Source organism: Colossoma macropomum, unplaced genomic scaffold, assembly GCF_904425465.1.
Source record: "Colossoma macropomum unplaced genomic scaffold, Colossoma_macropomum, whole genome shotgun sequence".
Classification (NCBI taxonomy): domain Eukaryota; kingdom Metazoa; phylum Chordata; class Actinopteri; order Characiformes; family Serrasalmidae; genus Colossoma; species Colossoma macropomum.
In genome coordinates, this window is record NW_023494798.1 from 26,473,181 (window position 1) to 26,545,269 (window position 72,089).

Below are 72,089 nucleotides of genomic sequence, written 5' to 3' on the forward strand. Positions count from 1 at the left end.
CACTGAATATTTACAAAGATTATCTTATGATCTATTTAACCCAATGCATTATTTGAGATAGTAATAAGCTAAACATATACAAAATCATATTTTATTGGCTACTTTCTATTGGGAGATGGCTGTCCCAAACCCTAACCCCTTCAACTTGTGAAAATAATACTTTTTTAGATTTAATTTTTAAATTAAAATAATTTTTATTCCAAAAATGCTGTCTCACAAGTTTTAGTCCATAAGTGGAAGTGGAGCCTTATTTTAGCCACAGCACTGGATTTTAGAGAAGGAAGTGAGACTGTATCCCTGTCCTTCATGGCCACATAGTGAGCAGTTCTCATTATTTGGAAGTAAATGTGACCCAAAGTCTGTAAATCAGTGTGGAACATTATGAAATGTCACTACCGAAACAAATATTTCTCCAATTCAGGAAACTTTTTATTTAAGGAAAATGAAAATATTATGACTTCATGTGTGTATGACTGTTCAAAGCTGTGTTTGCTGGTCATGAACTGGCGAGTGTTTTTGAGTTATTTTCAAAATAAACAAAAATTTTCACTCCTTGAAACAGTCACTACTGAACATCTGGTTTTAGTGGTAACAAAACAGAATGTTCAATCATTTGTTTTAAGAAAATAAACATAATTAAGTTAAAGGATCACACAAAGCAATCAGTTGAACCAATTCAGCACAATGATCTGTATGATCCAAGAGCTAAACAACAACAAAAGCTATTTATATTAAAAAGATACATAAAAATGTTAAAACTATGTAAAGATGTATTTTCTGATACTAGTTCATTTATATAGACCCCTTTTTATTTTTATTTTCCTAAAAACATACTATTTTTTTTTTTTTTTATTGTTCTGCATGTGGCAATAACAATGTTGGTCTAACAAATAAATAATGAACAAAAAGGAAATATAACAAGGGAAAATAATGGTGATATAGAAAATCCCTGTTATTGTTTGGAAGAACCTTTATTTATTTATTTACTAAAGCATTTGTAATGATTAAACTACAAAGATGTCCTTGTTTTTATGATATCTGCAAAGAAAAGGAAAAGTAGAATTTTCTGATCTAAAAAGTTTCACATTCAGAAAAGTACAGTGAACATTAAATTACCTCTTTTCTTTATTTTTGAACAAAACTTTAAACAATATCTACATGGTATTTCAGCTTCAACCAACACTAAAGCATTATGATTCTCTTTTTAAGATACTTACTTTATGGTTTTATTATTTTAAGCATTTTTAACAGCATTTTAACATTTTTTTCCCTACACTGAACCTTTTGATGTGCATCTGAGTGTGTACATATGGTAACTCTGCATTGCCATAATGTTCAAAAATAAAATTAAAGTAAGAAAAAGATAAAAAAAAAAAAAGGAAACCCTGTCACTGTGATGGCCAAATGCATTATTCTATTGTGCGTCTCTACTTTAGTGTGTCTTAATGTGGGCTCATAACATCAGTAAAAGGGTATAACATTTTACCCTCAAGCATGTGCTTTGGTCAGAATGAGGAAAACTAAGGCTTTTTTTAGTAAGACTGTTGCTATTTAAAGGATACTTCCATCACTGAGATGTAAACAACAAAATACTCACTGACTTAGATTTCTTTACAGTGGAGGTGATAGGAACCATATCTGCAATGCAAATATAACCATTTTATTTACTATACAAAACCAGTGAACATATACAGGTCTTCTGAGTTTTTATATGTAAGGATGATAAAATAGACATAGTAAACATATAATAGTGGTAAATCTAAAGTTTTGTCTTACAAGGCCCTGAATACACCTCCCCAGCACATATCTATTTAGAGGCATTGAACTCTTCAGACATCTGGTTCCTATCACCGCCACTGTGAACGATTCAGAGTCTGTAATTTTCTCTATAACAGAGCATTTCTCATTAAAGCACTATGAACGGCTTTGTTTACATCTTGAACACGTAATTCTGCAGAACTTTTGGAAGATCATTTGAATTCTGATCTGTTTCATTCAGAAAACAGCAAAGAAGCCCTTAGACTGCTCATTATGACAAACAACATGTTCAAAGTTATACTGTTTCTTATGATTAACTCTTATGTCTAATCAGAGTTTACCCTGGTTAGAGTCTGTTCTGCCCCTGAGCAGGTAGGAGGTGACCTCAGTGGCAGGGACAGAGTGATAGAAGAGAGAGAGAGAGAGAGAGAGAGATTAGCCTCTAGGCTAACACAGCTCCTGCCACAGATGACTCATAAGTGTGACGTGACATCACTCAGTGTATGCTGCCTCATACTCTGCCTAAAAAGGCCGCCTTAGTCAATTATACATTGACACAGGAGAAAAGGACCGCTTGTAGGTATTCTATAGTGCTCTTTCTTTTACAATGTACATTTATATGTCCAAAGGTTTGTAGACACCTGCTTATACAATGTTTCTTCTGAAGCAGCTCAATCTATTAATTAGAAGGAGTGTCTGGATAATTTTGTGCCATTTAATGGAATAATGAAAAGGACACATTGAGTACTGAGTACAGTACTGATTCTCAAAAGTAAATAACTACACTCATCTACATTGCACAGGGGACCTATAGCTCTTTCCTGCAATTGAATATTTTTCAAAAATCTTCCAATCAGCATTCTTACAGTGGTGCGAAGCTCGTAGGTCATAAATTCATATACATTATGTACAAAAGTCAGAGAGCACCCTTCATATGTAAGTTTATGTGCAATCATATGCCTTGCACCTGAAACAGTGCAATTTCCCTTTAGGATCAATAAAGTTTTCTATCCATCTGTCTGTCTGTCTGCCTGTCTGTCTGTCTGTCTATGTATCTATCTATCTTTCATCCATCCATCAATCCATCCATCCATCCATGCATCTATCTATCTATCTATCTATCTATCTATCTATCTATCTATCTATCTATCTATCTATCATGTATTCAATTTCGACAACCATTAAGTACAAGTTATTTTTAAGCATCAGCAATTTTTTCAGTTTGTAGTTTGCCTTTATAACAGTTTCCATTCTTTTTAGGAGTCTTGCTTTCACTTTTTCAAACAAATCTGCAGGGATGTTTTTCCACATCTCCAAAGTTCAGTCTAAGAAGTTGGTTGCATTTTCTGCTTCTCACCATCCTAAGAAATCCCAAACACATTCAGTGATGTTGAGGTCTGAACTCTGGGGTGGTCAGTCCATTGTTCTGAGAACAACAGCAGCTTATATGTTTAATTTAAAAGTTTTCTTCTTTTTTGTCCTTTTCCTTTTCTCAGTATCAGCTTCTTGAGTAACGGCCATTTTGACTGGCGTGGTCAAAATGTACACAGTGCAAAGTACAGTAAATGTGCTAAAATAAGCACTTGAAAATTAGATTTTATTTACTTTTATTTAATTTATATTTAGTTACTCAAACACTCGAGAAGAAACACACATTAATCCAGCAGCCAATGTGGAGTTCCCATACCCAAAGGATTTGCAATGGGATTGGCTGGTGGATTATAATGTAGAGTGACAGGCAGGGGTTTGCTCTGATGATATAGGCTGATTAGATTGTAGGTTTGTCCCTCACCTTAAGGGTGGGAATGACAGAGAGAGAGAGAGAGAGAGAGAGAGAGTGAGAGTGAGGGCTCGTAGTAGGTTAGAAGCACATATTGAGTTGACCAAAGCTAAGGACAAGCCAACATGGGTAGTGGGAGCAGTAGCACCAGTGTCGTGAAGGCCGGGTAAGTAAGACCATACACCTTTACCTGAGAATACAAACAAACAAACAAACAAACAAACAAACAAGAGGTAAAGTCTGCACATGAAAGTATTATAATATAATTTCAGGTGACGGCAAAGGCCTACACCCCCAAACAACACCATAATTTACTCCTTATGCAATCATCCAAGCAATAAAAAATGCACTAATGTACAAATACCTGAGTCAGTGGATGTATCATATCGATTGTACCAGCAGCAGGCCTTATGTGGCATTTCTTTATCTGATTATAACTAAGCCGGTGGCATGAAAGCTGAACATCCTGAAATATTAAGATGTGGTTCTCAGTTAATTTGGACTACATGTCTAAAATGTATAAACTGACCACCAAGTGCTAAATTACATGAGTCAGCAGTTGTAACTGCTGATTCACACTAAACAATTTGAATGATCTCCATAAGTTCTCAGAGTTGAATTATTAGTATGTAACCTCTGTAAACAGGAGGGGGCAATGTTGCATGTGCAATGGATATAGGCAAACACTGAAGGCGATGAAGGTGGTGTAGCTTTTTTATGTATTCAAAGTGCATTTGGCATGCTTCAGAATACGTGCTACTTATTCCAACATTGACATTAAACTCTAATCTAATTATGTGCTTTAATTTAAGATGAAAATTTCAGATTGTAGGTAGAATGTATGCTGTAGAAGGTAATTTCCTGCCTCAGGATAAACAAGTCTGAACAATATATATACTAGTGCATGCACTATATTCTATTCATAGTATGTAGTATATACATACTGTATATATAGTATATACATGATATCAAGCTCATATATATACTAGCAAAATCTCCCATAGATATTTAATTAGGTTGAGATCTGGTGACTATGAATGCCATAGCATATGATTTACACCACTTACATCCTCATCAAACCATTCAGTGACCGTCTGTGTCCTGTGGATGGGGGAATTGTCATCCTGGAAGAGACTACTTCATCATGATACAAATGTTACATCATAGGATGAAGGTGATCAGTCAGAATAACTATTGATTTGCAGTGACCCTTCTCTGTAAGGGGACAGATGAACCAAAACCATGTGGGCAAAACATCCCCCGATGCATAACAAAGCCACCTGACCCCCTCACTGTACGGGTTAAGCATTCAAGCCTGTACCCTCCTCTTGGTGTACACCACATATTCACTCTCCCACTTGTGACGAATATGGGGAAGCACGAATAATCTGACCGTATCACTTTTTTCCACATCTCTAGTGCCTGTGGTTTTAGCACCACTGAACTCTCAAATGTGCATTCATCTGATCATGTCCTGCACTGACATTCTCAGTCACTTAAGGAATTCTGTTTCTTCCTTACATACACTATATGGACAAAAGTATTTGGACACACCTCTTAATCACTGAATTTGGGTGTTTCCCATTGGTGTATAAAATCAAGCACCTAACCATGCAGTCTGCCTTTACAAACATTTGTGAAAGAATGGGCCATTTTAAAGAGCTCACTGAATTTGAGAGTGGTACTCTAATAGGATGCCCTCATTGCAACTAGTCAGTTTGTGAAATTTCTTCCCTCCTAGATATTCCACAATCAACTGTGAGTGGTATTATTGAAAAGTGGAAGCGTTTAGAAACCACAGTAACTCAGCCAGTGCCATCAAGTGTCAGACTACATAAAGTTAGAGCGGGCTTGCTGAGGCACATAGTGCATAAAAGTCACCAACACTCTGCTGACTCAATAACTACAGAGTTCTAAACCTCCTCTGTCATCAACATCAGCACAAAAACTGTGCACCAGAGCTTCATGGCACAAGTTTCCATGGCTGGGCAGCTGCATGCAAGCCTTACATCACCAAGCACAATGCCAAGAGTCAGATGGAGTGGGGTACAACACGCCGCCACTGGACTCCGGAGCAGTGAAAACGTGTTCTGTGGAGTGATGAGTCACACTTCTCTATCTGGCACTCTGATGGACGAGTGTGGGTTTGGCCAATGCCAGGAGAACATTACCTGCCTGACTGCATTGTGCCAACTGTAAAGTTTGGTGGAGGAGGGCTCATGTTATGGGGTTGTTTTTCAGGGGTTGGCCCCTTAGTGCCAATGGAGGGAAATGTTAATGCTTCAGCAGACCATGACATTTTGGACAATTGTTTGCCAATATAATGTATCTCACTCATGCACGAGCATCATGGTCACTGAATGTGCTCTTTTGATCAAAATGTTAAGCCCTGATAGATCCGAATGCATATGTCACCTTAGTCACTGTGTCTACTGAAACACTATCCGGTTAAGCAGGCTTTGTGACTGAAGCTCAATCATTGAGATGTCAATAAACTCACCCAGAATGGTTTAATGTATAATGGTTCATTGTGGAGAAACTTACTTACTCAGATTTCTTTACAGTGGTGGTGACAGAAATCAGGATGCATATCCATTTTATTTATTATCCAAAACAACCAGTGAACCAGCACGTCTTTGGCCTTTTCATATGTAATGTTGAGAATAGTACAATAGTGGAAAAAATGAAAAAGCACACCATTTCTTTGGGGACTATTGTGCCTCACAGTGCCTTATATGTACCCCTCCACCATGACCTGTTGCTAGACAATGTCTCAGACATCAGGCGGCATGTCTGTAACTGTTTCGTATAATAACTTTCTTGAGGTTTTATAAGCATTAAACTCACCAGACGGCTGGTTCCTATTACCACCCCTACATACATACATGTGAACATAGGTTTCTCTAGAACGGAGCATTTCACTTCAAACCACCCTGAATGACTTTGTGGACATTATACCAAATTAATTATTGGGCAGTAAAAAAGTGGTGGTATTCCCCTTTAACACTGCAGTTTGAGGCTTCTTGATAGAGGATTGTGTCCTTAAATACATCCTTAGATTTTAGACTTTCCATATGACACGCAGAGGTGTAGACTAGGTTCTTGTAGATACTCCTTATTATCAGAATGTGATTTATGTTAAGTAAGCTAAACTGACAAAATACTGGTTTTGCAGGGTGATCATATGTCACGTGATGTAGAGTAAAAGTAAAATGGCTGCTCTTACGCAACCGCAGTGCTGCAATCTAACACTAGAGGGCGCTTTTGGAGCGAAAATGACTTGAAGCAAGAGGGAAGAGGAAAAAGAGGAAAACAGAACAGGCAGCTAGTCATCCTGCATGAGCAACAGATCATGCAGGGAAAAACGGAGCAGAAACAAAAAACTGAACAAGTATATTAATGGATTTTCATCTTGCATAACAACTTATACTATAGACCCACAAACAACAGGCTGTTTGCATAAGCCAGACCACCACTGGCGAGGTGTCTGAGTTTGGATAGAGGGTGAACCTATAGCACGCTTATTGGAAGGATGCAGTCGGGGAGAAAAAAGGGCAGGGGAAATGGTGGAGTAACACATGCCACGAATGCCTGACTAAGTCCGCTTCACCTCTAGGTATTTTAATGTTAGACGGAGTGGAAGAGATGACTGGCTGGAATGATAATGGATATACAATGGAGAGCTTTACGCATGTCTGCGCGTACGTGCCTGTTGGTGCGTCTCTCACCTAAAGGGGGGGTTTACATAGAAGCACGTTCAGTTCGATTCCATTACATAGAGTTTCTAGTGTACCGCTTTTTATAACGGCCATAGTGGCATCGCAGATTTACAGGAGTTCACCAGTGACTGAATGTTCAAAGTCAGAGTCAGGAAAATAAAATATCTGGTGATGTACTGGTTATACTTTTATGATAATATCTTCACTCCCTGTAAGACTGTTGTGATACTTGTGGAATATCCTGTAATAAACTATACATTTCTATACTAATTTACTATCAGGTTCCTATAGAAATCCCATATAAATCTCTATGGTATTACTACAATTCTTTTTTTAAATGACTCCTTGTTTCTGGCTGCCTTACACTTATACTGAAAAACCCACCAAGTTCACATGTTCAGCATCCTGCTGGATATACAGTGGAATGCAGAAGTCAAAAGTTTTAACACCCCCAGTTAAATTACATAGGTGTTTTTTTTAATTACACGTCCTCTACAGGGAACATACTTAAATATGACATTTTCTCTGCTAATTTTAGTGCATAATGCATAATTTCTATGTATTTACCGAGTTTAACACACTGGAAATGATATATACGGCCTTAAATTTACCACTACTTTGCCCACGTCACTGTTTTTCAAATATTTTGACCAGGGACCCTCACAGCTGTTTGTGCGCGCAATAATTCAGGAACATCACGACACAATGTTGCTGTGTCATTTGGTTATTTAAGTTATTTCATAAAGTCTTTTATGAATACGAGCAACTCATCCTCATCCTCCCTGCTGGTGCAGAGCATCACTCCGACCTTGTTTGCTGGTTGGCCAGCTAAAGGACCGCACTACTTCTTTTTTTTCTGCCACAGATATTACTCCACTTGCGAAAAGCAGAGCAGACAGTGAGTTCTTTTTAGTTCTTTTTCTTGGTATAAATTAAGTTTAAACTAATTTATTGGAGAGGATTTATATTATATGTTGGCCGTTCGATGTATTTTTTGCGTGTACTTTAATCGTAAACACGTGGTGCTACATTTCCTCCGCGCAAGAACACTGTCCGAAAGTAGTGCCGGTGGGTTTGTTGGATCACCTTCAAGCGCATGCGCGGCAGCAGCGCATCTTTCACTCCAGCACGGTCACTTGGTGGAGGTAAGCAGGAAAGACCTTCCTAACCATCATTATCTGCACTTAAACTTATAAATTCACTTCTTTGGCGTGGTAGCGATGGGTATCTTTCTGTGTAGTAAGACTGATCTTGTTTTGATAAGTCGATTAAAAACGCGAGCTCTTAAAAGAAAGGTGTGTGTTTGACCCCTGGCTTATGACTTTCACATTTGATGTTAGTGATTCTGCCTGCGCGGTGATTCATTAAGAAAAAGGACAGACTGTTAGTGTTTTGTACCAAGATCTCCAACCTTGCTGGCTGTTTGGAGAGGGGAGACCAGCCGGCTGCATCCAGATGACTGTTTCCTGGCCTGCGTGCTAACATTAGCCAACCTGCTTCTTCAGTGCGATGGCCTCTTCCGCAGTGTTGAAGAGACCGCATGGTTTTGCGCAGTTTTTAGTTGAGTGCCGCACTAACGTTATACAGAAAATTCAGCCACTGCCGGCATCGAAAGGTGTGGTCAGCTCTCTAAACATTACATTCCAGTCGTTTGGCTGCTTTCCACTGGTTTGCTTGTACATGTCTCATTTTTCCTCCTGCTCTCCGCTGGGGGAAAAGTGGCGCAGAGTGAACGTGACTTCAAGCATATCCGCCGCACTGCATCTGCGCCGCTCACCTAGCCCTGCGCACTAGTTCACCTAACATAAGCATCCTTCTGTTAAAAGATCACGATTGCAGTCTGGATAGCTTAGAAAAAAACTGTATTAAGCAGTTTAATTAGTCATTTCAATATTAATTATTTATACTAACGGAATGCCCTTGGTTATGTAAACCTGTGATGTCAATTATATATTATGTTTCTCTTTCGTTGTTTCTGGGTTATATGTGCAGAACTGGGGTTTGCAGTGTATTCTAGCAGGCCTGTGTCTTTGACTGCAGTCTGCTGTCCCTTCAGTAGAGATGCAGTGGCCTAGCCCTGGTCTTTGGAAACCCACACATTTTCCATTGACTTAACTGACTGTTCATCAGTACTAGGCCTTAGATATATTCAGTACTTTTATGGTACCTACTGAATAGCTTCAGTAATCATAAATAATTAATGCCATTCAAAACCAAATTTCACTAATTTAATTATATCAATTAGCCAAAAAGCACTACAACCATAACCTAGACTGCTGATTGGCTGTCTAATTATAATTTGTATGCGTACTGTTTACTTCAGTGCTTTTTGAGAACCTCATGCAGAACCTCATTCATTTTGCGTTTAAGCCACACCCACTTTTGATTTGTAATTTAAAAGAAAGCACTGACCAAAGTATCACTCAGGAATGGGTATCCAAGTCAAGATATTTGTATTTAAAAAGGTCTCGAGATATTGAAAAAAATATAATACCCAGCTGTAATCATTCTAACCTCAAATCAGATCTTTTTTAGAATATAAATCAAGCTTAAAGAAGGTCACATGTTTTCTAACATGCTTGGGAAACACTATGAGTAATAATGATAAATAAATGAAAACATAAATACATTTTGTTGTTATTATTTGCTGATGCCAAAATCTGAGCCCTCAGGCCTGGATTTCACACCTGCCTTCAGAGCAGAGTTAAGCACTGCTGTCTTTGTCTCTGTGGGCAGGGAAAGCACGTTATTATGTAATTGGCTCTGTTGGCTCCTCAGAGTGCGAGGGAGGAAGCAGAACACACTTCCACCCAGCTATACAAACACACACTCAGACAGATTTATTAAAGAAGTGTGCTTTTCCGGTAGCTGTGGGTGTTGGTGCTTTGAAGAACAAACTACATGTTCAAGAAAAGGACTGATGTTCCTGCTAAATGTTTCAGAATGGCAGTTTGGGCCCGAATGTGCTGTTGAAAAATTCCCTTTCAGTGAAAGCAGCATTTCAAAATCCACCACTAAAGCAAACGCAGGTGCAGTAAGTCAGTTACTTAGAGGAAATGTAGCACGTGTACCTCTGCAGTGACTCAAATCGGTCAATTCAGCCCAAGGTGGGGAGTGCCATTGAGTAGGTGTTAGTCATTGTAATGACAGAGTGGTGGAGAGAACAGAGAATGAATGAGGGATAAAATAGTAAAAAATGGAGTTGCGGGTTTCTTCTGGGGGTGCACTGAACTCAGAGTATAAATTCAATATCAGTGGTCTTTTAATAAGCATACTGTAGAGGCTAATAAACCGTAGTGGAGACAGTCATATGTATAGTTTTTTTAGCACTTTGCATAAATTATAGTTCTAGAAGATTGCGCTGTTGCAATATCCTAACCCTCATGACTAAAACACAGTACTGCATGTTGATTGGTCATGTCTGATCATTTATTATCTATCTATTATCTATCAATTAGTATCAGTGCCAGATTGGTACGTCACTAATCTCTCCCTCTGCTTTGACCTTTTGACATTGAGTCTGATGCAGACGTTGTCTTTGCTGCGTACAGGCCCTGTGCTTTCATCAGCTGCAGCAGGGGTGCAGCAGTAGGCCATGCGTTTCAGCTGATCCGTATTTAGAGATGGGACAATGAAAATTCGCTATTATGTCAGCTGAACTAAAATTATCACTGTATTGCTGAGAGACACTGAAAATGCTTCAAAGGCAATAATACATACTGAAATGATTTTACCACAGGTATTGGGTTGATTCTTTGACTTTTTTATTAAACTTCTCATTTCTTGATAACACCCAAATAAACTGCAGTTTAAATATGAATTTTTATACTACAACTGTTTACTGTTTAGGTTATAAAAATACAAGCATTTGTCATTCTTGCTCAGCTTGAAGTTGAAGCAGTAGGCTGTTTACTTCCACCGTCACTTTTTAAAGCCAGCGTGAATCGGAAATCTAAATGATGGAGGGTCTCAGAGTTAGCAAGGAGGGGGTGGTGGGAGGGGGAGGTGAAACGTATTGATATCTGTGGGGGGGGGGTCGCCCAACAACCAGGGGATGGGGTTGTTCTGTGTTAGAGACTACAACCTCTTTGACTTTTAGAACAATCATTTATTCGTTTTATTGCAAGTGTCTATTTGAAGACACATGCAATATATTTCAACCTCAGATTTGGGATTTTAAACTTATTATCGCAGCTGTCATCAATTAGTCTCGTGGTCAGTCGCTTCCCTGTTCAGCTCTGAGCTCTTATGTGGTTTCTGGCAAAATGCACAGCTGTAGCTCACGCAGCCACCCATCTTCAAGAAAACTAAAAGATTTAAGCTGCTCAGTTACTCACTGTAATGCAGTGCTAGATTATTTATTGTTGCCTCTCGACGTTGGTTCTTTAACCAGCATTTTATTATTAGGCCTGACGTTAAAACGCGTCACTGTAGCGTTAGCAACACTGCTGGCAGAAATGTCAAGTCTGTTTAGCAGTTCTCATTCTGGAGATGCAGCTCAAAATGTTGCTTTTTAAAACTGTACTGTCGATGCTGATGCCTATGTCAAAAACATAGAAATTGGGGGGCAAAATCCAAGAAGATTACTGAGAAATGTATTTTTTTTTTTTTATTTCAGTATGGTCCAGTCCAATGCTCATTGCTCACATATATATGTGTGTGTATGTATATATGTATGTATATATGTAATATAATACACGCACACATACACAAATATATATAAATAATTTTTTTTTTGAACATTAATCCCAAAAGATTAAGATCTTTTACTGGTCATATTGGTTATCATACCTGCGTTTCTTTTTAATGATGTGAGGTTATCAAAACCCAGAGACCAACAATAAGAGAATATGTAAAAACAACAATTTTGTCTTCTAAATATGATACAATAAATCCTGTCTAATATGACCAGAAACATGAACAAAGGTTAATAAAAAGGTCATTTTTGACTTTCAGATTCATTGTATGCAGTTGTTAAAATCATAATTTGAAGCTGTATGATTATCAGTGAGTTTAATAGCACTGTACATTATTAAAACTAGTAACTTTCTCAGCCCCTTCCTGAATACAGTAGAGCATCCAGTACCCACCTGTGGGCTCCACCAGATGCCCAGTGTTACATAGCAACAAAGTCATCATACATTTATCACTGCATCTGTGATTCTTCTCTAGCCTAGACTATTATTGGAGGCCCATTGCTAATATTAGTGCCTGTAATGTGATCTAGTTGTGGTGGTCTTGCTTAGCTGTGGTGTTCAGTGCCAAACGGGTTAACATCTCCATTGACTCATGTTGGTCGAGAGCGTTAGGAAAGGCCTGCTCATCGAAAGCAGTTTGTATGTGTATGGCTTGCGTAGTTTATCCTATCTTAAGAGAAGAGGATTTAGCGCTCAGGCCTTCCCGCAGCGTGGAAGAGGCAGGTTAATTTCAGCAGGCCTCAGCAGGGAAAGGGCACTGCTCACACTGGGGCTGCTTCGGAGGTCTCTGCTAGCTGCCAGGTACCTTTATGGGTCACAGAAAGGCAGAAAGATTTACAGGTATGTGTAGAGGTTTATGTGTGAGTCATTGAGATTGTAGGTAGCAGTTATGATTAATCTAGGTCATGTGAGTGGCCTTGGCCTGGAGAACACCCAAGGTTAAAGGGGGGGTGGGGTTTGAAAAGGCCATCTGAGGGTTGGTGCGTGTATAAGGTTATTGGAAAAGGTGTGTACGCGTGTGGTGGTAGGAGAAGATTAATAGACATGCTATAAAGTCAGTGCGGTCCAAAATTCAGGCATGCGTGTGTCAGCTGCATGATGTCATGGTATGGGGGAGCAAAGAGATATGGGTACCATGGAAATGCTGATAAGCTGGATCTGATGACTGATAATGTAGAATTGTCAGCTTGGAGTGTGTTTTGGCTAGGTGGCCGGTAACCTAGTGGCAGGAGTGGTGAGCCAGTAACCAGAAGGTTGTGGGTTTAAATCCTAGGACTGACTGGGTATTCCTGGTTGTGCCCTTGGACATGGCACTAAATGCCCTACTGCCCCAGGTGGTGCTGCTCTGCTGGCAATGCTGCACTGCTCCCAGCCTAGCAGCAAAATGGAAAATGTCCCTTGAAAGATCAATAAAGTACATAACATAAGGAGTGGGCAATGTGGCAAAGATATATAATTGAGATATTTGAACACTTTTTTTATGATATACAAAGCACATATTAGAGACTATAATTCTATCTCTATGATATTTTTAACAGTATTTTTTTTTTCACATTTACATGCAAACTGTTTGTTTCAACCTCAGATTTGGAATCAAACCAGTTTTAATAGCTCTCTTGTCATAAGTTAGCATTATGATCAGTCACATCCCCATTCAGGCTTTGAGCTATTATGGGGTTTCTGGCAAAATACAGTTATATCTATATTATATATACCTATATAATGTAGCCATCCAAATGGTGTAATTGCTTGATGCAGAGCACCTCATGGACCTGGCTTTGAACTCACTCACTCGTGTTTAGCAGACTGAAGATCTTCCACAAGGGGGTGCCATAAGCACTTTTGGTGCTTCACAACAATGACACTGTGTGTCCTAAACAAATATCGAATCGGCATTCTTACTGTGTCTCTACTGCGGTGTGTTCAGCAAAGTTTGTGGTAATATTTTGTCATATTGCCCGCTCCATGTTTTAGCAAGGTAATTCTGAATTCTGTTCTTTTCTTGATGAATGCAATTAACCTTGGTCACATAAGTCATTTGGTAATCGTATAAAGTCATATGCCATTCCTTTTCCAGTCATATCCTTCTCAGCTCTGATGTCTAGTCAGCAGTATTACCTGCTCAACATGCTGCAATCAGCAGTTTTGTTTTAGGGTTGAGTATTTCATCTATCGAATCAAATAACCAGAGATTATTATAAAGGTTATAAAACAGGCACACTGTGTACTTCCAAGTTGCCTCAGTTCCATAATGAAATTGTGCCAGATCCAGATGTCCTGGTGGACCTCATGATGGCTGGAATGAAGACTAGCCTGTGTCCTTGACCAGCGTCATTGAATTAACAAAAGGGCTTTTGTTCGAATGCTTCGCGTTTGGAAACTCCTCAGCGATGGCATTTGCCAGGTTGGCAATGAAAGCTCCCTGAACATAGATAATCAGTACTCTTGTCAGGGCAACAGGCTAATACGCCATGCCCTTGTATCCTGGGTCTCTTGAAGAGCTTCTGCATGCTGTAAACTTTGCCTCCTCATTTCCCCCCCGACTCCATTTAAGAGATGTTCTATAACTTTTTTAGCTCAAGTGAAATGTCAAAGGCTTGAGTGAACCCAAGTGTCAACTTCAGCAGCAGAACTGGTCCAGAAATCATTGCTACTTGATTTTGGTGTTTCTGAACAAGTACTCAAATACTCATTTTCAATACCACCATCAAGACAGTAATACATGCTTTACATTTACTTTAAGGCCATTATTTCGTCTTATATAGTATATGTAGCTGTAGGGCTCTCTCTGTGCATGTGTGTGTCAGATTAGTAACTCAGGTATTTATTGCTATCCATTTCCTGTCAGAATAAGCGTTTCCTCATTTTACTTTGGCTGGGTTACACGCACACCAGGGTGTAGATTTACATCCCTAACTGAGTCAGAGACAAGCAGCGCGCTGTATGTTCGTTCTGATGTGAGATTCCTCACGTACAGCGGCTCACTGACTCAGCCCCCTCGCCCCATCACCGCCCGAACCGCAGTGGAAGGAATAGTGGTTGCCATTGGTAACCACAGACCGTGATGTAAACCTCTCTGAAAATGACTGGCCTTTCGGTCATATGAGGATTTGAATTCAGGGAAGTTGAAAACTGTGTACTAGGTTTGTCCAACCCCACGCACGTTGGGTGCTTTCCCCAGCTTAGAGACACCTCATTCTGCTCACTAATTATGTCAAAGCAGCGGGGACAGCACGCTCTGCAGGCTTCTGAGCTGTAGTATCTACTGCTACTTAAAGGGGAATTCCACCATTTTTTCAAATTTCATTTTATAGATAGATAGATATAGATATCATATGAACACACACACCAAAAAACAGCTATATTTGTATCATACACATTATGACCCCTAGTTCTTATCACCACCACTGTAAAGAATGCTGACTCTAAGTTAGTTTGTCTTTTTTTGGAAATGGTCCCACATGTACATTTGCTTAAATGTTGGAATTTTGCTTAATGTGAAGCACAGTATCAGCTGCTTATGTGAAAGCATTTTCTGTCATTCTTTATCACAAACTCAGTTATGTTTGTAGAAAAAAAAAATTCCAAACTACACATGCCTTATTTGAATATCCGATGCAGTAAAGAAATATGTAGACGTCTTTTTTTATTTATTTTTTTTATTATTATTATTTTATTTATTTATTTTTTTTGTTCAGTCTGACCGAGTAGTTCATCCATATGCCTGATTCGTTGTGGAGGTTTCTGGGTCAGTTCATGACTTTGCGTGTCTTTGTGGGAACAAAGCTGATTGGCTGCGTTTCACCTGAGCTTCACGTGCAGCAGGTACGCAGTGTGTGTGGGTGTGCGTGGCTGAGGACGTGCAGCGCGGTTGCGTGCTGTGGCTAATCTCCTCTCTTACTCTCAGAAAGGCCTTTAAGATGATGAATCCAGGTCACACAGGCTCAGACAAAGAGTGTGTGTGTTGGAGTGTGCATGTGTACGATGTTTTAGAAGAGGAACATTAAATATTTTCATCATATTTTTACTTATAGTTAGCAGCAGCAGCTTCTTACACTGGAGTTATAGTATTTAAGTAAACTATATAATAATAATCATCAACATCTTAAAGTAATATATACTGTTATATGGGCCACACTGCTGTTTAAATTCTTACATTTAAAAAAAAAAATGTTGCTTATTTATATAATATATAAAAATTAAGTGCTACATCAAAAGCAGGAAGAAACTAGCTATTTAGCACAATGTCCTGTGTAATTATGCTACATGTTGGTTTACTTTATTAACTGTCTCACTTTATTAACATCGTCAAATAGCAACACAGATTGTGCTCACCATTGTTTTACATTTATAATTGCTTCAGAAACTCCAAAATGGACTCGCTGCCATTAGATGTACTGGTGCATTTTACACCTCTAGTTCACACATTTAAAACATTTAGTGAAAGCTTCCATGCTGGCTGTATAATGTAACAGGTGAAAAGCTAAACCACCGTTGGGTCATGCACTGCCCTGTTGGCGGCTCTTCAGACTCTCTTCTGTAACAGCTGTGGTACTGAGCCTCTCTACAGCAGCTCATTCCTGACCTGTGTGACATTCGGCCTTCTGATAAGATACAGTCTGTTGCACTGAATGTAGCTATTACAGGAATCTACAGTACTTTCCAGGATGTTTGAACTTGCACTGTAGTCGTTTTTTGTCCCTGGACACTGCAGTGTGCCCTTAACATCAGTGCTGTTCATGCTTAGTTGTAGAATTTTTCTTAATGATGATCTTTTATGGTAGGATGGATGCCATAAAGATATCTGTAGGTGTCATAGGAGCAAAAAAGCTTTGTCTGCATTTCTGTCTCGCATGCGGTCTTTGTGTTCAGTCCTCACCCTCTCTCTTAACGATACAAGCTCTTAACAATAATAATAATAATAATAATAATAATTTTTCCTATTTCAGATGCTTAAGTAAACCTTGTTTTGTAGGTTAATAGTGGGTTATTATTCAGGGATGTCCCTTTACCTTTTAAGAAGTACATTTTCAACAACTACAATAAATCTGAAATATTTTATTATGTAAAATACTAAAAGCAAAACTGAACAATAAATAGATGAACCTGTGTCAGTATTGCTTTCTAACAGTAGCGCTGCAGGCCTGGTTAAAGCGAAGGTAAATGTTGTTTCATGTCTAAATTTCTACAGTTTTGTTTCTTATTGGGCAGCTTTCTGTTCAAATTTCTTATTCCATCTTAAATGGTACAGCAGTTACAAAGCATGAGAAATCAACTTCTGCACCATTTAAGGTGGACCGGAAAATGAGAATAAGAAGCAATCCTCAGCTTCGTCCACTGTCTCCTGTGTGCAGCCTGTGTTCTTGTTCTTCCAATCGTCAGACACTGCTGAGATTTAGAAAATATTACAGTTGTTCATGCTTCACTACCAGCTGGTCCACAGCTTTTTTCATGGACAAGGTCCTGATGGCAGCATTGTCTGACACAGCTGGCCAAGTATGGTGGCTTCTCAGGTGGTACGAAAGGAGACAGAAGCGACTGGTCAGATGTCCATGTTAGGCTTAAGCAGACCCCAAAAGACCAGACATTCATTTATATCCGCTGCCGCGAAGCGGAGGAGCACCAGGAGGCTCTGCGGCGGTTTCATTTCTATATGAAGCATCCTTGACGGAGCTGTTCAGCTAAAGACACTGACGTTATTTTTTTTTTTTCCCTTATTTTCATAAAATGTACCTCCTCTCCTTTGTTTTTATTTATTTATTTTTTAAACTAAGTAAGGCAGTCTCGCACTACTGATTGTCACGTACTATTGTCCCAGAATGTATTGAGAGAATAGCACTAAGGAACCTGACCCTGTTCATATGGTTTCTAATGTTGCGCACAGGGTGAGACTAACAGGACTAAGTGAGAGCAAAAGTCTGTTCTTAGTCTGTGCAGAACGTTACGATCTTGAACTTTGGAGGAATAATTATAATCTGGTTCTGCCTGAAGCTTGCGGAAGTGTATAACTTCCTGTTTTTCCCCCTCCCTGTCGGTCCTTTTATTGCACCAGAAAGGATGATTTTACACAACATCTCACTGTAGTTACCACAGAGTGGGTTTATTTATGTTACAACAGGAACTGAAGCCCATATATTAGAGTTGGCGTGGTGGTAATGGTTTAGATTTGGTGGTATGCTTTGAGCCATAGAGTGTTTTGGGTGGTCTTGGTTTTTTTTCAGGAGTCTCATGTATCAAATGGTCTTTTGTCCCCCCCTGTTGACCAATAAAGCTGAGATTTTGATATATAATATGCATTCACTGCTTTTGTATGTTTTGTGATTCCCTAAGTGTAGGTAGCCTTCAAATAAACTATTACTGCATTTTCCAAGTGCGGCTGCCAGCAAGCTTGTGTGACTCACAGGAAAACACACAAGAAGTTAAACCAGTACTGCGAAACTGTTAGTTTTGAAATACGGATCTGTGCACAAAAACCCTTTATTCATTTAAAATAAATAAATTTCACATAGATTACACGATTGTAATCGTTAATTAGCAATGAAATGCTAAGTGGTCCTAACTTTACTGAGTATATGGGAACTATTTTAAGTGTCTGGTATATGTCAACTTATAACATGATGCAGTTATTGTGGCTCTGAACGAATCGTTTGGCCCTGTGCGTGACCACCAACATTTATTAAACCAGTCTATGCCATTTTACATGTACCTCTCTCTCTCTCTCTCTGCCTCTGCTATAGGACTTTACCTGCCAACTCTGCTTTCACCATGCCCCACTCAAAGGCTCAGGATATGGGCACTGCCTTCATCCAGACCCAGCAGCTCAACGCTGCCATGGCTGACACCTTCCTGGAGCACATGTGCCTGTTGGACATCGACTCTGAACCCACCACTGCCCGCAACACTGGCATCATCTGCACCATTGGTCAGTACTAATAGGCTTAAGTAGCTAACTTTTTTTATTGCTTTCTTTAGGTTTTGACTATGGTGGTGGTGGTGAAAGCATGTATATGGCTCCAATCATATATATATATATATATATATATATATATATATATATATATATATATATATATATATATATATATATAGCTCGACATTCTTTGCATGCACATACATGTATGTTTTCTTGCCACAGGGCCAGCCTCCCGCTCAGTTGAAACGCTGAAGGAGATGATCAAGTCTGGAATGAACATCGCTCGCATGAACTTCTCCCATGGTTCACATGAGGTTTGGATTTTTCTTTTCATCTCAGTTTTTCTTTTGACGTAACCAGATACCATAAATCAAGCTTTATATGAACCCAGCAGTACTTCCCTTATGCTTACTGGTCATAGACAGTGTAACAGTGTCGGAGAGAAGCTAATCTAGAGAGTGCTGCCACTATAAATACACTCTCTGTCACTGCTCGGCCAAAGCTTTATCTCTTCTCACCCCCAAAAAAAAACCACTAAACTGTTGGGTAAAGAGTGAGCCCGAGTGACCTCTGTTTCAGTCATGGTGTGAAGTGGATTCTGCCTTATCTGTTCTGAACCAGTCACTTGCTGCTTTGGTATAGCACCCTCATACAATTCAGAAACATGTGGCCAGCAAGGAATACTGTAGGTCCTGAAGGACATGAACGTTGTGTGACCAATACTCATTCAACAATAAAAATTGTTTTAGTTAAACAGTTCTTAAATGACTGTCATTTGTCAAAAGTGAGTTGTCAAAGGTGATTGTCGGTTCTCAGTTGTCACAATTTCTACATTTAAATAAATAGCAGACACTCTAAACTTATACATATGTTATTAATTAGATTTATTACCTTTAAAATAGGCATTCAATAATAATAATAATATAAAAAATATAATTATTAAATAATACATAAACTTCTCCTGGAGGTGAAGACATGTAGGCTAGCATAACGGAGGGGAAAAAGTCGACATCCGTATACAATGACTTTAATCTGTTTGACTGAATGAAGGTATAAATGTTAATACAGTATTTTTTTATGTCTTTGTAAAATAGACTGTAGAGACTATATTGTTCTTCCATGTACATTTCAGTGGGTTAGCCAAGCTGCTGCTTCTTAGCATGTCTGCTCAGTGCTCAGTGCACAGCATGTTATTTTGAATGAAACAGATTTATTTTAAGGGGGTTTGTCATGTAGCATGGACCAAGCGTTTTCAAACAGTATGTATAACCAAAAAACAATAATTCTAAAATCGCACAGTGAATGTCTGGCTTTTGAGGACATACAACAGCTCAACCAGTCAAAAAGACTTCAACAACACACAACGTGCGCTCGTGGAAATAGCCTAGAGTGTGGTTCCTGCTGTTACTGTGCTGTTGGGATGGATGAGGAGCATGAGAACAAAACTATGAAACATAGTTTACTTACAGCTGTACTGAAGCTTTTGTTATAGAACAAAACCCACTGTTCTCCACTGCAACACTAATCGATCCAAGGTAACTAATGTAGCATAGCTAGCTGATGCGTGTCGTTTAATCAGCTCCATTTTAATAATTTAATTAAAGTACAATGCACTCATTTACACTAACAGCTACTTCATTCTAAGTATGTAATAGAAAACGTACTCAGATTGTACTGTCTTTAAATGGCAGTCAATGTGGGCGAAAATTAGATTTTCTGATACTTGATATTTTCAATGATGCATATCAATTCTCAGAAAAAAAGACTGATAAGTTGAGACAGACACAATGTGGCATTTGTGCTACAATTACGATGCTACTAAAAACTGAGTACAATGAATGTCTCATATTGCACAACGCTACATCCGATTAAGCAGGGCTAATATGATCTCTTGGACAACACTGTACAATACAGACAGATGTGCTGCTAAGGATCCTCTTTTTAATGAAATACGCAGGTTGGTCAGTTTTCCGTACTGCTTATACCCACAGTATGCTCAGAGTAGTTGTTATGTAAACTATCATAATGATATCATTTCATCATATCACCCACCCCTACCTGCACTATGCTTGTGTTTCTGGTAAACAGAAGCATCTTCTGCCAACGTTCTTGACTTTGTTGGTGAGATCATCTTGATTACTCTTAGTCAAGTTTATGTAGGTGATGTAACGGACAGAAAGTCTTGCCAGTCATTAATGGACCTAATTCAGGTCTCAGGCCGCCAGATAGTGATGTTGATAACCTCACAGTACAAAAGTGTTTTCCATGCACCTGGATGGCTTTTGCTCTTTAAATGGTTTGTGCTGATTTATCACTGTTATCCACATCGAGTGGACACTCTTTTGGCTTTCATTTGTCATCCAACCTTCATCCAATCGTCAACACTAGCCAGTATCTACACTTTAAATAACATTTAAATGTTATCTTCTCACTAAGTGTTATTTAACTGCTTCAGCACTAATTACATGGGTGTACTAGACGTAGCTGTGCTTGTCTAGGCTGACTGAGTTTATAATACCGGGTTGGCATTGTGTTGACAGTAAATGACCTGATATGGCATGACACTTTGAACCTACCCAGGTGCTCATGACCTAACCCAAACCTTTCAGGGCTGATGTGCAAAGACTTTTGGCCGTCAGGTGAACTGACAGTGGCAGTTTACATTGGCAAAGCACAATAAAAGTCTGAGTTATCTAAATGGAGCTATTTAGATTGAACACAATGTTATGAGAATTGACCATGAGCAATGAAGTACATTTGGACAGTTATGTCACAGTCCTGTGTACTTTATATAGAATTTTGACCACTTTCTTTTACTAACCTACAACTTTGGGCCACTGATACAACACTTTTCTGACCGATACCCGTTTTAAGGAGTTAAAAATGTAGACAACTGATATTGGCCAGTGTGAATTAATATCATCTAAAGTTTAGCAGAGTCCAGTAGTTTTAGGTAAACGGTAGATTACTGACTCATAAAGCTGAGAACTGTCAAATATGATTTCCTATTTTCAGTGAGTCGATTCTCGGTTCTGTGTAACCCTGGTACTGACCAAGTTCTCTGTGTTACAGTACCACGGTGAGACCATAAAGAATGTCCGTGAGGCGTGTGAGAGCTTTGAGCCTGGCAGCATTCACTACCGCCCTATTGGCATCGCTCTGGACACCAAGGGTCCCAGAGATCAGAACCGGACTCATCAAGGGGGTAAGAACATTAAAGTAAACTCTTACTTACAGGAAACCCTATAAAAGCTATAGGAAATTTTGCAATGATTGTCTGGGGATGATATTATTTTATACAGTTTTATACAGTTCAGTTATTGTTTTTCTGGTCAATATGTAAAATTTGAAAGCTTTTATGTCCTTCATTATAAGGTGCTTTTATATAACATTATTTCTTAGGGTCATATTTACAGCAGTATGTTAATTTTATATTACTGTTTTTATAATTCGGTCTGACTTTAACCTTTCCATATATATCTCATGGCAGAGTGGCACCGCTGAGGTGGAGCTGAAGAAGGGCAACAAGATCAAGGTGACCCTGGACGATTCCTACATGGAGAACTGTGATGAGGACGTCCTGTGGCTGGACTATAAGAACATCACTAAGGTTGTGGAGGTGGGCAGCAAGGTCTATATTGACGATGGACTCATCTCTCTCCAAGTCCAAGAAATTGGTGAGCAGGAAGTTTAGATTATTCCTTATCAATAAGGAATTGTAAATTTACAAATAAGGTGAAGTGCAACGTAATTAGACAGCACCTGTGTCCAGTAATGAATCCAAATGACTATGCACACCTTTTTATCCATCAAGAAATGTTATGGTACTTTCTCTCCTGTTTCTCCTAGGCTCTGACTACCTGCTCTGTGAGATTGAGAATGGGGGTTCTCTGGGCAGCAAGAAAGGTGTAAATTTGCCTGGAGCAGCTGTGGATCTGCCCGCTGTGTCTGAGAAGGACATCAAGGATCTGCAGTTTGGAGTGGACATGGGAGTGGACATGGTCTTCGCTTCATTCATCCGCAAAGCAGCTGACGTTCATGCGGTCAGGAAGGTGCTGGGAGAAAAGGGCAAGAACATCAAAATCATCAGCAAGCTGGAGAACCATGAGGGAGTCCGTAGGTGAGAGGCACAACACCACCACTGTACCACATATGCGGCTTTCATGATCTCTTTGTCAAGGTTTTTGTTATTCAGCTTGTTTATTTTTGTATTGGTGATTATTATGAAATTAATGTTCCCTGCAGGTTTGATGAGATCTTGGAGGCCAGTGATGGCATCATGGTTGCCCGTGGAGACCTGGGTATTGAGATCCCCACAGAGAAGGTCTTCCTTGCTCAGAAGATGATGATTGGACGCTGCAATAGAGCTGGCAAGCCAGTCACCTGTGCAACACAGGTCAGGTGTCTGTTTTTCATTTTTTCTTTTCTTTTCTTTCAGTGGTCAGCCACAAGAGTTCCTTTGTGTGCCAGAGTGCAAAAAGAGGGCAGGGGAAACCTTGACTGATTTAGGTACACAGGGGCTGTATAACATGGCTAGAATTATATAGATGTTGGTTAAAACTTATTATTATAATAAGTTATTATAATATTATATTATTATAAACTGCACATTGCAGTTTGTTTTGTTCAGATTGCTTCGTCCTAGCGAGAGTCATTACAGAATATTTGGGGCCTCTTTCGAGTGAATCTCCCTGTATTTCAGACATACTACCTACTACCCCACATCCAGTGGTAGTAGTAGAGGAAAAGTAATTTTCAACATTAACTGTGAACATCCTATTGCTTTGGTAAGTAGGTAAATCGTAGGCTTAGGTAAATCTGAACCAGTCTACATAGAGCAGTCTTAGACCAGCCATGAGTTTAAGATGTTTAATGAGGATGCCATGGTCGACAGTGTCAAAGGCAGTGCTAAGGTCTAGCATCATCTTTTTTCAGATCAATGGCCAGCAATAAGTCATTTGTATCTTTTAGCAAAGCAGACTCTGTGCTATCAAGAGCTTTAAAACCAGGCTGAAATGTTTAAATGTGACATCAGCTAAGAGAAAACAAATTTTTCAAGTGTTTTAGAAAGAAATATCAATTTTGAAACAGACCGAAAGTTACTAAAATATTTGGATTAAGATTGTTTTTTAAGACGAGGCTGAACCGTGGCATGCTTAAAACAATTAGGAATGCTGCCCATGGAGAAGCTTGTGTTTGTTACAAACAACACTGATGTGCATTATCATACTAAATGATAACTGTTCATTTCTAATGCACTGAAAAGAGTTTTTCATATCTTTTCTCAGTTAGTACTTTCGAATTAATGCTGACATCCTGATAGATTTGTTACTTTGGTTTAAAATGTTAAAGATCAAATGATACAAGGGGGACCAGAATGTCTAGCCTTGCTCTTGTGTATATGTGCATCACAGTCAGTTGATCTGATGTTGGAGGTTTTCTTTGATCCATCAAGAGCATGAGAAATACCTCAGACATGACTGTGTAAATATCTCTGCAGAGCTTGTCTGTGAAACTCTCTTCTTGTCCTTGTTTGTAGATGTTGGAGAGCATGATTAAGAAGCCCCGGCCCACACGCGCAGAAGGCAGCGATGTAGCTAATGCAGTTTTGGATGGGGCCGACTGCATCATGCTTAGTGGAGAGACAGCAAAGGGTGACTACCCTCTAGAGGCAGTGCGCACACAGCACATGGTGAGAGCGCCCCCTACTGACACACTTTTTCTTAATTATATATTAAAAAAAATACTGAAGTGTTTTCCATACTAATCTCTGTTTGCAGCATCGGTGGTGAATCTGTCCATTGGCTTCTATTAAGTGTTTTTGAGTTAGTGTTTTTTTTTAATTAATAATACAGGACAACGTCAAATTTATTGTCTCTGTTAACTGACCATATGGTACAAATGCAGCAGACACAGATTAGGTTGGAAAATTGCTGGTGTTGTTTTTTGCTATTTTTACTCTATTATTGTTGATGTTATTTATCCTTGTTCATTTTATGAATGTAATTTTGTGCATTTTTTTAAGCAGTAGGGCCAGTATCAGAACTACATGCTAGGTTAAGGCCTAATAGCAACTGGTAAACATTCTGGGGTTATGAGGAGCTGGCTGCCTTTACTCTCTGTTCACCTTTCACATTTCCCACTAACAAGTATTCTTACCAGAACTCTTTTAGCCTGTTCTACTCCATTTCCTTATTCCTGAGTCGCACTCCCTCAGACTGCTGAGTCACCCACGCAGTCCAGAGGGAAGGGTCAGGACTTCTACCACGTGCATCCTGAGTGCTCCCTTGACCTTGAATGCCCAGTGTTGTTGGGCAAAATAATCTCAAAATAATCTTTGTCTCAATTGTAACTATCCACATTCATTTTTCACTGTGTTACCTAAACAGTGACAGCTTTTCTGTTCTGCATTAGTTTCTGACTTTCTGTCTTACTCTTGCTTTAGCTTCTGTATTTTTCTTTTTTTTCCCCCCTTAGCTCCACTTACCCTTATCTAACAGAATTGTGGTGGGGGGGCACTAACTTCTAATTCGTTAGTGTTTTTAAGATAATTTTGGTGAAACTATTACTTTTAAAGGAATGGTTCACCCAAAATTAATTTCCCTCTTACTCTAAGCGTAGTCGAGTGGCCAACATGTTTATCTGAAATTTTCTTCTTTAGCTTTGCACATATTATTTGTGCATAAATAATATATCTAATAATATAAATAATACATAAATGCATAGTATGCACATCAAATTGTGTAAATTTAGATTTTCTGGTAAACCATTCCTTTAAAGGCAGATCACTCTGTACTTGCTAATAGAGTGTAATAAACATACGTTTTCAGTGGTGGTGTAGTATTTTTGTTGTCATCTGTTTATGGAGATACTAAAAACTCACCACCTCAGCCTTGACTGGGGCTTTAATTGCTCTCTTTCTTTAAGACGTGCATGTTATAATTCTATTCAGCCACAAAGTCTGAACACAAATCTGGTTAATGGTTATGAACGCTTTTCACATGAGGTGGTCATAAAATATGATTGCTGGTGTTTGGCACAAATTATGGGAGGGGAAAAATTACTTCTTGCATGGCTGACTACGTGAAGTGGATCTGAGATGATTTTAACATGTACGTTGTTTTTTGTTTTGCTTATTACTCTGTATTCTGTGATCTAACACTTGCACTAATTCCTTCCTTTCATTCTTCCTGTCTTTCTGCTCCACACCATTCTCCCTCCTCCGTCTTGCCATCCATCTCCTCCTCTCTGTTGCGTCCACTCTTTACCTGCTGTGTCTCTACATCTGCACCAACTTGTCCGCTTCTTTTTCTTTCTTTCTCTCTCTCTCTCTCTCTCTCTCTCTCTCTCTCTCTCTCTCCCCCTCCCTCCCTCCCTCCCTCTCCCTTCTCCTCTCTTCTGCTTGCTGTCTCGTGTGCTGCCTCTGCATGGTGGAATCAGATCGCTCGGGAGGCGGAGGCGGCCATGTTTCACCGGCAGGTGTTTGAGGACCTGCGCCGATGCACCCCTCACTCCACCGACCCTGCTGAGGCTATCGCCATCGGGGCTGTGGAAGCCTCCTTTAAAATCCTCGCCCCCGCTTTCATAGTGCTCACTGGCTCCGGCAGGTAGGACGCAGGCCAGAGGTCGAGAGTCTGTGGAAAGCCAGACAGGGAGCAGAGAGTAGGGACAGGCAGGCAGTGCGAGCGAGAGAGAGAGAGGGAGCCAAATGTTGAACCATGTTTCAGCCCAACAGCAAATTGATCATCCACCACTGATTAAAATGATACCTTTTCAGAGGTATTCGTTAACATAGTGTCATTAATGTGAAGCACCACTATTTCATAGCTCTAAACGTTCATACATTCATTCATGAGATCCTGCTGGTGTGTTTGTCAGTTTTCTCCCTTTCTGTAATGCACACAAAGTGAATTCAGTGCGAATTCACTTCAACCTGCTTAACAGGAGTCATGAGGTGCTTTAAAATAAATAAATAATACTAGTAGTAGTAATTTTTTTTACTGGTGGGACTGGAACATGGAATGTTTGCTTTATCTCTCTCTCTCATTCGCGCACAGTGTGTGAGATGTTGGTGTGACTGAGTATAACCCCTCCCTTCGCCAAATCCACCTTTCTCCACTGGGTTGGCGCTGTCTCCCTTCACATATACTTAGATTGCAAGAGAGGCAGAGGCAGCCATGTTCCATCGACAGCTGTTTGAGGGGCTGAGGCGCGCCTCTAGACTGACCCACGACCCGTCTGAGGCCGTGGCCATCGGCGCCGTTGAGGCCTCCTTCAAGTGCTGTGCCAGCGCTATAATCGTTCTCACCAAGTCGGGAAGGTAAGAGCAGACCAGCCACACAGCTGGGACAGGGCAGGTGGAAATGGCTGAGGCACCTGGTCTGGATGGTCATTCAGGTCCTGACACAGAAGTCATTTAGAGTTAGTATTGCTATTTATACCTATATTATATATACTAGTCACTCCCCAGTTGATATAGTCCATATATGGAAACTAAGCAGCAAAAACAACCCAAGATCCAACTCAATTAACAATTTTTGTGATGTCACGAAAACCACATACATATAACTGGCTATTTAGCCCTTCAGCAGTTTAGCAGTTTAGGCCTGCTTTTTGAATAGGGCACTATACAGCACAGCCAATCTTAGCAGAGCTCATTTACATGTATTAGTCTTAAAGGTGCATCAAAAACAGCAAGTGCAAATACCCTGTTAACAATGAATAAATAAAGGTTGGAAAATAATGATTTAAAAGTGAACTAGGATTGTTTTGTACATAAACCCACACAAATGTTATTAGTGGACCTCAGGGAAAAAATGTAGAGTTTGGGCCTTTTAATGTAAAATTACAGCATGGTGTTTTTTTTTATTATTGCTGGTAATCACAGATGTAAAAAGGTTAATGCTTATTAGATAATGTTAACTCTCTCTCTCTTGCTCTCTCTCTTCCCCCCGAGTGTTTGAGTATAAATCATGTATGGCTGCGTAAGAGGGGAAAACATAGTGGTAGTTGGTCTAGCAGGTTTTCTGCTCCAAGTGTCAACAATCTTTATTATTTTTTCACTGTGATTGTTTGCTGTACTGCTTTGTCCTTGAAATGTATGTGTCTGTATCTGTATGTCTGGGTGAGTTGACTCTTAATTCAGCTGTTGTGGTGTTTTTGTCTTTTTAAATTTTGAATGTAATTTAATTGAATTAAACTTTTGCATGTTAAACATGTAGTAGATATAATCCAAGTACGGTACAGTACAGTGTACTCTGTGACACCAGTAAGAAATGGAACATTTTTTCAGCCATTGCTTTTTACCTCTATTTCTTCTTGGTAGAACCTCCTGACCGTTCAGATTCACTGTAGGATTTTGTGTCTCCACCCAGGTCTGCACACTTGCTCTCTCGGTACCGCCCCCGCGCACCCATCATTGCGGTGACCCGTAATGGACAGACAGCCCGCCAGGCCCACCTGTACCGCGGCATCTTCCCTGTGTTCTACAACAAACCTGCTCATGATGTGTGGGCAGAGGACGTGGACCTCAGAGTCAACTTCGCCATGGAAGTTGGTAAGAGGGCACTAGAGGAGCACTACAAGACCCTGCAGTTTAGGGTTTTCTGTGCTCTGACACACCAGATTCAACTCATGATTCTCGACCAAGCTTAAGCTTTACAAATGTAACCATATAACTCTTGTTACAACTCTTTCTACTCTTTTAACCACAGCCAATTGCTGGAAACCTGAGTAGTTGAGCAGCCTATATAAATAGCACTGTAAATATGTAGTATAGTATTATAATGCAGTGGTATAGTGGTAAGCAGTACTGTTGCCACCGCCAGTGTTAACGCTTGTTGTCATGGTAATTGCTTTATATTCTTGATATCTATGCTTCCTTTACTGAAAACCAGTATTTTTAACGAGACTGATGCCACAACTGTCACAAAGAGGAAAAAAAACGGACCCAAAAAAAAGACCTGAATCATCAAGCTAAGCTTGATGTTAGCTGGATAAACAAGAAACCCTACTTTGTGAAAAAGGCCCCTAAATTAGGTTAAAGAGAACAATGGGTGTCTCACATCAGAATTTCTAAGCAAGCTAGGAAACTTGTATCCAAAGTAATGCATGGATGCCAATAGAAGAATTGATCTGGGATGTGGTTCATTGGCCATATTTGAGATCATGGATCTCATTCATCCATCTAAGTCGTTCAGTGAAATGAGAAATTTCCCAAGGGAGGATTTCCACCAGGCGAAAAACCATACAGCGCACCATGGTGGTAACCCAGGACTAACTCAGTTCTTCTGTAGTTGAAAAAGCTGATCTGAGCTGACTGACTACTATTACTACTTTTTTTGTATTAATTACAGTAGAGTTACTTAATCCTGGTCCTGGAGATCTAGAGAACTTTAGCTCCACACTTTGCTCTAATATTCAGATGCCCCTAAAGGCCTCATTATCTGGATCCAATGTGTTAGATCAGGGTTGGAACTGAACTTTACAGGGTGCTAGATCTCCAAGACCAGGATTGGACATCGATGGTTTAGAGTGTATCTTCCTATTTAACCTACTTTGATTCTTGCTTTTTAGGCAAGGCCCGAGGCTTCTTCAAGTCCGGTGACGTGGTGATCGTGCTGACCGGCTGGCGTCCAGGCTCCGGTTTCACCAACACCATGCGCGTGGTCCCAGTGCCCTAGACATCGTGGGCATGCCCTTCCACTCCTTAATCCATCCACCTATCCTTCCCTGTGTCCTTACATTCCACTTTCCCCCATGCAGGCAGGTTGAGTAGACTGGCACCCCAGCATCAGTAAGGTTTCTACTGCAAAAGGGCCAGTTTTAGCAACAGTTTCTTTCAACACAAAAGTTCTCAGTTGGTTTAATTATACTTGTTTAGTTGCATTCTCCAGTTTTTTTTGGCACATGTGCCAACCTGTTAGTCTTCTATTAATGTTGTGCTCACAAACGACCATGTACATCACTCCTTATGCAAGTTAGGCAGTAGAGCTTTAAGTCTGGGCTGTCTTTCTGCATGTCTGCTTTAGTATGCAGGGTAAGAGAGCTGTACGACAGAGCTACTGTCTTTGTCCTGCAATCGATATTATCCTCCTAGAACACTCCAGTGGCCATAGAGCGAACAGTGGCTCCTCTTACAGCTCTTGCTTCTCCAGTTTCCTTCACCATGACTGAATACAGAGGGACCCATTTGTAACCTTAGCTGTGTCTCTGTGTGCTTTTATTACTCTGTGTGTGCTCTTTCTGCACTGTGCTAGTGTTTGCACTCCTACATCTACTGTAGACAATGTTACATCCTGTATTATACTTGACTTTTGAGTTGTGAAATGTTTGGGTTTTGGGGCAACCAATGCCACAGTATATAACACACATATTTTTTCCTAACCTAAGAGAAAAGAAATGATGTTGGATGCCCATCTTAGTTCTATTCTGCTAATTTGTGTGTTGAGAGTGAGAAAGTAGTTGAAAGCCCTTTTAAGTTTTGTTTAGCATTTGGGTCAAATTTTTGATGGCAATAAAGAGATGACCATCACAGAGTTGGTCAAAGAAAGAGCTGCTTATGTCTGAAAGAATGGAGAGAGATGAACGATCAGGCATGGTCCACCACAATTCTTCCTCCCTTTCTCTCTCTCTCTCCTGCTGTTCCTGTCCTCTTGTGCTCACTCTCTCGCTCGTCTGTCGGCTCCAGTGTAAGTCGAGTGTGTGTGTAGCCTTATATCCGCCTGCTTCTCTGATTGTGACGCTAGGGTTTAGGGTTTAAAGATGTTGAGAAAAAAAAGTGTATCAAACTTGTTGTATTGTTCAAGACCAGATCAATCTATTAAAGAGAAGAGCACTTATCACATCTGTTTGTTGCCTCATTGAAATATCTCACATTCAGATATATTACAAGTCAAACATTTAAATGGAGCTAGCACAATATACACTGTAATTCTACACAAGTTCATTTGTCTCCAGAGTCAATACGATATACTACATGTAGGAGTGGGTAAAGTAGCCTAAACTAAAAGTAAAACATTGTAAATTAAATTTACTAATGTCTCATGGTGTCACTGATGTCAAGCGCCATAAAATTACACAAAAACCTCCAGCACAAGACTGAACTTTGGAGGTGTTTACGAGAAGCATAGAAAATGTTCCTGCAAATTTCTTTGAAAAACTGAAAGCAGGTCTCCCAAAAGTAATAGAAGCTCTAATAAAGACAAAGTATGAAAAAATGGATGTGTAGTTTTGGCAGGAAATTAAATAAATGAAGGGTGGTCTCTGAATTTTGCACATTATATATACACCAGCTGGCCACTTCAGTACAAGGTCACCTTCAAGTATCTACAATCTGTGCCCATTTTATCAGCTCCCCTTACTATGTAGGAGCACTTTGTAGTTCTACAATTACAGACTGCAGTCCATTCGTTTTTTTACATACTTTGTTAGCCCCCCTTTTACCCCGTTCTTTAATGGTCAGGACCCCCCACAGTACAGCGCAGGTATTATTTGGGTGGTGGATCATTCTCAGCACTACAGTGTTGTGGTGGTGGTAGTGATAGTTGTCCACCTTGCAGATGTAAAGTCAGAGACAGTAGCTCATCTGCTGCTGCACAGTTTGTGTTGGTCATCCTCTAGTTTTTCATCAGTGGTAAGAGGACTCTGTTGGCTGGATATTTTTGGTTGGTGGACTATTCACAGTCCAGCACCACTGCTATGACTGATCCATTTGTACCAGCACTACGTGGAGAATGATTCACTACCAAAATAACGCTTGTTGTGTGGTGGTCCTGCACGTGTTCTGACCACTGAAGAACAGGGTAAAGAATAAGGCAAATTATACAGAGAAACAGATGGACTACAGTGTGTGTATATATATATATATATATATATATAATCAATCTTCTAAGCCACTTATCCTCCTGGGTGCTGGAGCCTATCCCAGCACTCGTTGGGCAGAAGGCATGGAATTCTTCACAGGTCACCAGTGTCCAGGGCAGTACATATATATGTATATTTTTTGTGCTACTGAGCATAAGACTTGCTAGATTTACTATGTTAAAACATTTTAAATGTATTAAAGCCGCTTAGACAATAATATCCAACCTTTTCTATTTCCACCTAAAGGCCTTTTTGTACTAAGGAAGCTTATAAGGCCAAAGTATAGCAGAGTTCAAGTATTATCTTAAATGCTGCAGCATTTTATGAAGCACAAGAACAAAAGAATTACAGCCATAACGTAGCTGAGACAATACATGAGACTTACATAACCATCTTACCATCTTATTTAACTGCTGACATGACTTCATTCTCTTAAAGAATACCATATCTTCACCTTTGAACTGCTGTTATGCAGTAACAGAACAGCCAAAATATCAAATGACATGAGAGTCAAATCCAGAGAGAACAGATAGAAGCAAGTGATCTAACTTGGTTTTATTGCACTGAAGTAAACAAGTGGCAAACCACAAAACAGCTGAAGAAGAGGATCACTGGCGGTCTTGGCTGTACACCACCCCGACCTGCCTCCTGGCTTCATCCATAATCTCAGCCAGTAGAGCCGAGTCAGCGTGAGACATCCTAGAGCTTTCCTTCAGTCCTAGGGGGAAAAGACATCAAAGTCAGGAACCAAATGATTACTAAAAGACTTTACAATGGTTTAATTTCAAACAAGGGCATTTATTCCCTTGGTACTTTTTAAAAGTCTTAGAAGAATTAAAAGAGGAAGTTTCCACATTTAAACATGGCTACACGGACATAACAGTAAAAAAGTGAAAGCAAATAAAGTTAAGAGTCAGTAATAAAGGGGCCAAAAGGGGTTTTTGGTGATCTTATATATGATGTGTGAGTGTGAAGGAAGTTCAAAGAAACTTTAAAGAAGGTCCACATGATGTAAAGGTTCTATACTAATTCAAGGTTATTCTTAGCAACATCTGTCTAAGCTAGCTAACGATTAAATGCCACATATATTTTTGTGATAAACAGCTGAATTAACTGTTTTTGTTTATTATATGCAACTGTTAAAGTACAAGCTTAAACTGGCCACACTGACAGATTAGCTTACATCCTAGCTGTCGATACTTATTAGCTCTCAACTGGCAAAAGACCCAACTGACAACAAACATTACTCACTGCTGCCCTCTAAAGGTGTTTATAGTACCAAGAAGGTCTAACTTCTGTAAGACCAGTGATGTGTTTCATTAAATGCATTTTCTGCTTTCTTTTTATTTGCCTCACCTGAACAGATCACAATGCACCTTCTGTCTGTGAAAGCACAACTGTGGAAAATAACTGCGGTCAACTCACTGTGATCAGCTCAAATAATTTCTATCAGGTGATTAAGCAATAATTGTGACAGGCCAACTGATAAGGAGAAGTATTTGCATACAAAGATAACATTATATTGTCGATACCACTGCATTATACAGCATTATCAATCACTCAGTCTCCATCCTGAAGCAACATGCTGCATTCCTGCTTCTCATCATCCTCAGCTGTGCTGACCACAAGCTGATCACACTCAAACCACATGACAAGCTAGCCTGCTAAGCAATTAATTAATAAAGGAAATATTTTTTGAGCATGTGGTGTGAGGGGTAGCAACTACTGGACAGCACTTAGCATGGTTGTGGGCAATATCATTTAATTGATATGAATTTGATTACACAATAAAGTGTGTGGGAAGTGACCGGCAAGAGGAACAAAAATCTCAGGGCTTTTGAGACATCATAATGACTTTGAAGGTGTAAATGAAAAGGACAAAAGGAGAGCTTAATTCCAAACGTATTTTACAGTCACTGGTGTTACATGAAAATAGTGTAAGACCAGTGACTGTGACTCCAGTGACATTCTGTTTAAAACTGAGGATTTTGTAAATTGGCTGGCTCATTGCCGGTCTGGTGACCTTGTGCAACTATTTAAAATCAGTAATAAAAATGATAATATGGCATTGTTTTGATAAGATTTTAATTACCCAGCCATTAAAGCACATAACACCGGTGACACACAGAAGTTATGTGATGCCTGATAAACAAAATTTTTAAAAAATTAAAGAAATATAGTGAGCAAGTGTGGACTCGCCTTCTCATGCCTTGAGATGCTTCCTCCCTGACGGGCCTTGACCCAAAGAAGCAGTTTAATAGAGCTGAAAATACTGTGTTAAAATGTAATATAAGAGTCCTGATAACACCAGTGACCAAAATCTCTGACAGTTCAACCTCTTAAAAATATTGTTTTATATTAAAAATGGTTTCTCAAATGTTGAAAATTGGTTTTGTGATGAGCTGTTTTACATATGCAGAGTGACGATGAAACAGGATAAAAAAAGAGAAATCAGGAAAATCATAAGGGAAAAGTATTAATGAATCTTAGGTCGACTGTATAAATGTACATAGTGACTTTTGGAGCTGTGCCTAATATTTTAAGCATCTTTTTAAGCCGCAACCATTGTGACATGGTTTCCCACTGCAAATGGAGAAAGACACATATTCAATTTGAATAATCCTTGAGTAAAGGACAAATCTAACAAAATAATACTGAACTCATTTAAACTCAATTCTGTTTGTAGAGTTTGTGAAGCTCTAAGAGTTTAATGTGTTTTCTACTGAACAATCAACTATCAACTTAATTACAATGTGTTTGGTATAAAAGATCACATCACCAGAGACGTTTACTTCAAGCATGCACCTGAGAAATATGACGTCTGCATCCAAGATCTACACAAAGGAGCACATTAAACATGTTGGAACAGATACAGATACATCTACTATATTGGATATATGTAATCTCTAAAGGATCTGTTATTGAATTTTTAATAAGATTGTACTGTTACATTTATATCATGCTCACAGGAGATGTAACCATGCACATAGTCACAACTGTGACCAATGTGATCATGCAGTGACTCATACTTGCTGCTTATAATCTCAACTATCAACAACTATTTTCTTTTATATAGCTTAACTTTGATGTTTTGCACATGCTAGAACCTGATGATCCAATAGAGATTACATATAATATTTTCATTATTATATTTTCTGCTGTGTCAGTTTTATTTAGATGGTTTATTGTTTAACTAACTGTTGAACAGCATTATTTTTTATTTCTTATTTTTTGTTTAACTGATTAACTGACGCAACTTTTGACTCTGTAGTTTAACAATAGTTAGACAAAAAAGAAAATGTGCAAGTCAAACAAAGAGGCTGCTGTTGTTCTCAGAACAATGGACTGGCCACCCAGAGTCTAGACCTCAGCATCACTGAATGTGTTTGGGATTACTTGGATCATGAGAAGCAGAAAATGCAACCAATTTCTAAGACTGAACTTTAGAAGTGTGGAAATATATTCCTACAAATTTCTGAATTACTGACAAAGTGAAAGTCTCCCAAAAAGATGTGAAATATGATGCTAATGCTAAAATGAGTAACTGGTAATTCAATAAATTAAGGATGGCATTTGACTTTTAAACAGTACTGTAGTTGCTGTCTAAAATTCATTTACTCAGATAGCTGGGAATAATTGGATTAAACTGGATAAGTATAGAAGGGAAGTGGTCACTTAAGATTTTTCCACCCCCGCAAATACTTTGTAGAACCAAAAAAATGCTTCCGTGTGCCATCTAGTGGTTGCTTTATTACATGTCGACAATACTGCTACCATTTATATCTGTGGATCTCAGTGTTGGTTCTGTTTAGCATTTTGTGTTTTGTAGCTCTGAAACCCCCTGTACAACTAAAGAAGGGCTTATTAAAGACCTGATGAGCTGAGTCAGGTGGGTTAGAGCATGGACAACATTAAAATCTGCAAGGCAAGGGAGCAGGACTGAGAACCACTGTCTTATGTGGTTTGATTCCAGCAGTCCCAGTCTGACAGGACGTCATTTCAGTCTGGTTTAAGTGGAAAGGAATGCAGTGGACAAAGGGAAATTCACACAGTGAATATTTGTTATGCTTATGAGAGTGCGACAGCATGCTGCCCTGCTGATGATTGCGTTCATGCCTCAGCAGTACCGCAATTATGTTAACTTGCCTAATACATCACGTAATAATAGTGTCTGTGTCACACTTGGTGGTCATTTTTTCACCTTTGAGCAGACACTGTTTGACTTCCTCTGCCTCATATCTCATGCCAGTACTGTTGATGAAGTTTAGAGGTAGATAAGGCTCAGGTACTGGGTATGGCGTCTCTTTACCATTCACTATCAGCGATGTGGGACACCACATATGAGCAGGGACCTGTTCGAAAACACAAACACACTGATTACACCACCAGCATCAGTCTGCATAAACAGGGTACTGCCTTATCTGCACAATTAATTACTATGTTGCCCTATGAGTGGGCAGTATTGATAAAATTCAATTTAGTGTTATCATGATTTTCCATCACCATATTTTTACGTGGCATCAAATAATATTTAAGTTACTATTAATATAGTTAATACACTCAAATGAATAAAGTTAATGAACACTTGTCTCCTGAGTGCTACATCTCTATACTAAAAGAATGTCCTAGAAATCTGACAGAGCTTGTTCGGACTGGACTATTTTATGCCATGGTCTTCAGATACAATTACACTAAAGGAAGCCTTACACAGAACTGTAAATATTAACTTGATATTTTATGGACATTGTACTATAGGTATAATGTCCATTATCTATCAAATATAGCTGAAAAGTAATATCATCATATATCACAGCTCCACACTGTACTATAAATGGCAGCATAACAAAAGCATAATAAAGGTAGTGTTCATTTCACAAAATGTTTAGATGAATTTTAAGATATATGAGTCACATATATGACAAATGGTTTATTATGACAAATATAACATCATAATAAACTAGTGTTTCTTAGTCCTGCTCCTGGCAACCCACAACACATTTTCACTACTCACTGCCGCAACCCACCTCATGAAGGGTCCATAATCACTTGATGGGCTGGATCAGATGTGTTGAATCAAGGAATATTTGAAAGCAGTGCAGTGCTATGGGCTGCCAGAAGCAGGATTAAAGGGAAATTCCACAGAATTTTCAAAGTTATTTTTTCTGCTTAATTCATTTGTTAACATGTAAACAAATTCATTCAATATTGAATCAATGAATGATTCAATTCAGAGTGGTATTACATGAAGTGATTCACTGTAGAGAAAATTACAGACTCAAATATAGCCATTTTATTTACTACCCAAACCAACATGAGTTTTTATATCAACGCTGTAACAACAAAACCTTGTGTCTCCAGAATGGTTCATTTACAAGAGAAGGAAAAATCATTATTAACTTGTAACGCAAGATATTTTTCAAAGTAATTTTGAACTATTTCGACTGGTCTGCTTCTCATCAAATGCCACAGCAATGATATGTAATGTTGATAATGGTAGAATAGTTGTAAACCTCAAAGAAATTAATTTTCTTTGGGTGCTATTTTGCTTTACAACACCCTGCGTGTACGTCTCTGCCATGAAGAAAAAAAACACAACTTATCTCACTATTAAAAACAATGTCTCAGGCATCAGTCAGTGTATTCCTATAACCATTTCATGTAATAATCCTCTGTGATGTAGCTTTTAGAGACATTAAACTCTTCAGACGTCTGGTTGCTATCATCACCACTGTGAATAATTCTGACTTAAGTTTCTCTAGAATGGAGCATTTAACATCAAACCACTCTGAATGACTTTGTGTGCATCTCAACGATTTAATTATGCAGCAATTTTAGAACTCAGCAGAATTGCCCTTTAAGAAGAACTATACGAATGTCCTGCATCATACAATCAAAAGCAGAACACTTCATTACGAAACAATCTCTGTCTAAACCTACTATTTACCCTGATAGTTCCTTTAGTCCCATTGATAATGGCATCGTTTGGAAGCTCCACAGCCACTGTGCATGTGCACACTGCCAGCCTGCCCCGCGAGAACTTCAGTGTGATCACCATGCTCTCATCCACTCCTGCAATGCACACAAAGACATTACAATTACAAAAACGTGACTTAAGCTGTGGTGTCCAGGTACTAGAAGTTCTTGATCCAGCACTGTTTGTTGATGTTTCTGTTCAAACACTCTCAAATTCAATTACTGTCAAAAGTAAATAAATGGAAAGACAAAACTGTGTTGAGGTAATATCTCTTATTCATATGGAAATGAGGTACAAACTCACAATGCACTACTTTTTCAGTGTAAAAGCACAGCTGCTCTAAATGCAACAAGCAAGTACCTCAAGGGGAGAAGATTTAGAGAGTACTATAATTAGCACATCCAAAACAGCACAAAAAAGAGGGCAAAGACAAAATTTATCTGAGCCTCCAGCATCTACAATTGGTGTTAAAGTGATTTTGTCTTTATACTTATGGAAGGAATAAGGGTTATATGTGGGGGTGTAATCATGGCTAGCAGCTATAACAGGAGCAAAGTGTCCAGTATGATCTGCTATAGAGAGATGAAGGAGTTCCTGTGGGCCAAAGCTTTACAGGAGAGGCTTTGAGGTGAGTTCTTATCAGCAGCGATGGGGAAACATTTAAGTATAAGTAAGTATAAGTCCAGCAGGTCATCACAATATATTTTAAGGTATTACAGGACTGGTGTGGTCAGCTGGGTTACCCAGCAAAAAACAAGGGCACTCTGTCTTTTTATATCAATAATCTCTTGTTGTTCTTTGAAAAAAAGCAGAGAAATTCAGTGAAAAGTGTGTTTGTAAGTAGAAGTGAAGCTATATTATTATGATTTGATTCTGATGACAGGTTTTGCTCAGTCTTGTTCTGTGTAACTAAGAAACATCCTTTCATTTTTGCACCTTTGTCATTTCTCCATATTGAAACACATGGAATAAAATCAAAAGTGCAGAGTCAAACCTGTCAGTATAGAACATAAATAAAATGTAAAAGTAATTCATCATGTAAATACCTATGTAATTAATTGCAAAATTGTATAAAATTATATAATGTAAATAAGTATATTTCAAAATGACAATATTAACACATGGCTTCTAAGGTTAATCTCTCCCTTATGAAGTTTTTTGAATATGTTTTCAAGGCTTGAATTTTAGAGTATGTTTCTTGAGTTTCTGTAGTTTCTGCAGAGATACTTTTTCAGATAGGAACATTGTGCCTTTTGCCAGTATATTTAATCATAATACTTTGTGGACTGACCGAGTCATGTTAAATGTTAAACTGGGACAGATTTTCTCTGAACCATAAAACATGAGTCATTTAACTGTCCTGCTCTTTACTGCAAGAAGCCACATCACTCTGTATTATTCTTTAACTTCACTCTTTAACTTACATTTAACAGGTGAAGCAGCACTGAATATATGAACTTCCTTATATTTACATGTAAGACCAGAATAAACAAAACCGTTTTAGAACCAAACCCTTCAGGAAGGTAAAAGGCTTTTTAAATTTCAATCATATCTTTTATGGTTCCACAGTTCAAAATTTAACAGGCCTTAGTCACTCATTATAGTAGGTAGTGCTGCATAGTACACAGCAAAACCTTTGCAACCAAGTCAACAGTCTAATAAAACAGACCTCCAGCCTAATAACCCAGGCAAATCAGAGCAATGCTAGCACTGCGGTTTGACTAGTGCATAAACTGAAAAGGCCCAAAGTCAAAACGCATCATATGCAACTTTGAATAAGAGGACCAAAAGAGGAGGCTGTTTTCATTCACACTGATGTGGTGAGCAGCCTTCAACTGATATACTGCGATGACAAAAGTGGAGAACCACTGGATGTTAACAGTGTTACATGCTCTCTGTGCAGAATATAGTTTTTATCATAAGTTATTATTAAGTCAATAGAAATTAGCCCAGTTGGTAATCATATGGTAATTATTAATGCACGTTTCAGAAGCGGTTCTAAGATACTTTATATAAACACAAGACTGCAACAGTTGAACTGTGTATTAATGTGGCAAGTTATTAAAATTGTGCTGTTCACAGAATAATCAAATTACAGAGCCAGGTGTTAACTAACCACATTGCTTGGTGAAAGAACTGTTTATTACGATTAATATTAATAATACATTAATTTATTTACTGACATCTAGTATATCTGTTGTACTGTTTTTTATTGCTGGTTCATAAAAGCAATAAACCACTACAGACTGTGCATTTCAGTGATTTAACTCAATTAAGGGGTTTCACTTCACAACAACCCTTAAGAATGATAAAACATACTGTAACACACAACCTTTCATTGCTTATTGCTCCACTCTACTAGCACCTACCAGTGTCCAGGCAGACTCCGGTGGCCTGGATGCACTCAGGCTTCTCCCCACCGTACACCATGAGGACGAACTGCAGGCAGTAGATGCCAATGTCCAGCAGCGCTCCCCCTCCCAGCTCCTTCTCCACTGAACGAGGGGTGTTCAGGAGGGGCACGCCGAAATCCGCTCGCACCATCTTCACCTCTCCCACAGCCTCCTGGGACAGCAGCCTGTAGATTTCCAATGAGGCTGGAAAGAACCTAGTCCACACAGCCTGGAGGGAAGAAGAGAGGTGGGAAAGTGACACTTTAACAAAAGGTGTTAAATCAGAATAGAGAGTGCTACCGAATCAAGAGTGCTAATGAAGTCAGATATATTTTGATGAGCGTTTGTGTATCTGAACCTACAAAAATAATGATAGGCATTACAGGCTGTATTTGAAGCTCCCACACAGCTTCCTGATTTTGCTCTAGGCTGCCCAGTAACTACTGATCACACAAATCTGTTGTACAAAAGACTAGCATATTAATACCTGTTTCAGACAGATTGGTAGGTTATAAGTTACATCAGTTGTTTAATAACTCAAGCATCCAATTTGTGATTTAATAACAATATATTATCTATGATATACTTACTTACCTCCATCAAGAACACATCATTCATCTCTGCTGTGGCCACCAGCTCCTGCACTTCTCTCAGGTTCATAGCCAGAGGTTTTTCAATCAAAACATTCTTCTTTGCGTTCATGAGGAGGACCCCCACTGGAAGATGATGAGGATGGATGGTGCCCACATACACCACATCTGCAAATGATGATGAAGACGGTGGTAGTTGGTGCATAACAACTTCAACATCATCATAACATTAATTTAAAGGGTCAACAGGGCCTATCCATCCATCCATCCATCTTATTTTGCTTCATGCTTTCTGCAGACCAGCAAGTAAATACTAAGCACTAGGTCAAGAAATCCATAGCCTAGATGCAATACATCTTACATCAGTGAGGTCAGGTACTTCACTCTCCAGCTTATCTCAAAGCTACTGGATGGAGCTCCATCACTCCAGAGAAGTTCCACTGCTCCACAGCCCTATACCAGGGGGACTTTGTGAGCCTCTGGTTAATGCTTGGCTTTGTGCACAGTGGCTTCATGTCTAGATGCTCCAGAGCATCCCAATCTATTGGCAATGCTTTTCTATGGATGTTATACAAGCTAAACATGTGTGTCACCAATGACTGTACTTGAAGTAGCTAAATTAGAAGATGAGTCTCTTTTGGACATACAGTGTACCAGAGAGATCCACACAGTCAAGAACCCTCACACTAAGGAAAGAACTAACCAGGCTACTGTCCATACCGATGTTGGGATCTCTGGCCAGTTCCTCATAGCTGCCGTACACCGTGGGGATGTTGTGTTTCTGGGCGAATTCCTCAGCGCGCTGCAGGTTCCGTGCTGCCACAGCCACCACCTGTAGATCAACGCAAATCTCACAGCTCTTCTTTTGGCAGAGCAGAACCTTCAAATTTCAGAGAAGCTAAGTTTTTATTAGCTGGTCTATGCATTTATTATAGTGTGGTAGTGTGGAAACAACAGAGAAAAAAACCCTTGCAAACAAGTTGTTATATCAGAGATATTACAGCTCTGAACATAAGAAGTATTGTGGCAACAAATCTAGAAAAAAATCTCCAAAAAAATCTTATAGCTTAGCTAGGAAGTATCGGTCTGTCATGTGGTATTTTTGCAATACGCAATATGACTCACAGTATTTCATTTTCAGGAGGTTTAATAAATTGGAACGAGCAAAAATAGCACCAGTGGTCTTAAATTATTTTTATTCAGCGGCCTAATTATGCCCTCTTTGTAATGAAACAAGCTGCTGGTCAGTGTTCTTTAAGTACTGACCTTATCCAGGATATGCTTAGAAAACATATTTTCCAGTATTGATGTAATTTATCACAATACAATAAAATATTGTCCACCCCATGTACATTCTGTTTAGTCAGTCAGTCAGTCAGTCAGTCATTGATTTATTGAATTATTCATCTATCCATCCATCCATATCAAAACAGCACTGTATCCAGGTTCCTGGTTGAAGCGCACCCTACAACATTAAACACATCGTAAGATTTGATTCTAAACAATTTATCGTTGAGTTCTTTGGATGCATAAACAGGACATCGATTGATCAAGATTCAATTAATAGTATGCAAATTTTTTCCTCACTTCGGTTCGCAACTTCTTTGAGTTGTAGTTTTAAAGGTGAAACATTTCAATGCAATTAGCTCTGAGCAGGCGGCACAAACTACAATACCCATGATGCATTGCGAGAGGGCGTACGACTTACAATGCGTCCGCATAGTTCCCTATCTAGTTTTGCCTGATCCAATAGTCATGTGGATTTACCTGTTGGTCAGCTCTGCCAATTTATTTATATTTCTATATTGAGAACATGCGCTACAGATCAGGTACACTGGAGGGAAAGAAGTTGTATTAAACTATTCGGACGCAGCCCTGCGGCAAAGGTTACGATGCAAAACAAAGAACTTACACGAACTGTTCTACTAAGGCTGAAAGTAGCTAGTACGGCTAAAAAGCAGACTAATCGTTTTGATATTTTCAAGAACCTAGTTTCGTGCTCTTTTATAAACTGCATGTGCGAATGTTGGCCAAAGCGAGCGCTGTGTAGCAGATAACCTACTAAAATTCACTCTATTTACAGGCTACGAGGCTGAAGTTGGCTTCTTTATCTCCAGCTTATTGCTCGAATTTTCCCGTTCCACCTTAAATGGTGCAGCAGTTTCATTCTGGCGCCTCAGGCCAAAAGTCTGACTTCAGCTTCGCCCACAAGCTCGTGACACAGATACTGTGGGACACATTCAGGTGACGCGGACGCTCTTTCTGATCTGATCTACATGCACATCCAGGACACCTGACAAACCTTTCGATAACCTGGATGAACAATCTGCACTGACCTACTTGAAGGCGCTCAGTGAGCACGACCCATTTAAAGTTACAGAAACTTGACTACATGAGATAAATTACTGACTGCATTTCAGTTAGAATGTGTCAAAGTGTGTAGGCTGCAACTTTAGCTGCAATAGTCAACACGAAGATTGCATACATGCATTGCATTAACACAGTTCCTGCCTGCTGTCTAATGAGGTCACTTTTGTATATATTCCTTACATGAACCATGCTTTGGTCTGCAAACTAAAGCCAGACTATTTATGGAGTTCCCTGAGAGGTGCATGTGCCCTAAATAAGCAACAGGGAACGTGTAGGTCACTCCAGGTGTGTGTGCATTACCTGGTGGTCTTCCTGAGGGAGGGTCTTCAGTGCCACCGTGAAATCATGGCTGATTTTTCCAGCGCTGCAGATCCCCCACCTGATTGCCATGATGGCGACTTCGCACACTGAAGTGAAAGGAGGATCTTCTCTGGCTTTCTATGTTCTGATCCCCAGATTGAAGGAGCGCCACGAGAGGGCGACAAACATGAGTTGTTATTGTAGGTCATGTTGCTTTTTTCTGCACAGAGTGGCTCAGAGTCAGACGGCACAGAGGTTCCTCTGAGACACCAAGACATGCACTCGAAAATCTGTCTGGTGCATGTATGCCTCACAGAGCCACATTAAGACTCGGTTAATTATGAAATCTCAAATTTCACTGATGTTTCCATTATTTTGGCACAGTTAATAATTATTTTCTAAAACATACTGAAAAGACAAATGTGACTACAGGAACTGTTTATATATTAGTGGAATAACATCTATGTGTGTGTATATATATATATATATATATATATATATATATATATATATATATGTATATACACACTATATAACACTATGTATATATACATCTCCATGTATATATATATATATATAAACATGGAGATACAAGGTTTTCTTACGACAGCAGCTATACACACACACACACTATATATATATGTATATATATATATATATATATATATATATATATATATATATATATATACATATATATATATAGTGGGTGTGTATAGCTGCTGTCGTAAGAAAACCTTGTATCATCATTTTTGACGTTTTTCAGTTTTTGACATAATTTGAAAATGCCTGTTACTCTTTACATTGTGTGTAAATTTCATGATGAATGGACTAAGAGAAATGACCCAAAATTGCTTGGAAAAAAGTCTGTTACATTGAAATTACAGTAGGTTAACAAGGATTTTCGTCCGACAACAGCGATATATATATGTGCTTAAAAAAAGGTTCTTTGAGGGTTCTTTAGTAAAGAAAATGGCTCTATGTTGAACCAGCAGCACACAAAGAACCCTTTGCATGATTAAAGGGTTCTTTGCATCATGAAAGGGTTTTATGGAAACTTTTTGAAAAAGATTCTAAACAAGCACCAAAAAGGGTTCTTCTATTACAAGCTTGACATCATAACAATAGAAGAACACTTTTTGGTGCTATATAGAATCCTTTTCAAAAAAGGCTGTGTATAGAACCATGCACAAAAGATTCTAAGTTGATCTGAAGAACCTTTCACGATGCATAGAACACTTTAGTCATGCAAAGGGTTCTATATAAAACCATTGTCTTTACCAAAGAACCATCTTTATGAGAGTGCAGTGACACATATTCATAAGGAAGGGGAAAGTCAGAGAAAAAATCAATGAAAAAACTGAAGGTCCAAAAAATAATTAAAATATAAAGAGAAAATGGGGCTTTAACAACTGTGCATAACCTGGTAGAGCAACAAAACTCTAAATAGCACTTAAAGCTTTTCAGTCAAGCTCAACTCTTGCTTCAGATCTGAAAAAGTATACATATATATCAGGACAAATCCTTATATTTCATTTTTGCCATGTTTTCAAACACTAGCACGCAGAGAAGGTGTACTTAATGAAGTGGCTGGTCTGTGTATATTTGTTTACTGTTTGTTTTTGCTTTTTTACAGTTTTTTTTTCTGTATCATTAATTTATAAATGCACACAGTTCCATATGCAGTGTGTATGAGTGTATGTGTCAATAAAGTCATTCTGAAAATCTATGTTTTATTCATCACTATCCCGAAAGCATGGATCAGTCACACTGCAGCACTTGTAGGTTAAGTGCCTTAATCCAGGAGGCTGAAGGGCATAGCAGTGGTAAGTAGACGACATGACTGTTGACTCACTCCAAAGGTACTGGCTGCTTCTCTTGACCTTGAGTTAATGAGCTGAAGTTACTCATAATCTAGCATATTATGCACCATGTTATATTATCAGCACACATGTTGTAATTATAATCCTACAGAGTATTGTTTGTTGAATTGAAATCCTTTCCATGTGTGCACTTAGCAAGTTAGCGGCAGGATATTTAAGGAATTGCACTGAATTAGCATGTGTTCCAAAACAATAACCTTATATAATGCACCAAGACCTAAAGAGCCTACGGAAGTCCAGAGAGGCCATGAGGTAGTTATAACTTTCTGGATTGTTATCTTGAGATAACAAGTTAAGTTATTTTAAAATAATCAGTTATCTTGTTTTCTTGAGATAACAAAAGTTGTTATCTTGAGGTAACAAGTAAATTATTTGTGATCTGAAGATTACAAAGTTATCTTGAGATCACAAGATAATTAACTTGTTACCTCAGGATTACAATTCAGAAAATTCTATATAATTATAACAGCTCATGACCTCTCCAGACTTTCGTAAGAGCCAGTTTTGTGGACATGGTTTAAGCCTAGTCTTAACCCTTCACACTTAAAAATCCTATTTTGTCTAGGTTAGGTTTAATCTGGGTCAGAGGAACTGTGCTGTAAGGTCAGAGAGGGTATAAAGAGCCTTAGGCACTTTTAAAGATATATATTTTTAAATTATATTTTTATAGCTAGCATGACAGCAAAGAAACACAGAATGTAATGACAGTCCATTAATTAATATCTTTGTATATGTGTATATTAATAAAACAGACATGATTAGAATAAACAATCATTTCAGTATGTTGCAGTACTATAGTTCTGTTGTATGAAAACAGTGCATTGTGTACTGTATACTGTTTTGTGGTATTTGGCTGGCCTACTCAGTAAATTGTAATCAGTGTATCTTCTTGCAACCTCACTGATGGTCCTGATCAAAAACCACGCCCACTTGTCTCCTTGCTTCGTCCATGATCTCAGTAAGCAGCTCGGAGTCTGCCAGGGTCATTCTGCGGCTCTCCTTCAGGCCTACAGAACAGACTGCTGTTAGCTTGGTTGATGTGACATTAGACAGTTCAGTCAGACATTTACTCACTCAAGTTCTGCATGGACCAAAAGGTCTAGCTGTTTTGCTTTTTTTTTTCATTAAATTTAATTTTTATTGTTTTTTTTTCTTATGTTAATGGGTAAAGCATTTTGAGGTTTTGTAATTCAAATAAAAAGTGATTTATAAATAAACATTATTATTATTATTATTATTATTATTATTATTATTGCAAAAAAACAGTCCATATTTCTGAAGCACAAAAGCTGGTCAAAGTGCTGTATAACAGGAGAATAAAAGAAAAGGCCATTCGATAAATTACAAATGTAGCTATGTTATCACTGAAGTTTGGGGGGAGGAACATCGCTGAAACCCCTCCTTCTTCCAATCTAAAGCCCTATAAATTTACATCCTTATCCCCACCACCACTCCATCTTGTCCATGTTCCTCAGTCCTGCATCAGTCCTACTACAGCTATGAGGGGGGGTCTGGCCTTCAAGCTACAGGCAGAAGCTGCCTAGAACTCCAGCCCAAGTTCTCAGAGTTCTCCCCACTCCCTCAGTCAGTCTTCCCTCATACTACCACCTCATGTTGAAGGCATGGTCTGAACAATTTACACAAATTAGAATTAAATAATAATAGACTACCATCATAACACCACAAGCAGTACAACACAATAACTGCACGAAACAGTAAAATAAAATAGATCTGATTCCTTTGAGAGGATGTAAAGAAAAAAAAAAAACAGTAAGGTACAACTCTGTTACCTTTGAGTAAGCACTGTCTGACTTCCTCGGCCTCATAGCGGAGCCCTGTGCTGTTGGTGAAGTGGAGAGGCAGAGAGGGGTCTGGAAGAGGATAGTGAGTCTGCTTCCCATTCACCTCCAGAGTGGTTGGGCAATGCATGGGGTAAGAAACCTAGCACAAGATATTCTACTTCAGGAATAAGTTAGATACTGATATTCTACTTATTGAACCAAGAAAAAGGTTCTATTCTAGCTCTTGGACTCCTAAGCGGTCTGAGTATATGCACAACAACAACAGGGCAAAGTATGCTGAATAAGGGAAAGTTCTGTTTTCCTTCTAGGTCTTTCCTCTCCAACATTAAACAGTGGTTTCTTTGCAGGTGTCATTTCTATTGAATGCAAGCGATTTGCACCTCAACACGAAGTAGCACCAACTCAGTAGCACCAACTCAGTTTATCAAGTAGTGCATCAGCACCGTAGTGCACTCTGGAGCTCATAAGCTAGAGGCCTAGATGCCATAAATCAGTTCTAAAGAAACTACAATGCAATATAATGCAGTACAGTTTCTATTAAGGAAACCTGTGTCACTGTAGACATATGTCTTCTTAATGGTAATTGGTTATCAAGAATACAATAACTGACTTTATGTTTATTTTTGATACATAAATGCATTTATAAGCAAGTAGTTTTGTACTTTTGTACTGAAGTAGAAATATAGATGGGGTTATTATCAACTGAGGTAATCAAATCTTTCATAAATCTGGTATATGAAGCCTATGTGTCTACTAGGTGTCTGCCTTATGAGTCCCATTATTTGAGAATGATATGTCATGATAGTGATATGACATGAAACAAATGTCTGTCACTTTTGTTTAAGCAACTTATGTCAAGAGAATGTCATTTACTTCATAAAACTTTTTGTGTCACTCAAATGCTGACATAAGCTGTTCATAAATGTGTAAGTATTGCTTTATAAATACATTATTCATTGCTTGTGCATGTGCCATGGAGTCCCTATGTAAATAGCCTTTAAATAAAGTGTTACCCTTTAAACTGCAAGGGTCCATATGTTGGCCCACACTTCAGTTCCTCAGTTTCATAACTACATATCTTGCAAATTACGTTCCTAGAAATGACTAAATTACTCATTGTAATTACTGAGCATTCGGTCTTCATTTAATATCTTAATAAGAAGTCAGCATTGTAAGAGACTAAAGGAAGCCTACTTTGATGGTGCCCTTGGTGCCAGTAATGATGGCATCATTGGGGAGAGCCACAGCGATGGAGAAAGCACACCATGCCATCCGGTTCCGTGAATACTTCAGAACGACCACCATGGACTCATCCACTCCTGAGAAAGTAGAGTGAGTCAGACAATGATCAGTAAGTTTTAAGAAATGCATTAATCCTTTGTTGCTGATATATTCAAGCATTTAAAAACCCAGAACACATCAAAACATTACTCAACAAACATTAACAAAGTAATATTGGCTGAGCAGGGGTCTCAAATTCAGATGACCTCAGGAACAATAGCCAGATGTAGAATGTATGTATGTGTGTGTAGAGTACAAAATACACAGTCAATTAAAGACAACTCCACAAATTTTTCAAAAATGTCTGCACAATTCAGTCTTTGAGATGTAAACAAAGTCAATCAGTGTGGTTTGATATGAAATGTTTCAATGTAGAGAAACTTACTGACTTACTGACATAATGAATGGACTTTAAAATGCATTTTAGGCCAAAACCTTATCTCAAAACTATTCTAAAACAATGTCTGAGGTATCAGGCAGTGTATCTGTAACAATTTTGTGTAAGAGCTCTCTGTGATGTAGCTTCTATAGGCTTTAAACTCTTCAGACGTCTGGTTCCTATCACCGACACTGTGAACAATTCTAACCTGATAAGTTTTGCTGGAATGGAGCATTTCACATAAAACTACTCTGAATCACTTTGTTTGCATTTATCATTTTTGTTTGATTTAATTATGAAGATTTTTTTTTTTAAATCAAGGGCATTCCCCTTTAAGCACATCTTTGTCTTAAACTGCTCATTGATGAATATAGTGAGTTTAGACCAGTCACTAAACTACCTGTGCAGTTATCCACTATGTTTTCCATCTGCCCTACAGGACTACATGATTACATTAAAAACAAAACCTAACATATTGTCCTGCTTGCATTAATGGGTGATATGTGAAGGCCTTATGAAGCTTTCCGTCAGAGGGCTGACTGTTAGAAATTGTTTCATTATTTCCTAGATATAAGAAAAACATAAGAACAGAAAAAAATTGTGAAAAGTATGCAGGAGCTAATAAAAACACTTTTGTTAACCCCTTAAACAAGAAGTTTAGGGCATTATTGTTCAGATATTCATCTTAAGGCCTTTTATTCAGTAACCACTATGAATAATTCAGTAAACACTAATACAGTTCAGCATTATTAAGTTTGCCCACAGACTTCTCAACCATGTCAACCTTCAGAACAGACTGCAATGATTATAGACATTCCTCACCCTCCTACCTGAGTCGAGTAGCACTCCTGTGGCGTGGACAGATTTTGGTCTCTCCCCCTTGAACACCATCAGTACGAACTGCAGGCAGTACACTCCGATGTCCAGCAGAGCGCCTCCTCCCAGCCCCTTCTCCACAGAGCGGGGGATGTGGAGCTGAGGGGAGCCAAAATAAGCTTTCACCAGCTTTACATCTCCTACAGCATCCTCTGCAAGCAGCCTGCCCACCTCAGTGTACACTGGAAAACACCTGGACCACAGAGCCTGAAGCACAGAGAGAGAGAAAAAGTGGTTTGTTCTGTTATTTTGCACTGGAGCTATGATGTTAATGTAGCTAACATGTAACGGATAGCTACAATAACATTGTGCAAGCTGCACACATATATACATAACTGATCACACTCTAGCCTCAAGCTGCATGATACCAGGTAAACACTCATCTAAAAATTAGGCTGTATTTGTGAGAATTAATGAATCGATATCTAGTTAACCACGGGGAAAGAAAACACAAACGCAAGAAAAAAGAAAAGCAGACTTTGGCAGAAATTAACGTAAGGCCTTGCTTTACCTTTTTCAGGTAACATCACTGGTGTTGGGAGGCTAAAGAATTCAGTAGCATGTTTTTTTTATCATTGAAAACAGCCAAAGGAAATCAGTAGGTATTTGTGTCAAATAAGTAACAGAGGCTGTCTCTTCAGATGAGCTAATGAGCTAACACTAGAGCTAACTGATACGATGTTGGATGCTGATGAGGATATTTTGTCTTCTACACATGGTCAATTCTCCTCGGCGGAAGATGTGCCAATATGTTTGACTGTCAGAGGAATATCTTCTCATTGTTCCTTGCTAAAGTAGATAGCATATCTACTGTAAAGAATCTCTATTGTCTTAATCAAGTTATTAACATCTCAGCCTTGGCAAAGTGCTAACAATAAGGCACGTGCTTGTGTTGTAATTTAATTGCTAGCCAGTATATGTTCCTCCCTAAATTTTGTAGGGAGGAACATATATGTAGCCTAAATTTTGTTAATATTGGGGAGCAAGCTTTATAGAAGTTAACCTAATCTAGTTAATCAGACCATTTTACTTTATAGTACAGGGGCTTTATTTACAGCAGCCAGTTACAACTGTTCTTAATACTATTCTTATTACATGTATATAACATGATAAAGCTCACAATGCAGACAATTTATGTTTATATATTCATTGTGAGCCCATAATTCTAGATATAAACAATGAAGAGGTGGTTAAAATGTATGTAGAAATGGTATGTTAATGTATCTGAACATCACTGCTAATAACTAACAAGTGAACAAAGGCCATCTGGACCTTGCTCTCTTCATGTTTGCTTGTTTGTGAACAGTGATAACGGTAATCCATCCGTTTTAAAGCAAAACAGTAATTTACTATCCCAGGGCAATCAGTTAGCACTAATTAGGGCCAGTGTCTGTCCATCCAATTAATGTCTGGTCCTCTTTAATTTTGTTGGAAATGGCTTATTTGTAAATTTCTATTTAAGTTTTAAACAACATGCAAGATCAAGTATTACATTGACAACGTCAATTTAGCCCTAATACACCATTTTTGTTACACTTTAATCTGTTCTATTCAGTTGCATGACTCAGTCATATAAAATAAAAATCCATCTGATATACATCTCAACACTGATCAGCTACAGATATATACTGATATAACTACAGGTTTTAATCCTACAGAAGACTTGAGGGTGTACCTCCATGAGGAAGACGTTGTTCCTTCTGGACGCTGTGGTGAGTTGTTTGACCTCTCTGAGGTTCATAGCAAAGGGTTTCTCACACAGCACATTCCTCCCTGCATTCAGGAACAGCAGACCCACCTTCAGGTGCTCAGTGTGAAGGACACCCACATATACGATATCTGTAGGAGTGTATGTACAGACATTTAAAAAAACAGACACATAGGCAAAATAACACAACACTGCATATCCTCGAACACACACACACACACACACACACACACACACACACAGCATATGCCATTGGCTGAAAGGTAAAATCTGTGCTAATATTTGTTAGAAGCTTCAAATAAAACATAGAATTTTTTTTACATGTTTTAAGTTTCAAAAGTTTCAAAAAGTGTTAATATGGATTGCACTAACATACTACTAGAATCCCATAGAGGCACTAGCAGAAAGAGTTTAGCATTAGCACTAGGCCTAATAGTGACTTGCAGTATATATTTAACATGCCTTGGCAAATCAATAATGTGACTTGATTGCAGAATGGCTTGCATTATTTTGACTAAAATAATTTATATTTGTTGGATTCACATAAGCACTCATCTGAACCTGTGAATGTTCACAGCAAACAGTAAAAAAGCATGACTTGTTAAAGGGTTCATTTGCTTGTAAGTATCCATTATAAATATTGCAAAATCTACTATTGCAATGACAATTGACAAACAATGTACTGAGTAAAATACCCCACCAAATAATGTGAAAGCAGCAAATGTCAAACTTCAAACTACAATCATTGTCTGTCATCTAGAGTCTGTTTACCAATATCTGGGTCATCAGCCAGCTCCTCGTAGCTCCCATAAGCCTTGGGGATGCCATGAGTCTCAGCAAACTTTCGTGCTCTCTCCAGGCTTCTTGCAGCCACCGCTGTTATCTGGAACAAATAGACACATGCAGTCCAGTAATCAGCTGAGGGCTGTGCATTGGTATATGTATGGAGATTAGGTGCAGAGAAGGTAGGTACCTGGTGCTCTTTTGCTGGCAGGGTTTTCATGGCCACGCTGAAGTCATGGCTGATCTTTCCTGCTCCACAGATGCCCCACCGTGTAGCCATGCTAGTAGAAAGACAGCTAGGCTGATAACGTATTTGAGTTCTGAAGTAGAAATGGACAGCTGCCTCCCCATCTGGGCTTCTCTTTGGCTAATTTATACAAGAACGGCTGGACAAAGTCTCCTTGCTCCTGTAAATGTTTACCAAAAGTGCTGTCCCAGTGGACATTGAAATGAGCTGGGGAAGATTTCTTCGAGAAATCTTGCCAACTCTTTGCCAGTGAACATTATGCTAAGTAATGCAGGGAGTCTCTGAATGATGCAACACTTAATTTGCATATTCATTGATTTTATAACAGTCTTTTGCATATTAAAACATGCTGCACAAAGGAGGGAGCTTTTCTGAATAGACGTTCGGCATAAAAGTGAGTAAAGCTAGCATGGCCTTGAATCATTAGCCATGCAGGGCCTCATCCAACACCTGAATTCAGGCTCAGACTGTCATTTACTCCTGTACATTTGAGAGTCTATAGTTTGGAAAGCAACATGCTGGTTAGATATACCAGGACCAGTAATAGAAGAGTCGTTACACAAGATCTGTGTCAAATGTTTATGCTGATTTGAAAATTTTTCATTTTATAAAAAACACAGTTTTTACCACCAACCAGATTTGACTACCTCAGTAACCATATCACATATTTGTGTGTACAACCATCATACTGAGCTTGTGAAGGGAATGTGATAGGGTGGGATATTTCATGCAAAGTAAGGTAGCATGTTCTCTGATGTCAAGGTTCAAACGTTTTAACCTTTTCAACAGTACATTGCATGACATTTTTGTGAAAACTGCAAAATTGCAATTGCAAAATCCTGACAGACCTCGATAAGGACAAGAAAATTTATGTTGAATAAAAGCAACACTTCTTGATCACTTACTCTTTATTATGTCACCTAATATGACAGTACATAATTTTTATTAATAAATAAGTCAGAGTGACAGAGGGGAAAGCAAAACTCAGTAAGACAAATTATTATTAAAGTATTATATTATTTTTTAAATGTTTTAATTAAATTATATGTTGTTAATACAGACACAGATACTCATTTGAGCAGTGTTTTTATGTTAAAATTACTTTTATTTTGTAGACCTTCACTCATGTGAAAATAAGACATATAAATAAAAAACATATCTTTTTCACTGACATTGAATGTTTTTCGTACACTGTCTTAAGAATTAACTTTAAATTCATATATTTAAGCTTTAAAGACACTTAGCTGATTTTTGTTTTTTGTATACATTGCTTCAAATGGCTCTTTTTTTCATAGAATAACCAATTGTCCAAAAGTATCCTGAACAATCCTGGTCAAATGACGTTTTGTCAATTTTCTAAATAAAAAAAAATAAAAAAAATTAATTAGTGAATCCAGCTACTTTAAGGTCCTCCAAATACTGATGCAGGCTATCGGATGTGCTCTGAAGATGTAATCTTCATAGAAAAGCATTGTTAGTAAAATGGGCCGCTCTGGAGGAGCTGCACATGAATCTAAGATCACCATGCCCCTACCAAGCGGTGGCTAGAGGGGTATAAATCCTCCCAGCGTTGGGCAGTGGAGCAGCAGAACTGCGTTCTGTGGAGTGGTGGAGCTCCAACTAGAACCTTTTGGATGGACTTAACATCCGACATCAATAATACTCTTGTGACTGTTGTTCCAACATCTAGTGCAAAACCTTCCAAGAAGAGTCAAAGCTGTAACTGCAGCAAAAGGGGAACAAGCCCTTGCTTTCAGAAGAAAGTTTGAATGAACAGGAGGTGTCTACAGACTTTTGGCCACAAAATGTATGTAGGCCCATATACATATAGTCAAGTCAAGTCAAGTCAAATTTATTTATATAGCACCTTTTACAACAGATGTTGTCACAAAGCAGCTTTACAGAGAATCTGGGTCCAGGCCCCCAGTGAGCAAGTATTGGCGACAGTGGCAAGGAAAAACTCCCTCAACAGGAGGAAGAAACCTCGAGAGGAACCAGACTCATCCTCCTCTGGTCGACACCGGATAACAGCACAGACACAAAACAGTATAAGTGGATACAGTTTTGCACTTCTGTACAATGCGCCAGCCGCATCAGATCCCCCTGGGACGTGATTGAGTGGTGTTCACATCAGACCCTCTTAGGACGGGCAGCCGCTCAGCTCAGGGAAAGAGGGGGGGCTGGGGGGGGTGGGGGATAAGGGGGACAGATAGTAAGTTCAGCACCAACATTCCCAGATTACCATAGGACTCTCTGTCCCAGATCTGCGCCTTTTTCTAACAGGAAAACTAATTAACCAAAGGCTCAACTAAACAGGTAAGTTTTTAGCCTAGACTTAAAGATGGAGGCTGTGTCTGAGTCCCGAACACAGACTGGTAGGCTGTTCCAAAGCTGGGGGGCGTTGTATGAAAAGGCTCCTCCCCCTGACGTAACTTTATTTATTCTGGGTACTAATAATGAGCAGCACCTTGTGATCTAAGTGGGCGTGTTGGTTGATAGTAGGAAATAAGGTCACTGAGGTACTGAGGAGCAAGGCCATTCAAAGCTTTATATGTCAGTAGAAGAATTTTGTACTGAATGCGGAATTGAACTGGCAACCAATGTAAGGTACACAAAATTGGGCTAATGTGGTCAAATTTCCTGGTTTTGGTGAAAACTCTGGCTCAGCGTTCTGGACTAACTGAAGCTTGTTAAGGTTTTGGCTGAAACAACCAGAAAGCAGAGCATTACAGTAATCTAACCTGGACGTGATAAAGGCGTGAACTAAAGTTTCTGCATCCTGCAGCGACAGTGCATTTCTTAATTTAGCGATGTTACGCAGGTGGAGGAAAGCTATTCTGGTAATATTGGTAATATGCTCATTGAAAGGCCAGATCGGGATCGATCGTGACACCAATGCTTTTTACAGATGTGCCAGGTGCAATTGAGAAACTATTGAGATTAAGAGTAAACATAGGCAGATTATTCCTAGCAGCTTTTGGACCATGAAGAAGAACTTACTGAGTTTAGTAAGAGGAAATTACTGTATACTGTTACTGTATAGTGTGTAGCCTCTGCAGGTATGTACATATGTAGCCTAAGTGCAAATTTTACTTAGCATAAGTATGTAGTTTGTCATGTCTTTTAGCATTTCATTATTCTAACACCTGATTTGGACCTCATGAAGGGCTTGGGAATAAGCTGATGAGTTGAATCTGTAACTTTACTGTATGTTATGATGAGGAGAATGAACTAATAGTCGTGTTTGCTTCTTGTCTCCTCTTCCTTCATTTGACCCAGAGGAGATGAGAAAATCTTTTAGGGACACACTCTTTTTCTTACTGCTGCAGCAATGTTGTGTTTACACACACAGACCAGACAGAAGCAGTCCTAACTGGCCATGTCTAATAATCTGCAGCCAAGCTGTAAACAGAGGTCAGTGTTCTTCTCAGTTTCTGCAGAGTACAGCACTCAGACAGAAACTTTGTAACATTCACGATGACTGGCCAGAAAATTGAGCGCTCAAACCGCTCTATGATTTATCTCAGCTATTGTACATTAATGTCAGAAAGACTTGATTCTTGCATACAGGTGCAGTTGTAGGGAAATGTTTGAACAGCCTAAGTAAAAGTAAGTGAACAAAGTTTAATATGCCATTTTCTTCTAATTGAATGCACAATTCTAATTTGTTTGCTGACTTTAATATATTGAAAAAAAAACAAACAAACATAAAACGTAAAATGTGCCATAACTTTTGCACAGGCAATGTTTTATATTTTATTTTTTAGTAACACTACTAATGTTTTCATATTTTATAATATTGTTTTATAATATTGTTTTTATAATATTTTATAATATTGATGTTATATTTAATATTGTTTTATATTTTATTTTTCAGTAACTACTGAAGGCCAGTTTTCAAAAGGCTATGTGACACCTACATAAGCTTTCATGACAACTGGCATAACCCTCCGTAAATGTTTATAAATGCTTATTCGAGCAGGTGTAATTTGGTATAAAGGCTGCATTTGCCAATTTTGATCAAAGTTAGCTAAAGTAGCCTTTAGAGCAGATGGTGCCTATTGGAATAAGCATTTATAAACATGTCATGACAAGCTTATGTAGGTGTCTTGTAGCCTTATAAACAGTACCCTACAATAAAGTGTTACCTATTTTTCCCCAATATATTAAATTCAGTAAATAAATAGACAAAAGTTGAATCAATTTTTATTTATATAGCACTTTCCACAACAGGCAAAGCAGCTTTATCTAGGTCCAAGCCTCCATGACCAAGCCAATGGTGATAGTAGCAAAGAAAAACTCCCTAAGAGCAAGAGGAAGAAACCTTTAGAGGATCCAAACCTCAAAAGGAGAACTCATCCCCCTCTGGTTGAGACCAGATAGCAAAACAATAACAAAAGAGCAAGACAAACAGAGACTGATGTTTTACCATTAGTACAAAATGTTAAAATACAGAGAAGGGGAAAGCAGGTGAAGCAATATCTATGATTAAATATTTCGTGTCTGTGCAGCAGCACTATCACAAGGAGGGTCAGTGGCCTGCAGGCGAGGTTTGCACAGTGTTGTACAGCAGGAAGCTCAATGGTGTTAGTAATTATGCATTGAAATGTGCAGAGCTGTGTTCTCTGTACAGGATGTGTTATTTTATTTTCACTTAGAAAATCAACAAAACATGGACAAAATATAATTTGTACTTTTGTGTATCGCCATATAAAAGATAGATTGGTGAAATATAATATCCTCACAGGACAATACATTTTGTTAAAGTATATATTATTTACACAACTGTCAACATTTTACATTCTCTAGGCTGAAAATACATTACAATAAGGCAGTTTTACCTAAATGTTGAACTCTTCAGCATAATCATTCTTCATCTTAACAAGATCTTCACAGGGCTATTTTGTGGGTTATTTTGCAGTGATTCTTCTGTCTAGTTTGTCCCACTAACATTCTTGAAGAGTGAAGGATTACCAAACTTGTCAACGCAGTGGTTCAACGCAAATACTGCACATTTTGAGTCATTGGTCCATAAAACCTACTTCCCTTCTGCAAACATTCAGTTTCCAGTGTTTTTTGGTCCAGGCTAATATCTTCCTTAATTCTACACCTTTAATTTTTAATGATAGTATGTTTTGCAGTGATTCTACCAGCCAGATCAGCTTCATGCAATTTCCTCCAAACACACCATGCTGAAACATCTTACGACTAGTAGCATTTAACTGTGTTTGTATTTGAAGGTCAGTTAAGAGCCAGTTTTTCTAGTGACTTGAATGAACATTTGAAAAAAAACGTCCTCAATTAAATGTATTTTGCCATTTCTGCTCTCGTCCAAAAGAGAAATAGTGCCAAAAGCTTGCTGTATTTATAGTATGCATGGACAACCACTGCTGTCTCTCCTTGCTATTTCACTAAAATGTAAAAGCATAGATTAGATTATAGTTTATGAATAATAATGAAAAACCTAGCTTGAAACAGGTGTATTAAAATTTGCACAGACAAATTGCATTGCATAACCTGCAGCACTGATTCTGTTCTCTGCTGTTTTAAAGAAAAGGTTCACCAAAAAAGTCTAATTTGTACAACTGGTGACACTTTATTTTGAGTGGTCCTTTTAGATGAAACACTTAACAGACTCTCAGTAACATGTCAAAGACATATGAGGGTTAGGATTAGGTTTTGGGTTGAGGTTAAGGTTAGGGTTAGGATTAGGGCCAGGGTTAGGGTTAGGTTTTGGGTGAGGTTGGGTAAGGTTATGTTTTGCGTAATGAAAGTAACATATTAACAACACATCTACTTTAAGTAAGTAATGTATCAACAGAACATCTACAAGATATTTACTTCAGTGTATTCAGATGATTCACTACTGCTACTTCACTGATATGTCGTTGATGTGTTTACTCTGTTCAGAGTTTATTAATTATCTACGAAGAACCACTCCAAATAAAGAGTTATTGTACAATTTCCCCTTAAACATAGTCAGGCAGCTAAGATATGTTTGGTGTTTGAAGTTTGCTTCTTCAGCAAACTTAAGCATTGTAGCTCCAGGGGAAAAATAAAAAAAACAAACTTTAGACATCAGCCATGTCTTAGCTGATTAACTATGCCCAGGATAAAGGGAAAATTGTGTACACTAGACATTTTGGTGAAACATTTCTTTAACATTGGAATCTGATCTGGAATCACAGTTACAGCTGTAGTGTTGTTACAGCTACTAAAATAGTATGCATATATATATATATATATATATATATATATATATATATATACATACACAAAAATAATTTTTTGATCATTTCAAGTAAATACCAACCCACTTTTCCACATGGATTGTCATTTTGCACATATTTACCACTAGGTGGCAGTGTGCATTCACAGTAAAACTGCACTTTTATTCCGCTGCACTTTTACTTTACTGCACTTCTTTCACCTGCAATAAAAACACTGAATAGAAGGCAGCTCATTTTAAGCATGAAGCTTACATGAAGTTTCAAGCAAACAAACTATCAAACAAGAACTAGGTCAGCTGTTCAATAGACAGATGGCCCATTGTCTATCCTTCATAACATAAATTAAAATTATGATGGATATTTATTTTTGTTCTTTTTCCATCACTTCCCCATCTACAGACAACATGAACTGATGAATTGATGAAGCTGTGTGGCAGTTCTTTCTTCACCTAGTCCCTGGACCCCTGCACTTTATCTTTTATAAATGCCCACCTGTAGCTCCAAATAGTCCATTAAATCCAGAACAACGTTGTGTATACTATTCTGATAATGGTAAACACATCCTTGTAGAGTGTGAGGGGGGAAATGCTTATGGGCTGCTGGCCCTCCTCTTCCTTTTCTGTCTCTCCTCCTGATGCATTCTGGGAGCTGTGTGCCGTTGTCATAGCGACAAGGTAGCAGCTGGGCAATTTGCATGTAAATGAGCTGGAGGCTCAGGCCCACAGCAGCACCTGGTTGCTATGGGAATGTCTGCTACTCCAAATTCAACAGTTTTTTTTTATTTTGTGTGTGGGGGGGTGATGTCACAGGTGGGGAGATAGAGAGGAGGGCAGATGATGAGATGTGGATGGGAGGCCACTGTCTGTGTGTGGATGAGTGGTTTGACTGATCCGACTGGTAAGTGAGTAGGAATGCCCTTTCCTCTGCATCCCTCCCCTTTCCCAGTGGACTTCCCTGTGGTCAGAACAGCCAAGGGAGCTTTCGGTTCCCTAAACAATAAAGAATGTCAATCTTCTCTCAGCCCTTGGTGCCTAAGGTCAGCAAAAGATAAGGAGTAGTGAGCAGTGGTGTAATCTAGTCTGAAAAAGTGAGTAGCAGGGACCAGGACCAAGGACAATTGTAGGAACAAGTGTGGGAACTAGAAAAGGCATGAGCACAGCAGCTGCTTGAGGGTGGAGCACCAAATGATGTGTATTTAGGATGTCCAAGGGTTGAGACAAGAGACGTCCAAGGGACAGACACCTGGGATGCCCAACGATTGCACTCAAAAAACAGGACAAGCTTGAGGATGAAAGCAAAAGCACAAGAAAACCCAAGGCTGGAGATGAACCTGTGACAGACATTGAACCTGGAGCAAGAAGACAGCAACTGGTCCAAGGACTGAGACAGTAAGTGGACCTGGAATAGGAAGAGTGACCAACACAGGGGCAAGAGATATGGCTGACAATGAAGCAGTGTGAAGTAAGAAATCAGGAGCTGGACCAGGATCTGGAAAAAAGTCAGGCTGTTACATGGCCCTTTTCAGGACAGTTGTTGGAACATCCTCCAGGATTCAAGTCCACAGTGGCACAAATAATTGAGGCTCGGTGCTATAACAGTAGAAGATCTAGATTCTTTTGAATGTTAGAGGTCTGACAGATCAGGGGAACCCAAGACTGGTGTAGTGTCCACAGGCAGCAGGGCAGAGTCTTCAGGACTGGTGAGCTATGCCTGAGGTTTGGGCCTGGAGAGAAGAGCAGCTGCGGGCACAGCATATGGCACTGGAGCAGATGTAGACACAGTATATGAGGCCACTGTCCGAGTAATGTGTGAGACTGCAGGCTGATAAGCAACTCCAGCCATGAGGTGAACCACGTCCTAAGCCATAAGGGAGCATTTTAGCTACCACAGGTAGAAAAAGTGGAGATGCTGCAAGGAAAACTGGAAGGACAGCCATTTACTGGATGGCAGTTTGTCCACATTGTATGCAATTTGGCCTATTCCCCTTTTTTAATGATTTAACAATGCAGTCCTGACACAATAGAGTCTATTTTCCATGTGGCACTTTTTTCTGTAACATGAAACGAGATACAAGTGTGTAATCTGTATATAACCATAAAGCAAGGAATCACAATCAAATCCAGAAGCAGGGGTCAAGACAGAGGCAGATAGACCCATCATAGGCTTGTCCATACTAGAAACTGACAAAGACAGGATAAAGTCATAACCAGAACAGGCAAGGCAACACTGGGGAAAGAGATAACATGAACAAAGTAGGAAACAGGGCTTAGATTTCCAAATCCAAGGCCAGACCCTGTATTCAGAAAACTTCTCAAAGTAGGAGTGCTGATTTAGGATCAGATTCTTCACTAAATTCTGATGACCTTACTAACAAGAACAGATTCTAGATTAGCACTTCTATTTTGAGACGCTTCATGAATATGGGCACAGAGCTACTGCTGCATTCGGCATAAATCTGAAGTTGGAGCTCATGTTCAGGAAAATCTTGGATGCCTCCATGAAAACAGACACTGATAGCGACAAGCCAGCCATCTAATGTTTGTGACATGAGTGATAACTTTACCATGCATGATGTATTTACCTTCTCAAAGCAGCAAATCTATGGTCAACATAAATTGATATATACACTGCATGAACAAAAGTATTGGTACATCTACACAGTTGATCCCCCTTTGCAGTCATAACAGCTCCCTCTCTTCTGGGAAGGCTTTCTACAAGATTTTGGAGAGTGTCTGTGGCAGTTTTTGCCCATTCATCCAGAAGAGCATTTGTGAGGTCAGACACTGCTGTTGGACAAGAGGGCCTAGCTCACAATCTCTGCTCTAGTTCATCCCAAAGGTGTTCGATGGGGTTAAGGCTCAGGACTCTGTGTGGGCCAGTCAAGTTCTTCTACATCAAACTCACCCAGTCATGCCTTTATGAACCTTGCTTTGTGCACTGGGGCTCAGTAATACTTGAACAGAAAAGGGTTTTCCCCAAACTGTTCTCACAAAGTTGGAAGCATACAATTGTCCAAAATTTTCTTGGTGTGTTGATGCATTAAGATTTCCCTTGACTAAAACTGGAGGGCCCAGGCCAACCCCTGAAAAACATCCCCATAGCATTATCCCTCAACTTGCAGTCAGGCAGGTATCATTCTCCTGCATTCACCCAACTCAGACTTGTCCATCAGACTGCCAGGTAGAGAAGCTTGATTCATCACTCCACAGAATATGTTTCCACGGCTCCAGAGTCAGTGGCGGCATGCTTTACGCCTCTCCATCTGATGCTTGGTATTGTGCTTGGTGATGTAAGGCTGGCATGCAGCTGCTCAGCCAAGGAAACCCATGCCATGAAGCTCCTGGCGTACAGTTTTTGTGCTGATATTAATGCCAGAGGAGGTTTAAACTCTATAACTTTACATGGTCTGCCACTTCATGGCTGAGTTGCTGTGGTTTCTAAACACTTCCACTTTTCAATAATACCCCTCACAGTTGATCATGAAATATCTAGGAGGGAAGAAATTTCATGAACTGACTTGTTGCAACAGTGATATCCTATTACAGTACCACACTCGAATTTAGTGAGCTCTTTAGAACGACCCATTCTTTCAGGTTAGGCTTGATTTTATACACCTGTGGCAATGGGACTGAATGAAACAGCTGAACTCAATGATTAAGGGGGTGTCCCAATACTTTTGTCCATATAGTGTAGCTGGTTACAGATTGAACTACTGCGTCTATATGTTAATTGATCTAAAGCAAATACTACAATAATCTAATTGAAAAGTATGGAAGTGGTATGACGGTATGAGCCGCCATGTTGACACATATAGGTTCATATGCTGAACCTAAAGTTCAGAACACCATCCTAATTGGGAAGGAATTCCCAGTTAAGGGCGTTCTTTGCTCTTTAGGTCAGACAAGCTGAACACAGAAAATATATAAACAAACTGGTTAATACAACAGGCACAGGTATAGATGATCATGAGGGGAAAGGGGTAGGGCAGACCAGTAACATTTCAAAACTTGTTCCCAAGGAGGTGCTTTCTGTGATAGAGCATTTGTATGGAGCTTATTCAGGTGTGAGCCTGGTCATTAATTTCAGGTACTGTTAGGTAATTTGTCATTTTCCTTTGCAAAACATTAGTGTTTGATATGTGATGATACCACCCTACAAAAAGTCCAAACTGGATCAGTAGTGAAATAAATAGTGTATCAGGGGTTCACAACTCTGGTCCTGGAGGGCCAGTGTCCAGCACTCTTTGCTAGTTTCCCTACTCAAGCACACCCAATAAGCCTGGCACTTAACAGATGAGTGTAATCAGGTATGTTTGAGCAGGTAAATCATCTAACAGTGCTGGACCGCAGCCCTCCAGGACCAGAATTGGGCATCCCAGGTCAATAGTTTAATAATAGTGCCTGAATTAAGTTCCCAAATTGAGACCCAGCCTGAGTTTACCGAGGCGGAGTGTACTGAGAGAGGATCAGTATGGGGCTGACTGTACTGAGCGCGATGAGGCAGAATGTACCGAGTGCAGTGAGGCTGAGTGTTCTGAGAACTGTGAGGCAGGGCGGACTGTGCTACAGCTCTCTGGAACTTCCAAACAGAGCCTCTGTCCTTGAGAATTGCAGGACAGATATGGATTCTGGGTGCTGGGATAAAAGATGAGTCACATTCATATTTGTTAATAATTTATAATAATTCATTTTTAATCAAGTAGTGATGCTCGCTCTTTATTTTATACCAGTGAATATAACTATTTATGTAGCTAAGTAGTTAATTGATCATTTGCAACATTATGACTGACACGCCTCTCGGCCAATCACAATCATCTCTAAATGTTATTTCCTGAGTCAAGCGGAAAGAAAACTTTGACGGAACTCCACAGAACAAACTTGCAGTGAGAACAATAGTGGCAGTAAATTAGTCAGGATTATTAGACTGGGAGAGGGTAGAAGGTGTTACTGAAGAGTGTTTAATGCCTGACACACACAGCTTAATCTCAAAACTATTAACAGCTCGTATGAAGGGGCAGCTTCCATTGCTAAAACCTGCTGCTTATTAGACAAGAAAACCTGCCAATTGAGTGCTGAGTGGCTAAATGATTTCCCTGGTTTGTTTACTGTAAACACAGCTTCCGGAATCCATTTTTTTTTTCACTTTTAATTGGCCTGCATGCATTTTTTCTCAAACATGTATTCCTGTACTGAACTGTAAAAAAAAAGGAAAACACTTAATGCTTCTAAAATTTCCTTTGTACTACTGAACTATTAAGGGTGTTTAAATAATTATTATTGATGTTACCAGGTAGTTTGAGCTGAAAGCTTGACTAACTAAGAGAGCAGTGACTTTCTCAGAACTTTGCAGATACTAATCTTTGTTTAAAAACAAAAAAGCAGTATTTTTAGTGATACTGTGAAATGCTGAGTACAAACGAAATATCCAGGAGTGCCTGAAATGGCTGTGGATATCGTGAGCCCTGGTTCCTGTCATCACCACTGCAAAGAAGTCTGAGTTTCTTCACAAGTTGACATGAAACACCCTGAATGACATCTCAATGACTGAATTATGCAGACATTTTAAGAATTCAATGGAATTCTACCTTAACAGTAGGTTGACAAGCAACATGACAGTTAAAGCTTATTCTATATTTACCTTGCACATTAATGCAGAATTAAATTGATGTGTGCAGTCATACAGTCATACGCAAAAGTTTGAACGCTCCTGGTCAAGTTACATGTTCTGTTGACTTTCTAAGTAATTATAAATTAGCACATCCTCTACAAAGAACAAACTTAAATGTGGTGTTTTCCTGCTATTGTGGTGCACAATTTTTAGAGTTTAACAGGTTGTAAGTAAAAATTTTGTGCAAGCTACATTTTAGGTTTTTTTTCCGGTATGTAAAAACAGTAACTGTGCATTAATTATATGCAGAATTGTATTGTTTCATTTAGAAATGCAACAAAACATGTAATATGGCCAGGGCACTCAAACCTTTGCATATGTATACATTTAGTATTTACAACAGCTTTGATCATGAATCAGCCAATCAGATTTTACAATCAGGACTATCTATTTTCTAATTTTAGTTGTGCACTGGCCTGGACATGAAGGTGGATGACATGGGCAGACTGCAGGCCACTGGGACTCTCTCTAACTCTCTCTATCTCTTTCTCTGCCTTTTCCAGGACTTCTTTATTAAAACTGCATGCACCGTCACTATCTGTGTTCCTTTGTCACAGAGAGATGAGCTGAAGCATTTGTGGCACTACGTGACCTGTCACTGGGCTTTCTATAATGCTGCCGTGACCGCGAGTGTGAAGGTGGCTAGTCACTCACATACACACACAGGGATTTAACACTTTGTGGTCTTTTTTGCAGCGTGGTAATATGCTAGTACTTATATGCAATGTTAACGCTCAGTAACAAGGGAGCAGCAACGCAGATACACATACTGTATAATTTAAAAATGCATTCAAGTGTTCAAAATAGGTGAATTCCCTTGGATGAATCTTAAATGCATTATCATTTATAATTTACGCTTTAACCTTTTCTACTTTGTAGTGCTCTAAATTGTAGTATTTGTTTTAACTTTTTTTTCTGGTGAACAATTTTCCTGTCCTCTGGACAATGCATTCATGTTCTTAATGGACATTTCATGGGAAATCATTTCCTTTCTTGTGTTTTGCAGGTAAAAGAATTTGATGCATTATGTAAATCCATGAAGTCCATGAATGGAAAGTAAGCTGCAAAAACATCCCATTTTCAATTTATGATGTCACAGCTATAAATGCTTTTGCATATAATTCCCCTTTCAGCCTACAATAATTTAGCCTCACCCATTCACAGTGATGTGATAAAGAATGTTGTTTCTGCAGACTGTATGTAACACAGTTATTGGAGTGGAAGATATGTGGAAAACGATTGCTGTTCCTTCATATAATCATTCTCTCTAAATAAAGAATCCAGACATTGTAAAGTAGTGATTGAAGTTTATTTTTCCAACATCCCTGTGGATTTTTGTCTGAAAAGGCTGTTTATATTTCAGCTAATTCAGGGTCATATATGCATCATCACTGTTCTTACAAAACTAGAATGGCAACTTTAAAAGAGGAAGGAAAAACATTCTTAATTTATAATGTAAGTAAACGCAACAAGATTTTATTTTCCAAGTGATTTTTGGACTGATTTTTGGACTGTGCATCTCTGTTGGTACATTCATTATAAATAGCAAGTGATGTAGACATGTTTTTATATGACAGCGACAATATATCAGTCTTACAGACACAGACACAGTTACAAAAACAGCCCATTTATTTCTAAGATTTAAAGGGAGGTTGGAAGATATTCATATAAAAATGAATTCTGACTAACGCATTAAACAGACTTTAAGGAACACAAAATACAATAGAAGAAAAACGTAGAATATGGACTCTTTAATAACTATAATCATTTGAATATTTCAGGCACTGGATTGCTGATTATCTTGTCAGTCCACATTCGTCTGGCTGAACAGTGTGTCTGCAGTATGCTAAAGTAGGAGCGTGTGTGTTATCAGCGCTGGTCTGGAGCTTTTTCAGGCTCGGCACGTGTGGAAGGTGAGATGCTGTTTTTCTGTGGAACTGAATTTCATGCGACACCTTCACCACAGTCTCAAGGTCATCGCGACGACAGGTTTGACAGGGGAGCAGAGGGGGTGTCTCGTGTGGGTATGTGTGTGCATGTGCACATGTATGTCTGTGTGTGTATGTGTGTGAGTGAAAGATGATAAATGTGTTGTAGAAAGAGAAGAAAACGGAGCCGTGGTGCAATAAGTCATTCAGTCTCAGACCCGGAATGTACCACTTTATGGACAGACACCACATTTCAACGTATGTGTGTGTGTTTGTGTGTGTGTGTGTGTGTGCACATGCGTGTGCTCATGTGATGCTGGTCAATATGTACACACTGTAGAGCTCTAACAGGAGAGTCAGTCTTACAGCTTGATGTCTTTTGTGCGTCCAGTGGAGGTCGTATTACTTGTTACACAAAATGTTGATTTGAATACACACACATTTTCTACACCACTTGTCCTTCTGGGTAGGTGGGGGGGTGCTGGAGCCTATCTCAGCGGTCATTGGGCGGAAGGCAGGAAACACCCTGGACAGGTTGCTAAGTCCATCATAGGGCAGACATATACATCCAAACACATTCACACCTAGAACACGCTAGGTTCACACAGGTCCACACAGAAAGGACCCTGGTCGCCCAGCCGAGGAACTGAAGCCAGGCCCTTCTTGCTGTGAGGCGACAGCGCTACCCATTGCACCACCGTGCTGCCCTGAACTGGAATATAGTACTAACAATGTAAGTTGGGAGAACTTTTGACTAAACAAAGTTGAGATAACTCAAAAAAGCTGTGCAGTAAATTGCCTGATAATTACCATAGCATAGTCTAGCAACACCTTAGCAACCACCTGGGATACCATAGCAGCAGCCTAGCAACACCTTATCAACCACCAAGCAACACCATAACAACAAGCTGAAATATCATAGCACCCTCATAGCAATGATAAAACAACTACCAAGAATTACTATATAAACCCAGTAAAGTTATTAAAAACAAACAACAGAGTTCTGCAACTGCTTTAACAAATAAGAAGCGTTATCTGTTGGCTTTGTCTAGCATTATTAGCTTGCTTTGTTTATGAACTTTCCCTTTTTTGTTTAATTTGTTTTAAATCTTTGGAATACTGAGTGTCTTTGTGTGAGTATATATGTGTGTGTGTCTTTCTTGAATGCTATATAGACCCCTAACAGAAGCACAGTTCTAATAGAAGTATGGTGCATGCGATGCTGGTCAATATGTGCTTCCTTTCCTCCTCCACTGCTAATGCCTGGATGGAGAAAAAGCGAGGGATGAATGCTGTGCTATGGGAGTTGAGAGAGGAGTGAAATAGCTCTTTGGCTCATGTCTGGGTGAGTTTCTCCTATCTGTGTGTGCAGAAAGGCCGAGCTGAGGATGGAGGAGGATTCCACAGCACTGCTGACTTAGCCGCTAAAGCTCACCCCGCTGACACATACCGACTTAAACAGGACCACGGCTGTTTGTGTCTGACATCATGACTTTATGATTTCAACAAACTTTCTGATCTCCGGCTCAGCTGCTTAAACCTGCAGGAGGCTGTTTACCGGCTGCGTTTAGTGCAGTAAGTCAGCAGAACATTTAAAAAGATGGTTCGGCCAAGTTCCCCCCATCACAGATTCACTCAATCAGCCAGGAAATGTTTATTGACCAAAGTTTGTTTCTTTAGTTTTGCACTGGAGCTGCATGGCTAATGTAGCTAAGAAATCATGGACATGTATAGCCACTAATTAGCATCATCCAAACTGTGTGCCTAAATCGTTATTGTTTGTCCAGATATGCAAGAATGTGTTTTTGGTTTTTAGCAGCATGTATGTGATATAAACAGTGATGTTGTGCTAAAAAGTATGTTTTTTTTTTTTTCACGTGTATTGTTTGGATATTTTAAATGAAACAGAATGTATAATAGTGTTTTATATTGTGGTGAGATATGACAAAACAGCTGATACACAAAAAAATGACACAACACCAACTGATGATGCACACCCTGCTCTCTCTATTCCTTTTCTTGCTGGACGGACTTCATGCAAGTGAGCTGAGCCTTGACCACATTGCTGATAAGAGGCATGGAAACCACTTGTGTCATGTCCATAGTCAAGCTTTTTATTTTAGCTTATAGTCGTCACTTGGTAGCCATTTACAGAACAAAATACACCATCCAGCAGATCCAGTCAAAGCATGGATTTGGCTTTAGAGACAAAATGTTCAAAAGAGTTCAAAATGTAACTGCTGGCATAGCAGCCATCTCTAGGTGATGTCCTGTAGGTATCCAACAAAAAAAACACACATATGTCTTAATTCTGCTCAAAATATTTTAAATTAAATTTTCCTCTTATTACTTTTAAGCATTGCAGTTCAACATTTCTGAAGTCTGGAAGTGCTGAAGCCCCCTCAGCAGCACTATTTCCCGCATCCCTGTACTTGTTTCAAACTGCATCATACTGAATTGTTAAGTAGTGTCAAGTAGACTTGCTTATGTTGGTTTCTGACATCATGTAAGCATGAACAAAAGTATGCAGCACACATTCTTAATAAAAAGGTTCCTAAATGGGTGTCGACCTGCACAGACAGGTTAGGGAAAAACTTTTCAAAGCTTTCTGTTGAGGTTTTTTAAATGTTAAAACGGCTCTTTGTTTTCACTTACAAGTCTCACTTACAGAGGTTTGTTAGGGAATGTGTGTGAGTGGTTTATTAAAAAACCCATCCACTGAAAAGTTCTTCATGGAATCAGAAGTGGTTCTTTTGTGGCATCGCTCCAAGGAATTCTTTTTGGTACTTTATTATTAAGAATGTAACTTAAAACAATAGTAGCAGCAATAGAAGCTCAAAATTTGTCCATGCTTTGGTCCATTTTTATAATAAACAGCATATCAAACAGACATCAGACACCACATAGTCAAGTTCACGGCCATCACTTGTTAGCTACATTGTCATAGTTCCCGTGCAAAAACTAAAGAAACAAACTTCAGACAACAAACATGTCTCATCTGATCGTTTAGATTTGACATAAGGGGAAATTTGCACGAATGTAAATTTTGGCTGAACCATCACTTTAATGTTAGACCTATTTACAGTTGTTCACTGCAGATGGTTTAGTCAACCAATGAAACTGTGTCAAAGGGTGTAAAGTACTGGCCATATTTCTGAATGCGTGGATGAAAAGATTGATAACACCAGCTAGAACATACATCTCACAGCGTACATTCTAAAGGGGGGCATGAAGGATCTGCTATATTTTATGCTTTATATGTAATGCTGCATTTATATGTAAATGCTGTACATGAGACAACAATGGGATGACATTGTGATCAGTTATTCCTAGCTGTCTGTGTATAGGTTAGGAACTATAGCTGCTTCTGTACCTAATTAGGCACTGGTCCAGGCAACAATATGTCTGAGCCAGGCTATATAAACATAGCCATTGTCTATGTCGAGCGGGGCAGCATGGCGTCTGTGAACCGTGCACACAACAAAGAAATAAAATGCTACAGACGCAAGGCTGGCCTCCTGGTCCTGCTTCTGATTAAGGAAGAGGGGTCAAAAGAGGGGTTTTGTATTCTTCAATCACAAACAAAAAAGCAGCCATAGTTCTGCTTCAGCAGATCATCCAATAGCGTATGGTGTTACTGTCTCGCTGTCATAGCAAACGCCTCTCATCCTTTCGATGTCTTTTTGAGAATGTGTGTTTGGCCTCGGTGCAGACAAAACACACACAAACACACGCGCAGTCTGTACTGCAGGCAGAGAGAGAGAGAAAGAGAGAGACAGAAGGGCTTGTCACTCCATGTTGCAGTCAGCAGCAGTCTGGCTGGAGAGTGAGGCAGAGGCAGAGCCTCACAGGGGTGCAGGCTTTTTCCTCTACCTTCTTAACTTCTGTGTGTGTGTGTGTGTGTGTGTGTGTTTGTGTGTGTGTGTGTGTGTGTATAGGTCCCTAACAGGATAGTCTGTTTCTTTTTATACATTTTCTAGGTAGAAAAATATCCTGACTACAAGAAACAGCAAAACATGGCCGACCTACAGCGCCTAATGACCTTAATTTTGTAAAATCTAGTGTTGCACCGATATGGATACTGATATCATATCAATATTGGTGCTGGTCATGGCACTTAAATACAGCATCGGCACAGGCATTGGGGATACTGATACCTATGACGGAATAGAATTTCTGACACATACGCTAATTCATACGTGCGTGCCAGTAAATGGAATTTAATGGCAGTGTGAGTTTACAAGCAGCTCAGCCTCATGGCAAAATCTGTAATGCCAGTATTTTGTGGGAAGGTAATGTTATTGGGTTATAGATTCTCCCTAAGGTATTAGTTTCACTGGTACTCCACAAATAAGCCAATTAACAATGAACACACAGTGTTAAACATGCTACCAGGAGCCCCATACCTGAGCAGCTGAGCCAGGCTTCTTTCAGTTATTTACATAACTCTTTATCTTTTGCTGTGTAGGTAGTGACAGTCTGAGTTATGTTATGTTAGTCCAGGCTGTTATTGAGGGAGTGAACATTAGAAAGACATATGGAAGGAAGGAAATTCTGATCTCTTGACAGCCTTTAGCCGTTAGCACAGCAGTAAGGCCCGGCTGTGGTGCAGCTCTGTCTCTCTGCTGCTTCATGCAGCGGTGTGGTCTCATGGCCTGTTGCTTCAAGGCACTACTGACAATGCATGAGAATGACTGTAATATTTATTGAACTACAACAGAGTCTGACGCTTGAAGATGTAAGCACGAGTGTTTGGGACACATGTATGAGACAAATAACTTGAGAAATTTGGATGTGAAAGAACTTTTAGCACCATTTATGACAAGCCAGAGAAGCAGGTGCGTGCTTACATGCACTGACCACAGGTTTATCTAAACTAATTTTTTTCAGTTCTGATTTTAATTATTTTGAACAATAAAATTATTTAACATTTACTTAGGTTAGTTAGGTTAGTTAGGTTAGATAGAGTTACTATGGGTATCACTACTCAGTATCACACAGCACTTAAGGATCGGGTATCTGTATCGAAGGGAAAAATTGTTAAAATGGTCCATCCCTAATAAAATGTTTTTTTGGCCTCTTTGCCCAAATTTCTCCCCAATCATTGGCGACCAGCAAATATTGTTCTTGAGAAAGGTCCTAAGAAAAAGTCTACATCAGATTCATGACGTGTTCTCAAACTGCAGAATTGTAAATAAACATAAACATAAGCAAAAAAAAAAAAAAAAAAACATGATAGATCATTATGCTTACATATGTAATACGTATGGGGCAAATGTATGATCCCGTCCTGACAGTGTATGTATGTGAGTTTGACCTGTAGGGTTCGAACAGGAGTGTGTGTGTGTGTGTTCGTGTGTGTAGAGAACACTAAGAGGATAAGCCTTTGACTGTTACACTGTGCAGATGCCCATAATGATTATATAATGGCCTCATAATGGTGCTCTGCTTCTGCTCTTCAGATGAACATGTCTGCACCACTACACATTCTACTCTCTCTCTCTCTATCTCTCTCTCTCTCTCTCTCTCTCTCTCTCTCTCTCTCCCTCCCTCCAACAGACACACACACACACACACACACACTCACACACACTCATAAACACTCACAAGCACTTTTAATGATGGAGACGCCACTCGACAGACTCGCAGACAGCACCAACAGAGACAGCCATATCTGCAGCAGAGGTTTTAACATGATAGAAAAGACATCTAACCACTTCTGTCTGCTCGCAGGACATCAACACATGGAGAGAGACAGTGAGAGAAAGGATGAGAGAGAGAGAGAGAGAGAGAGAGAGAGAGAGAGAGAGAGAGAGAGAGAGAAGGTGGGAGGTTAAAAGAGGTGAAACGACCACTGTGTCTGACAATCCTGATATTTCCTTAAGAGAGTGGATCTTTACATAAAATTCTTGATGTAATATTAATAGATTTGTCAAGTGAAGCTGTA

General features: G+C 39.1%; 3 protein-coding genes across 3 annotated transcripts; 1 reads left to right on the forward strand and 2 right to left on the reverse strand.

The window, feature by feature from the left end:
• Positions 1-8,293: 8,293 nt before the first annotated feature.
• Positions 8,294-30,712, forward strand: LOC118817805 (pyruvate kinase PKM-like). Its single transcript, XM_036584744.1, is given in 12 exon segments — positions 8,294-8,402; positions 18,692-18,876; positions 19,090-19,181; positions 21,940-22,041; positions 22,043-22,072; positions 22,358-22,544; positions 22,717-22,987; positions 23,113-23,263; positions 24,407-24,559; positions 26,308-26,474; positions 28,242-28,423; positions 29,443-30,712. Coding segments are annotated over 11 exon segments (1,599 nt in total). The 5' UTR covers positions 8,294-8,402; positions 18,692-18,719; the 3' UTR covers positions 29,550-30,712.
• A 1,543-nt stretch (positions 30,713-32,255) lies between these two features.
• dhdh.2 (dihydrodiol dehydrogenase, tandem duplicate 2) lies at positions 32,256-43,516 on the reverse strand. Its single transcript, XM_036585523.1, has 7 exons — positions 43,359-43,516; positions 41,409-41,520; positions 40,693-40,856; positions 40,075-40,327; positions 37,676-37,800; positions 35,933-36,083; positions 32,256-32,449 (listed from the first exon to the last, which is right to left on the reverse strand). Exons 1-7 carry the CDS (start codon positions 43,446-43,448, stop codon positions 32,340-32,342), a joined length of 1,005 nt encoding a protein of 334 aa, XP_036441416.1. The 5' UTR covers positions 43,449-43,516; the 3' UTR covers positions 32,256-32,339.
• Positions 43,517-45,885: 2,369 nt separating this feature from the next.
• dhdh.1 (dihydrodiol dehydrogenase, tandem duplicate 1) lies at positions 45,886-52,430 on the reverse strand. Its single transcript, XM_036585683.1, has 7 exons — positions 52,261-52,430; positions 52,059-52,170; positions 51,255-51,418; positions 49,534-49,786; positions 48,238-48,362; positions 47,032-47,182; positions 45,886-46,248 (listed from the first exon to the last, which is right to left on the reverse strand). The coding sequence occupies exons 1-7, from the start codon at positions 52,348-52,350 to the stop codon at positions 46,139-46,141; spliced, it is 1,005 nt and encodes a 334-aa protein (XP_036441576.1). The 5' UTR covers positions 52,351-52,430; the 3' UTR covers positions 45,886-46,138.
• Between the last annotated feature and the right edge of the window lie 19,659 nt (positions 52,431-72,089).

Bases quoted from the DNA above. Each gene is read 5' to 3' on its own strand.
- dhdh.2 (XM_036585523.1), bottom strand. From the start codon at position 43,448: ATGGCAATCAGGTGGGGGATCTGCAGCGCTGGAAAAATCAGCCATGAT. The intron at 40,857-41,408 runs GTATGGACAGTA...CATCATTTGCAG, and splicing joins GGCCAGAGATCCCAACATCG to ATGTGGTGTATGTGGGCACC. The intron at 40,328-40,692 runs GTAAGTAAGTAT...TCTTCCCTCCAG, and splicing joins ATGATGTGTTCTTGATGGAG to GCTGTGTGGACTAGGTTCTT.
- dhdh.1 (XM_036585683.1), bottom strand. From the start codon at position 52,350: ATGGCTACACGGTGGGGCATCTGTGGAGCAGGAAAGATCAGCCATGAC. The intron at 48,363-49,533 runs GTAGGAGGGTGA...CTACTTTCTCAG, and splicing joins AGGAGTGCTACTCGACTCAG to GAGTGGATGAGTCCATGGTG. The intron at 46,249-47,031 runs GTAACAGAGTTG...TCTGTTCTGTAG, and splicing joins CAGACAGTGCTTACTCAAAG to GCCTGAAGGAGAGCCGCAGA.